At 44.5% G+C, this 60,948-nt stretch overlaps 1 protein-coding gene across 1 annotated transcript; it reads left to right on the top strand.

Moving 5' to 3' along the window:
• Nucleotides 1–1,929: 1,929 nt before the first annotated feature.
• doc2g (double C2-like domains, gamma) lies at nt 1,930–56,743 on the top strand (the record flags this gene model as incomplete). The annotated part of the gene is made up of 10 exons (XM_080760647.1): nt 1,930–2,365; nt 6,894–6,973; nt 8,676–8,750; nt 16,678–16,787; nt 29,461–29,590; nt 31,278–31,334; nt 35,886–36,010; nt 51,704–51,785; nt 53,322–53,418; nt 56,136–56,743. 10 exons carry the CDS (start codon nt 1,930–1,932, stop codon nt 56,273–56,275), a joined length of 1,332 nt encoding a protein of 443 aa, XP_080616773.1. The 3' UTR covers nt 56,276–56,743.
• Nucleotides 56,744–60,948: the final 4,205 nt, after the last annotated feature.

Raw genomic sequence — 60,948 nt, 5'->3', positions numbered from 1 at the left:
CATGTCAAGGAGGACCCCCCAAAATTATATGTATTTGGCCGCTGGACCCCCACCCTCCCCCCCAACTGAAAATATGTTGTTCCAGGGACCCCCCCCTCCCCTCGTAGCGTGCTACGAGCTTGTAGATCTGCTATTTTTCAACAGCAAAAGTTTAAAAGTGGTTTTAAAGCTATATGAGGCGACACAGGCGACGCACTCCCATCCCAAATGGGTTAAGGAACAATTATCCGCCCCGCACGTCAAGTCTTTCCACTCGATTGACCGACAAACACAAGCATAAGTAGCAAAGTAAGAGCTCAAGCTGCGCAACGTGAATATAGTTGCCTACTCATGTGAAAGCAAGATGAGAGAGAGAGAGAGAGAGAGAGAGAGACTACTCATGTGAAAGCAAGATGAGAGAGAGAGAGACTATACTCATGTGAAAGGAAGATGAGAGAGAGAATTAAATGAAGATACCATCGTGTCATAACACCTCCATCGTGCGGCGGAGATGAGCGAGCTGTTATTTTGTTGTCAGCTAGAACCCAAGATATAAATGTCACGCTGATATCGTTGGCATATCACAGGACATTCAACTGCCATTCCTGTTCAGACCGCACACGGTCTGCACGTGCGTGGGTGGGTGTGTACTGTACAGGAATGGCACTGTGTAAGTGTGTATACGTGCACACAGCATGCACGAGCGCACGCCACACAATTAATTACTCAAACACTGGAGCTGTGCAGCTGTGTAAAGCCCTGACCCTCATGTCTCATGAGTGTAAAGAGAGACAGTCTGATACAGATGACACAGTGACTGTGTTCTTATTGTCTGTTGTCTCAGCCAGAGTGTAGAGAGAGACAGTCTGATACAGATGTGACTGTGTTCTTATTGTCTGTTGTCTCAGCCAGAGTGTAAAGAGAGACAGTCTGATACAGATGTGATTGTGTTCTTATTGTCTGTTGTCTCAGCCAGAGTGTAAAGAGAGACAGTCTGATACAGATGTGACTGTGTTCTTATTGTCTGTTGTCTCAGCCAGAGTGTAAAGAGAGACAGTCTGATACAGATGTGATTGTGTTCTTATTGTCTGTTGTCTCAGCCAGAGTGTAAAGAGAGACAGTCTGATACAGATGTGACTGTGTTCTTATTGTCTGTTGTCTCAGCCAGAGTGTAGAGAGAGACAGTCTGATACAGATGTGACTGTGTTCTTATTGTCTGTTGTCTCAGCCAGAGTGTAGAGAGAGACAGTCTGATACAGATGTGATTGTGTTCTTATTGTCTGTTGTTGTCTCAGCCAGAGTGTAAAGAGAGACAGTCTGATACAGATGTGACTGTGTTCTTATTGTCTGTTGTCTCAGCCAGAGTGTAGAGAGAGACAGTCTGATACAGATGTGACTGTGTTCTTATTGTCTGTTGTCTCAGCCAGAGTGTAGAGAGAGACAGTCTGATACAGATGTGACTGTGTTCTTATTGTCTGTTGTCTCAGCCAGAGTGTAGAGAGAGACAGTCTGATACAGATGTGATTGTGTTCTTATTGTCTGTTGTTGTCTCAGCCAGAGTGTAAAGAGAGACAGTCTGATACAGATGTGATTGTGTTCTTATTGTCTGTTGTTGTCTCGTCCCCGGTGCGTCCTCCTAATTCTCTCCGTCCCCTCTGACCATCCTCGCTCATTTTTCCCGCCCATAACGTCTCATTCTCCCATCGCTTGTTCTTTACTCACGACGATCCTCCCTTGTCCCTCTTTTCACCTCAATCTTTTTTCATCCCCCCCCCCCCCTCTCTCTCTCTCTCTCGCCCATCCGCTCCCCTCCCCTCCCCGCCACACACAAACACACACATGCCCCCCCCCCCAAACACACACACATACACTCGCGCAAACGTCCCCACCCTCCTCCTCCCATGCACACACACACTCCTGTCCCATTGACAGTCACATCCGGCCGTCCGCATGAGTGTCTCGAAGCCCCCCCCGCCGCCCCCCTCCTCCACCACCCACCTGGTCATCCCCCCCTCCTCCTCGGGCGCCCCCCCCTCCTCTGGCCCCTCTCCGGCGTCCTCTCCCTGCGTGGCCCCCCGGGGCCACCACCACCACCACCACCACCACCATGCCCTGCCCCCCCCTTCCCCGGTGAAGATCAGCATGCAGGAGCACTTTGCCATCAACGTGTGCCCGGGGCCCATCCTGCCCATCCCACAGATCTCTGACTTCTTCCCGCGCTTCCACGACTACCCGTGCACGCCGCCGCCGCCCCGCGAGAAGAAGATCCTGAAGGAGGAGACGTTCAATGGGCACATCATCGGAGCCGAGTTCGATCAGGGGGGCAGAGAGAGCCGCGGCGACGACGACGAGGAGGGAGAGCGGGCCGACTCGGACGACGAAGACAGTGAGTGCTTTGTTATGATTTGTTATGATTTTTGAGTGGTGCAACCACTCCTATAGACAGCTATGTGTGTGGCTGGGTCTGTCGGCAGCAATGGTCAGACGGTGTAGTCTCGCGTTGCCAGACTGTTGCCTCTCGCAGTACAATATGAAGTGGAAGTGGAGCCTCCTCCATTTCCGTTTCGTCTTTACAGTCATTGCACATTTTATCCTACTATAAATATAAATCATATAAAGCTTGTTGCTTAGCAGAAAAGGAAAAAATATATATATTTTAAAATACGTGAACGGAAATGGCAGCTTCCTTGCTCCTTGCTCAGCTTCCTTGCCCCGAAATAGCATTCAGATTGTGGAATAGTTGTCTGGCTACGCGAGACTAATCAGACGACTGTACAGGACAGGTGGTTCCTTTTCTGGAAACGGTGAAACGTGTCACTCCACTTCCACGTCCTGTTGAAATCGTGTCGGAGTGGGCAGCTGAAAACATCGTGTCGGAGTGGGCAGCCAAAAAAATAATAATGCAATGCTGTAAAAAAAAAAACAGTTCAGTGGTTATGAGCGAATGTCCCGAACCAGCATGTCAAAATGTCCAGACACTGTGTGTGTGTGTGTGTGTGTGTGTGTGTGTGTGTGTGTGTGTGTGTGTGACACGAAAGAGAGAGAGTGGGTGGGTGCGCGCGGCCGCGCGCTATCACCCTTGTGTTGGGTGGGTAAATCGCAAGCCATTACAATACACACACACTTTGCATTCCGGGAGCGTCCGTGTGTTTCTTTGTGCCTAAATGAGTTCCTGGGTAAATTGCTCAGAATCACAGAATGTGTTTTTCCGTGTAATTGTGGTGTCAAGTGTTTGTTTCTCCCATCATGCATCACAGTCAGTCAATCCCACTTCCAGTGCTCTGGCATCTCTGATCATCTATACGTGCCACTGAGAGGCAATCTTCTGGTTCCTTCCTTTGACAAACTGGAATCAAACGAGGCAGATGTAGATTCGTGTTGTTATTGCACGCCATGCAGCCTTGTTTCAATAAGGATATCCCATCCACTACCAATTCCAACAGTGGAAAGTAACTCAGTACATTTACTTACTGTACTTAAGTACAATTTTTAGGTATTTGTACGTTACTTGAGTATTTCCGATTCCCAACACTTCTACTCCACTCCATTTCAGAGGCACAGAGGCACGCTGCATTTATTTGAAAACCATGTATGTCCAAAGGTGGGTTTTTTTTCGGGTATGGGCTACAGCTACATGGTCCATAGAGGCTACATGGTCCATAGAGGCTACATGGTCCATAGAGGCTACAGCTACATGGTCCATAGAGGCTACATGGTCCATAGAGGCTACAGCTACATGGTCCATAGAGGCTACAGCTACATGGTCCATAGAGGCTACAGCTCTATGGTCCATAGAGGCTACAGCTATGGTCCATAGAGGCTACATGGTCCATAGAGGCTACATGGTCCATAGAGGCTACATGGTCCATAGAGGCTACAGCTCCATGGTCCATAGAGGCTACATGGTCCATAGAGGCTACATGGTCCATAGAGGCTACATGGTCCATAGAGGCTACATGGTCCATAGAGGCTACATGGTCCATAGAGGCTACATGGTCCATAGAGGCTACATGGTCCATAGAGGCTACATGGTCCATAGAGGCTACAGCTACATGGTCCATAGAGGCTACATGGTCCATAGAGGCTACATGGTCCATAGAGGCTACATGGTCCATAGAGGCTACATGGTCCATAGAGGCTACATGGTCCATAGAGGCTACATGGTCCATAGAGGCTACATGGTCCATAGAGGCTACAGCTCCATGGTCCATAGAGGCTACATGGTCCATAGAGGCTACAGCTCTATGGTCCATAGAGGCTACAGCTCTATGGTCCATAGAGGCTACATGGTCCATAGAGGCTACAGCTACATGGTCCATAGAGGCTACAGCTACATGGTCCATAGAGGCTACATGGTCCATAGAGGCTACATGGTCCATAGAGGCTACATGGTCCATAGAGGCTACATGGTCCATAGAGGCTACAGCTACATGGTCCATAGAGGCTACATGGTCCATAGAGGCTACAGCTACATGGTCCATAGAGGCTACATGGTCCATAGAGGCTACATGGTCCATAGAGGCTACATGGTCCATAGAGGCTACATGGTCCATAGAGGCTACAGCTCTATGGTCCATAGAGGCTACATGGTCCATAGAGGCTACAGCTCTATGGTCCATAGAGGCTACATGGTCCATAGAGGCTACAGCTCTATGGTCCATAGAGGCTACATGGTCCATAGAGGCTACAGCTCTATGGTCCATAGAGGCTACATGGTCCATAGAGGCTACATGGTCCATAGAGGCTACATGGTCCATAGAGGCTACATGGTCCATAGAGGCTACATGGTCCATAGAGGCTCCATGGTCCATAGAGGCTACATGGTCCATAGAGGCTACAGCTACATGGTCCATAGAGGCTACATGGTCCATAGAGGCTACATGGTCCATAGAGGCTACATGGTCCATAGAGGCTACATGGTCCATAGAGGCTACATGGTCCATAGAGGCTACAGCTACATGGTCCATAGAGGCTACATGGTCCATAGAGGCTACATGGTCCATAGAGGCTACAGCTACATGGTCCATAGAGGCTACATGGTCCATAGAGGCTACATGGTCCATAGAGGCTACATGGTCCATAGAGGCTACAGCTACATGGTCCATAGAGGCTACATGGTCCATAGAGGCTACATGGTCCATAGAGGCTACATGGTCCATAGAGGCTACATGGTCCATAGAGGCTACAGCTACATGGTCCATAGAGGCTACATGGTCCATAGAGGCTACATGGTCCATAGAGGCTACATGGTCCATAGAGGCTACATGGTCCATAGAGGCTACAGCTACATGGTCCATAGAGGCTACATGGTCCATAGAGGCTACATGGTAGAGGCTACATGGTCCATAGAGGCTACATGGTCCATAGAGGCTACATGGTCCATAGAGGCTACAGCTACATGGTCCATAGAGGCTACAGCTACATGGTCCATAGAGGCTACATGGTCCATAGAGGCTACATGGTCCATAGAGGCTACATGGTCCATAGAGGCTACAGCTACATGGTCCATAGAGGCTACATGGTCCATAGAGGCTACATGGTCCATAGAGGCTACATGGTCCATAGAGGCTACATGGTCCATAGAGGCTACATGGTCCATAGAGGCTACATGGTCCATAGAGGCTACAGCTACATGGTCCATAGAGGCTACATGGTCCATAGAGGCTACATGGTCCATAGAGGCTACATGGTCCATAGAGGCCTTAATGCCTTAATGCCGTTGCTGCCGCTGCATTAGAGCTATGGGACGTCCAATGCATTGCCCTCGCATGAAATGCAGACCAGCTTCTCGACCTCTGCTAATATAAAAGGAACGTTTTTGCTACTTTGATCATTAGAAAGACATCCACCACGTGTATAAAATGCATTTTAGGCCAGAAAAAATCTATACTTTTAGTTACTCCACTGCGCCCCTACCAATATTGCCAAGAGAAAATCCCATAGACAAGATATTTTCTTCCAGGTACATCGGTATAAGTCCTGTGGGTTTTTTCCCCTTGGTATTCCCTCATACCGAGGTAACATGTGTACTCTTGCTGATGTTAAGTACTGCGCGCAGCATAGTGGTGTAGCACCCGTATACAGACTTCTGCAGGGTTGGCTTCAGGGTCCAGCATTCACTGCCGTATAGGCGAACAGACTCCACCGCTGCGTAGAAGAAGCTGAGTTTGGTTTGACAGCTAGGGAGGTTTGAGTTCCATACACTGGCCATGCCGTTCAGAGCCCTCCATGCAAGTGCCTTCCTCACTTTAAAGATCTTGCTCCGTTGAGTTGACCCATGAGCCCAGGTACTTGAAGTCATTGACTTCAAGTACCATTGAGTACCATTGAAGTCATTGACTTCAAGAGAAGGCACTTTGACAGTGCCTTCTGTTATCTTCAGAGGTGGATGCTCTGATGGGGTGTTATAGGTGAAAACTAGTTTTCTTGGCGTTCTGCCCCGGAGGCCAACCTTGGCCTCACTCTGATGAAAGTGAGCGGCAAAGTGATGTATGTGCTGTCAAGGCCGGAAACTAGACGTTCCCGCCTCTTCCAGGTATGGGGATGATGTCATGCTCATATACCCTCTATATAAGACATTAATTTATGAAAAGAACATGAAGCTGAAATATGGAGATACAAGGTCTCTTGACAGTGTGTGTGTGTGTGTGTGTGTGTGTGTGTGTGTGTGTGTGTGTGTGTGTGTGTGTGTGTGTGTGTGTGTGTGTGTGTGTGTGTGTGTGTGTGTGTGTGTGTGTGTGTGTGTGTGTGTGTGTGTGTGTACAGGTTAAGTAACTGGTGTTGTTTGTTGTCAGCCTACCTGTTCAGTAACCATGGTCTTGTGTGTGTGTGTTGTCAGCCTACCTGTTCAGTAACCATGGTGTTGTGTGTTTTCAGCCTACCTGTTCAGTAACCATGGTGTTGTGTGTTTTCAGCCTACCTTGGCACCCTGGAATTCAACCTGAACTTTGATGTGAGCAACAACAGCCTTCACTGCACCATCCATAAGGCCAAGGTATGTGCAGTAGAGACACTGTCAAAGTATTGAGATGAATGCACTGCTCTGTGCAGAATTGCAAAATGGACCTTGAAAGGGACCCGAAAGGACTTGTACAAACCTTCCAATCCAATGACTTCATTTATAAAGCACATTTTACAACTCAAAAGTTTACTAAGTGCTGTACAGAAGAATAAAACTAAATACACTGTAGCTATAAACACAGATCAAACACACACACACACACACACACACACACACACACACACACACACACAAATACAAAACGGAGATACACCAGTAAGACGCGCAAACGCGGGAAGCGAACGCAGCTCGTACATATTTGGGTTTTGGACGTATAGCTGCTTTGGGGTTATGGCTGAGTCATGGTGACGTAATCACTCAGCTCCATATATGGGCACAAAAGCGGGACAGACAGACACACACACACACACACACAGACATGATCTGCTAGGTCTCATAGTAAGTGCTCACTGCGTTCGCAAAAACATGGACCACAGAAACTCAACCGGGGTTAAAAGCCAAGGTGTAGAGGTGGGTCTTTAGTCGGGATTTTAAGGTCTCAATGGAGGGGGCCAGTTTGACATTGGGTGGAGAACGCATTCCATAATGTGGGGGATATGATGGAAAAGACTCTTTTTTACCCTAAGGTTTAGCTGGCCCGCAGACCGCAGTGACCGTGGGGGATTATACACCTCAATAAGATCCGACAGATACTGAGGTGCCAAAACCATTCAGTCTTTTAAAAACAAACAATAATAATACAACGTGTGTAAAGGTCCTTTCAAACGGGCAGCGATGAACGAACGCAAGCGTCAAAAAACTAAAAAAGACAAAAAAAAATGCAGCTCTCACTGAAAATGAATTACTATGCTCGTAAATCGCAGAGTGGAATAATAAGAGAGTGGCGACACGCTTTGATCTCGCCGCAAAGCGGGTGCCTATGGGCTATAGTTCCAAACATTGGAACTATCCCATTGAGAGAGAATGAGCACTTCCGCATTCCACTGTTACAATGGGAGTCAACGCTTTAGTGTCGTCACTCTCTTACTATTCCTCTCGGGTAAATCTCTGCCCGTTTGAAATGGACCTTCATGCACACCTGCTGGCCTCAGAGACGGCCGCATTAGGCATGAGAGAATGTGAATAAAGTGACAGGCATCAAATATCAAAGTCAATAACGTACTGTACACACACACACACACATACAGAGACGTGGTGCATTTATAGATGGATAAAATACGACGGTAACATATCACAATGTCTTGGCACGTAAAGCTTCATACCGATCGCCGTCGGCGGAAAAAACGTGGCAAAACACAACATTTAACGTTTAGCTCCGGCTATAGATACTATCCAGAACGGCCGAACGGTCGGACGTACAGTATAGTACACACGAGGGCACAGATTTTTGCGCCGTATGTTGTTGGACTGTCAGATGATGTTAATTAATGTCCTGTGAGCTTGCCCGACGAGGGAAAAAAAGGGCACAATGGTGCGAAGGAAAAGGACACCCCGGTAGCACTATGCTCAGATGTAACTATGGCGGGAGGACACAATCTGACGCTCTGTGTCATCACCAGTCACCATTGACTCATCTGCGTGTGTGTGTGTGTGTGTGTGTGTGTGTGTGTGTGTGTGTGTGTGTGTGTGTGTGTGCGTGTGCGTGCTGTCTCTGTGTGTGTGTGTGTGTCTGCAGGGACTGAAGGCGATGGACTCCAATGGGCTCGCGGATCCATACGTCAAGCTTCATCTCCTGCCCGGGGCTAGCAAGGTCAGAACTCCAGACTAAATCTGCAGATGATTTAGTCGACTAAAATGTATTTTGGCGGTGCCTTGATGCCGTCGTATCGTTTACTTTTGCTGAAAATAGCAGATCTACAAGCTCGAGCTTGTAGATCTGCTATTTTCAGCATGCAACCAAGTGTAAAATGACTTATACTGGATCTCTTGTCCACTATAGTCCCTTCCTAACATTTTAGTCTAGTTTTTATTTGTTGACGAAATTGTCAGTATATTTAGTCTTAGTTTTAGTCACAATAGCTTCGTTTTAATTTAGTTTCCATTTAGTTTTCATCAGTGGAAAAGGTAGTCGACAGAACATTTTTCATCTTAGTTTTAGTCGACGAAATCAACACTGATTCTCTGCCCCATTCACAACATGTGCCGTTCTCTTCTTGTCTAGATAGAGCACACCAGACAGCAAAGAACCTACAACGAACGATTGAAAATAACTGGGGCGAAACAAAAGAGGTTTTTAATTAATTAAAATGCCACGTGCGATTTCATTATCCCCAGTCAGAGACATGTAAAGAGTCCACGTGGGGGTACAGTTTTTACACTCCAATGATTGTACACTGTGTGTGTGTGTTATATATGTATAATGTGTTTGAGCATAATGCAAGCAATTTATTCGTGTTCTTTTTCTTTTGCCAGCTACATGAAAAAGGTCAAACAGAATGTCACCGAATCCCGTGCAGAAAAAGAAAAGAGCTTGCTATAGCAGCTAGACTAATCTAGCATGTGGTTTCAAGCCATTGCACAGGGCTCTGCGTTGGTCACCGGCCAATGCTCCGCTCTGCCGAGCAGAAACATAACGTGTTCTGGTCTGTTTCATCACCCCCTTTCGCCTTGTTCTTAATTCTCTCTCTGCGAGGTACGAATATATTCATACCCCCCGGCTATGGGACGTTATCAGCCAGGTACGAACATGTTCGTATACCCCCTCATATCAGCGACGGCTCCAGAAAATTGTGACTGGGGGTGCTATGGGGGGGCTAATGATGGTTTACATAGAAGTCCTCTCCGTTTACCTATAGGTTCAAAGCAGGATTTTCAAACCTCCATAACTCAGGAATCCTTGGTGATCCTCAGCCATCCAAAGTTCGGATGTCATTTGTGACTTTGTCTCGCAATGATGATAGCCAATGGTTGCAGTGAGTGTGTGAATGGGGCTACAGGGGGGAGGAAACCGATTATCTTTAAAGTGGACGCAGGTGCTGGCACAGCTTAACTACAAGTATGCTACCAAGCTAGTGGCAGAGAAAGAGTTAATGCAAACGGCAGCAGCCCAAAGATGAGGCGCGTGCAGGGCAGCGTTAACGCCTTGGGCTATAGGCGGCGGCAACCTGTTGTCAGCCATTTTTGGCTCAAGGTTAACACACACACACAGCGAGGCTGGTGTGACAAACGGGGCAGACATCCATCCAGACGGACGGTTTGCACCGATGCGACCGACCGCAGAGGTCTTAAGGTGCAACCCTCAGAAACCACCGCCGTTACCACCGCCCGCCCGCAGCCCCCCTCCAGCCCCCCTTTCCCGTCTGTGTGTTTTGGTCCCCTTTGTTGTTATCTCACATTCCCTTTATCCACCCTCTGTCACTATCTCTCCATCTTGCCGTGACCCTCTTTGACCTTGAAATACCAACAGTGCGTGTGGTGGGAGGGAGGGAGGGAGGGAGGCGGGAGGGGAGGGGAGGGGAGGGGCGGGGGCAGGACGGCAGCAGGTGGTCGTCATGGCAACACTGTGGATTGTTATACGGCTCACGTCAACAGGCAAATGGCGAGTGTTGATGGGCGAGAGAGAGAGAGAGACAGAGGGAGAGACAGAGAGAGAGGGTGGTAAAGGGAGATGAGGGGAGAGAGAGAGGGAGATAGGGGGGAGGGGGAGATGGAGGGAGGGAGAGAGAGAGAGAGAGAGAGAGAGAGAGAGAACGTCAGTGAGCACGCCAATACCCACACACACCTGCCTGGGGTAAATATCGACCACACAGTCCATGCTGCTCCAAGGAACACACACACACACACACACACACACACACACACACACGTCACACACACACACGCAGTCACACACACATTCACACACACTCTCACACACACACAGGACCATGCTGCTCCAAGGTAGAGCCGTGGAAGTGTGAAAGTGACGATGACAGGCACACACTCGTGCACGCACGCATGCACACACACACACACACACACACACACACACATTTTCTTCCTCACAAAAGGATGCTGTTAACTCATCAACAGCTATTCAGACTATGTCAGACATACAAACACACACACCCATGGCACGCGCCTGTCCATGCTCATACGCATATTACTGTAGTCTAACATCACTCACACACACACACACACACACACACGTACACACATACGGATTGAAATGTTAGGTCCTTTCATTCATTAATTACCACCCCAGATTTCACAGAGTGTTTTTTTTTTGTCGCCACGGTGCTTTCAGCAGCGCTCTGTGCACGTGGCGGGGGGGGGGATGGTTGCTTTGGGGGCTTTGGGGGGTGTGAGACGTTCCTCATCATGTCTCACACCCACAGAAAACTAGACTATAACACTAAAACATTCCAGGTGACTCATTGTGACTAAGGTCACGTTCACACCTCTAATTCGGTATAGACTCGATGCGAATGGGCAGAGAAGTTGCTTATTAAATTTGCCGCGTTTGCCTTCACACTGCGCTGTGATCCGCAGCAATTGGAAACGCAGCAGGGAACTTTATCTTTTTTTATTTTTTATGGAGGGACAGACAGTAGGCTGACAGGAAATGGGGAGAGAGATGGGGGGGGTGACATGCCTTCGGGATCGGGAGTCGAACCCGCAGCACACTGCCAGACTGGATTACCAGCCAAGGCGCCTGGACCGCTAAGCCACGGCCCAGGCCAGCAGGGAACTTTATCAATGTGTTCAATGCACAAACTACACTGTGAAATATGTGGTGTTCAAATTATACTCAGAGTAATAGTTAAAACGTCACGAAAAATTAGAGTTACGTGCATGCAGTGTGTCGTCGGGCCGTCAGGGACTGGATCTCTCTCTCTCTCTCTCTCTCTCTCTCTCTCTCTCTCCACACGCACTGTTCTCTTGGGCATGGAGGCACAGCGCTGAGAGCATCTGAGTGCAGACAGCAGCGCAAAATGAATCCGACCTCCGCCGTTTACAAGTTTAGACAGATGAAGAAAGTGTCCACTACTCCCAGTCCCCACACAGCGACAGTGACGGCACTCCATGTTTATGCAAAGACAGACAGACAGACTATTCTGTAGGCTACACTGCAGTGTTTTTATGAGTTTCCTTATAAGCAATTGATTAATGTACTCATCCTCATATTTTCCGATGAGTGCTTCAGTCTCCTCATTCGACTGCGTCTATCCACGGTAACGTGCGTAAAATATGCTTTCTCTGTCTCCAACTGTGTTTCCTCATCATTCATCCGCCACATTGTTTGCTTTATTTCCATTATTTGATTTGATGCAGGTTGCATTCACACCTGCAGTGAAATAGAGTAGAATGCAGTTCTTTGATCCGCATCAGACTTGGATTGAGCCTTCACACCTGCCAAACGAAGCACACTTTCTGACAATTTCTTGTCAGAAAGTGTTGATTCGATCTAGTGGAAAGAATACTCACATTAGAGGTTCCTGGAACAACATATTTTGAGATTGGCGTCCTAGGCCAATTACATATAATTCTGGGGGTCCTTGTTTGAGAACCACTGACGTAGAAAACATTTGTAGAATCGTCCTCGGGTCTAAATGGATTAAGGCTTAATAGCATATTGAACACTTCAGCGTGTGTGTCCGCTTTCTTGTCTTTTACAAGATTCCCTCTTCAGTGTATTCTCCCGTGGACCCGCGGCACTTGTGTGTAAGCATCCTGGTGTGTAGTGTTGTACCAGCGACCCCCCCAGAAGACAACGCATTTACAAACACTTTCAGGATGTTTCAAAAATTGTAGCTCACTGTGAGGCTGCTTGTAGTACATCCAATATACAGTCTAAAACGGCACGGTTTAGATCAGTACTTATTGTTGTATGATGCGCCAAATGTAGCTTACCTAAAAGGTCAGCAACGCGTAGGGCTGTCTGTCACCATTACATTTTTGGCGATTAACACACAAATTATTGTAATGAATGATTTCCGTCATAAAGAATACATTTATGTTTGTCTGGTAATCAAAAAAATGCACAGGGTAGATGGTCCGTTGCGTCGTGCTTGTGGTTATAGGGTTAGGTTTGGGATTTAGGGTAGGGTTAGTAATATAAATGCCCGACATATGATCCTATGTCATGACCCACACTGCATGACCATATATGATCCTATGTCATGACCATATATGATCCTATGTCATGACTCACACTGCATGACCATATATGATCCTATGTCATGACTCACACTGCATGACCATATATGATCCTATGTCATGACCCACACTGTATGACCATATATGATCCTATGTCATGACCCACACTGCATGACCATATATGATCCTATGTCATGACCCACACTGCATGACCATATATGATCCTATGTCATGACTCACACTGCATGACCATATATGATCCTATGTCATGACCCACACTGTATGACCATATATGATCCTATGTCATGACTCACACTGCATGACCATATATGATCCTATGTCATGACCCACACTGTATGACCATATATGATCCTATGTCATGACCCACACTGTATGACCATATATGATCCTATGTCATGACCCACACTGCATGACCATATATGATCCTATGTCATGACCCACACTGCATGACCATATAGGTGAGAGTCATAACACAATGCTTAAAACACCAAAAGGGGTTCCCGCCCCAAAATGGGTTAAGGTCTGTTGCGCAACTACTGTACATGTTCACCTGTGGCTTTGTGTGGTGCCACTCAAAGTGACTACTGCAGGATGCATGCCCCTTGTATTCCTTACAGATATAGCTGAGGGCTGAAAACACCCGCATGACAGACCTTAGCCCATTTTGGGCGGGAACACCTTTTGGTGTTTTAAGCATTATGGTATAATTTAGCTATTGACAAATAGCAGATCTACAAGCTCGTAGCGCGCCATTCGTCAGTCGTGAAAATGCGGTGCAACATATTTTCAGATTGGGGTCGTGGCCAATTTACATACAAGTTTGGGGTTCCTTCACATGAAATAGTTTGAGCACCACTGATACTGAAACTGAAAAGAAATGTTTAGAATTTTGAGCTCAGGTCTTAATGGATTTCATTAGACATGACCCTGAAATGGGGGAACATTTCAAAGGAAGTGCAAGTATGGTTGGTGTCAGAGAAGTGAAGGCTGAATGTTTGCATGGCACGATGACGAAAGCTGCCGTAGCTGCGGGGAGTCGTGACTCATGAACAGTATAAGTCCATCCATCCATCCTTCAACCTAACTCTGCTCATGAACAGTATAAGTCCATCCATCCATCCATCCTTCAACCTGACTCTGCTCATGAACAGTATAAGTCCATCCATCCTTCAACCTGACTCTGCTCATGAACAGTATAAGTCCATCCATCCATCCATCCTTCAACCTGACTCTGCTCATGAACAGTATAAGTCCATCCATCCATCCTTCAACCTGACTCTGCTCATGAACAGTATAAGTCCATCCATCCATCCTTCAACCTAACTCTGCTCATGAACAGTATATTCATGAGCAGTCTGCCCCCTCGATGACCTCCCTAGGGAGATGCTCGAGAGGCATCCTATGATGCCCGAACCACCTAAGCTGGCTCCCTTCCAGGCGAAGAAGCAGTGACTCTACTCTGAGTCTCTCTTGCGTGACTGAACTTCTCACCCTATCTCTAAGGGAGATGTCAGCCACCCGTCTGAGAAAACTCATTTCGGCCGCTTGTATTCGCGACCTTATTCTTTCAGTCATGTCATGACCCACACTGCATGACCGTATAGGAAAGAAGATTGCTTGTTCTGGCTCAGCTCTCTTTTTGTCACAACAGTGCAGCACAGTAAGTTCTTCAAACAAAGTTAATAGTTTTTCTTGTTTATAATTTTTATCCCACGATTTTGTAACCCATTCTTTCCACCCAGTGTCAATTATCTAATGTAATCATGGGCGCTACACTCCCTCCGCCAACCTGGGGAGAGCAGCGGACTGACCTCATGCTTCCTTCAATGCATGAGGAGTCCAAGCCGCTTCTTTTCACCTGACGGGGGGAGTTTCCCCGGTTGGACGTATAGTGCGTGGAGGGAACACATTATTTCAACCATGTTTCATTCCCCCTCCATCAGGCACCCGCAAATGTTGCGAGCCATTTTCAACAAAGTATGAAATAGCTCCCAACATACAGTGCGGCCGGGTCACCACGGACACCAGGTTGAAAGGGCTTGAACAGAAAGCCAAACTGTGCAGTTTGCATGGCTGGTGAATGGAACTCAGGAGGAGGAGAAGACAGGCTGACGGTATGGCAGAACAATGGAATGCAGTGTGGGCTCTACAGCACATTACACTGCTTTGCCATCACAGCCTGGCGGGCCACAAAACACAATGAAAAGCACAAAAATCGTTCTCACCCACGAGACACACGACATTGAGAGAGACGAGAGGCGGGGAAGGGGAGGATAATTATACGTTGAAAAGCACTAGAAGTTTTCACACTCGAATTGACTAGTTTGCTGGAAGAGCGAACACAGCAAAATCCAGAGTGTTAATTAAAAATCATGATGTGTTCATCATGTGTTCATGACGTCAATTAACAGCAGTGGCTCAGGGGGTAGAGTGGCCGGTAGAGCGGCCCGGATGGGAACTGAGTTCGATCCCGGGCTTCAGAAAGACTCCTATAGTTGCTCCCAACATGCAGGATAGTGCCTTGCATGGTTTCCACCGCCATCAGAGTGTGTGTGTGTGTGTGTGTGTGTGTGTGTGTGTGTGTGTGCGGCACTACGTACGTGTGAATAATGCACAATCATTGTAAAGTGTATAAAAGCGCTATATAAATGCACCATTTAGCCCCGCAGAGAAGAACACAGAGCTGCAATTTGAAAAGCACGAGAGAAATAAAATATGCTCAAACTAAACTAACCAGTGACCACAACCTGAACTCCTGAAGGCACGGAGAGAATGAGTCAGCCTATATACAGTATATTATGCCCATTTAATAAATCTCAGTGAAAAGTAAGTGTTGAATAGCGTCGGCAGTGTACAGTTATTATAGTACAGTTATTATAGTAGTGCGTGGCCCCCTGGGCCTTTTATTTTTATTATGGTGGAAACGTTTCATTTGTCGTGTATTAAAACAGTGAGTGGTGTGCTGCTGTGTTGGAGGATGTGTGGTTGGTTGATATCAGGGCATCTGGCGGCTGCTGCTGGTGGTGTTGTGACATGGGAGGGAGGTGGAGGGGGGGGGGGCACAGGGACAGGTGAAGTGTGGAAAGCCTGCTGTCCTCTTCCCCCGAAAAAACTAGGTGGCAGATGTCTGTGACTTCCGGAGCTGGGTGGGGTGGGGGGGGATAAATAAATGTGTTTTCCCTCCAACTGCTCCTGGCAGAACGCTCCGTCATTATAAGCTTTATTATTGATATCAAACGGGATCGCTGTATTATTATAATTTTTTTGCTTGGCCTTTCCTTCTTCAGCGATCCTAGAACGGTACGTTCACTTCTTGCATGCAGGCTGACTAAAAAGCTGAATAACTCTAAATCTACGGAGCTCTCCATGGTTTTGACTTCTTTTCTCTTCAAGTTGCCAGAAAGCTGCTGGCAGCGCCGACATAAGCTGTGTACGCTCTACTTGCAGTCTTTTTTTTTTTTACTGCAATGATGAGCCAGCACAACCCAAGCTTCTCACCCGCCTTACTTGTAATGTGATGTGACAATAATAAAGATTGATTCTGATGTCCATTCTTCTTCTTCTTCTTCCACTTCCAGGCAAACAAGTTACGCACAAAGACCTTGAAGAACACGCTGAACCCGGTGTGGAACGAGACGCTGGTGTACCACGGCATCACGGCCATCGACATGACCACCAAAACACTCAGGTAGGATATTAATTTCCCTGATCCGTTAAGAAGACCTGACAACAGACTCTACAACAGAAATGTCTTCTATATATTATTTTTCTATATGTCAGTGCAGTTCTCAAACTATTTCATGTCAAGGACCGCCAAATGATATGATACAATGATATGTAATTGCATGGCCTCCGACCCCCCATCTGAAAATATGTTGTTCCAGGGACCCCACTCCCACCCCACCCTGAAGCAAAGATTTGAGTTAAAAACGTTTGCTGTGAAAGAGTATTCAAAGATTTGCACACGTTTTCACGATTCTTCTAAAATAGTAGATCTACAAGCTTGTACTGCGGCACTGAGCGCTACGAGCTTGTAGATCTGCTATTTTTCAACAGCTAAAAGTTTTAAAATAATGGTTAAAGTGGTTAAAAGCTATGAGGTGACACAGATGCGTTCCTCACTCAGGTCTAAATGGGCTAATGCCGCGGCTCAACTATCGCCCAATCCCCAGCACCGCCAAATGATGGCTTCATTACGCAGGGGAACAAACTATTCATGACTCCTCCAAATCGCTGGCGCTAATGCCAATAACTGTCCATGCCTCCCCAGTGGATGTTTCCCAGTTAATGCATTATCGCAGCCTGCAGGCCAAAAATATTGCTTGGTTAGCGGGTGGAGGCCTGTGGTGACTCTGCTGAGCTGTTGGCCAGCTAGCTATAGCCCGCAGAGACTCTGCAGAGTCGCTGAGGTCAAAAATGTGTCCACACACAAATCGGGCAAAGGAATACGCTACCCCCCCCCCTCGATTAAAATCAAATGTTGCTACAAAAAACAACACTGCCTTGCAGTGGTGGAAAAAGTATAGGCTACTCACATGTTTTACTTAAAGATGGAGCGCCACCCTAAAACATGATCATAGGAGAGGAGAGAGATTTCTACTGTATACTGTACTGTACAAGCTCTCCCCCTGGTGTGTGTGTGTGTGTGTGTGTGTGTGTGTGTGTGTGTGTGTTAGGCTGCACAACAGTGACAATTGGTGGTGATAATATGCTATTGCCGTGCTCAGACCCAGGAACACAGCCAGGGACACACACAGCTGTTTATTATTTATTATTATTTATTATTATTACCACTCAAAAAGTGTACAGTATTTGTTAAAATGTGGTACACATATTTTCTGAGGTGGTACTTCAGTTTATGAAACGGTTGGGGACCACTGCGGTTACATCACCGTGCACCCATCCTGATTGTCAGTGAAAGAGGATTCAGAGAGAGAGAGAGAGAGTTTGTTTTTCCTCCGTGGCACACTGGGTTCCAGAATGCTCCCGTTTGCTCAGAGATTAGCAGCATTAGAGTCGGACGTCATTGTGCTGAAGTGTCTTCGGGGAAACAAACTCCAAACGCAGGCAGTTTGGACACTCTTGTTGCACTTGTCGTACAGCTGGATTTGCGAGCAAACGCGCATGCGTACACACATCTAATCCTCTTGTAACAGATACATGCACACAGATATACAGATACAGACAGGCGGTCAGGTGTTTGTCATTCGGAATGCATGTCAAGGACACTGACTGCATCCAGGCTGCATGCATGGAGAGAATGAATTAATGAATGCCCCACTTCTGAACGCATGCCAAAAGGACTTCTTCTTTGCATCATTGCATAATACTGTACATGCAGGTTCTATAAGCATTGACACATTGAATGTAATATACATTCTCTCGTGTCCTATGTGTGTGTGGGTACACACACACACACACACGCTAGGAAAGTATCTGCGGCCCCTCACACCATGAGGAAGCCCACCTGACCTCTATCCAAGGAGAAAGGAGACAGCCCTGAAGACATGTTGGCACGGAGGCTCGGAGGAGCTAAAAAGGGGGAGGATCAGAGAGGTATGGAGTCAAGATAGAGAGACAGAGGAACAGAGAGAGAGAGAGAGAGAGAGAGAGAGACGGAGAAATACAGACGGAAAAGCAGACAGTGACAAAAATAGGGAGACAGTGAGAGAGAAGACTGACTGACTGATGCCGATATGGATCGGAGAGAGAGCGAGAGGGCGCGAGAGGAGGGAAAGTGTGAATGATGCCAAGTGACAGAGAGGTGAGAATTGAGGAAACTATACAGACAGTGGCCAAGAAAGACTGAGGGGAACAACGGAACAGACAGGGAAACGGAGATAGAAAATGGAGTGTTAACTCATTTTAGACCTGCAGAGACCAGATTCTACAAAAAATGTCTTCCAAATCCTGACAGTTTATTGAAAAAACCCTAGGTCTGTGGTGCTCAAACTATTTCATGTCAAGGACCCCCGAAATTATAATGCATTTGGCCGCCGACCCCATCTCAGCTGTGGAAGAATATATATTCAAAGATTTTAATCTGCAGCCAAATGCATGATAATTCTGGGGGTCCTTTTCATGAAAAAGGTTGAGAACCACTGTGGTTTTTAAGTGGTGTCCACACACACACACACCCCGGGGACCCCCACACAGTAACTCTGTCATTTCTCAACCTGTGGGTCTGGAAGTTCCAGGGACCGCCACACGGAGTTGCACCAGTCACTTCACACCGGTGTGATTTTTCAGAAAACGGTCATGATTTAGAAGACATTTGTAGAATCAGTTCTCAAGTCTTAAATGGGTTTAAAAAAAACAGAAAAGCCCCGCCCAGTAGGGGAGTGGTATAGGGAGCATCCCCTGACCATGCAGATCCAAACTGTTCATTTAGAATAGGGTGACCATGCAGATCCAAACTGTTCATTTAGAATAGGGTGACCATGCAGATCCAAACTGTTCATTTAGAATAGGGTGACCATGCAGATCCAAACTGTTCATTTAGAATAGGGTGACCATGCAGATCCAAACTGTTCATTTAGAATAGGGTGACCATGCAGATCCAAACTGTTCATTTAGAATAGGGTGACCATGCAGATCCAAACTGTTCATTTAGAATAGGGTGACCATGCAGATCCAAACTGTTCATTTAGAATAGGGTGACCATGCAGATCCAAACTGTTCATTTAGAATAGGGTGACCATGCAGATCCAAACTGTTCATTTAGAATAGGGTGACCATGCAGATCCAAACTGTTCATTTAGAATAGGGTGACCATGCAGATCCAAACTGTTCATTTAGAATAGGGTGACCATGCAGATCCAAACTGTTCATTTAGAATAGGGTGACCATGCAGATCCAAACTGTTCATTTAGAATAGGGTGACCATGCAGATCCAAACTGTTCTTTTAGAATAGGGTGACCATGCAGATCCAAACTGTTCATTTAGAATAGGGTGACCATGCAGATCCAAACTGTTCATTTAGAATAGGGTGACCATGCAGATCCAAACTGTTCATTTAGAATAGGGTGACCATGCAGATCCAAACTGTTCATTTAGAATAGGGTGACCATGCAGATCCAAACTGTTCATTTAGAATAGGGTGACCATGCAGATCCAAACTGTTCATTTAGAATAGGGTGACCATGCAGATCCAAACTGTTCATTTAGAATAGGGTGACCATGCAGATCCAAACTGTTCATTTAGAATAGGGTGACCATGCAGATCCAAACTGTTCATTTAGAATAGGGTGACCATGCAGATCAAACTGTTCATTTAGAATAGGGTGACCATGCAGATCCAAACTGTTCATTTAGAATAGGGTGACCATGCAGATCCAAACTGTTCATTTAGAATAGGGTGACCATGCAGATCCAAACTGTTCATTTAGAATAGGGTGACCATGCAGATCCAAACTGTTCATTTAGAATAGGGTGACCATGCAGATCCAAACTGTTCATTTAGAATAGGGTGACCATGCAGATCCAAACTGTTCATTTAGAATAGGGTGACCATGCAGATCCAAACTGTTCATTTAGAATAGGGTGACCATGCAGATCCAAACTGTTCATTTAGAATAGGGTGACCATGCAGATCCAAACTGTTCATTTAGAATAGGGTGACCATGCAGATCAAACTGTTCATTTAGAATAGGGTGACCATGCAGATCCAAACTGTTCATTTAGAATAGGGTGACCATGCAGATCCAAACTGTTCATTTAGAATAGGGTGACCAGGGTGTTCAGGTCCTACCTGACAGGCAGAACCATGTCTGTCAGCGCTGCTGGCTCTGAATCGTCACCAGCGCCGTTGTCGTATGGTGTTCCACAGGGCTCTATTTTAGCCGCAGTGCTCTTCTCCCTATACCTCCTGCCGCTAGGGTCCATCCTCAGAAAACATGGCATTTCGTTCCATTTCTATGCTGATGACAGTCAGATCTATGTTCCCCTAAAGAAGAAAGACGCTGACCCTAAAGCTCTTCTCTCTTGCCTAGACGACATTAAAGCCTGGATGGCCCTAAGCTTTCTAAGCTTCAATGAGAAGAAAACTGAGGTGGTAGTGTTTGCCCCAAATGGTTCTGGTAACCCCCCTCCTCTTGATCTAGGCCCCCTGGCTCAGTTTGTGAAGCCAACAGTCTCCAACCTAGGCTTTAAAATGGACAACGATTTTAAGCTAGATCGCCAAATTAGCTCAGTGGTGAAGTCTAGCTTTTTTCATTTACGTCAACTGGCAAAAGTAAAACCCTTTTTAACCACTCAGCACCTTGAGACAGTAATCCATGCCTTTATTACATCTCGGCTGGATTACTGTAACGCCCTCTACCTTGGAGCCAGTCAGTCCTCCCTTGCTCGGCTTCAACTAATTCAGAACGCGGCTGCCCGACTTCTTACTGGCACGCGTAAGAGAGAGCATATAACTCCCATCCTCGCCTCTCTCCACTGGCTGCCAGTGAATCTTAGAATTAAGTTCAAGGTTCTGCTTTTTACTTTTAAAGCTCTAAGTGGTCTCGCCCCTCCATACCTCTCCGAGCTCCTCCACCCCTACTCTCCTGCCCGCTCCCTCAGGTCAGCTGACCTGATGCTGCTAGAGGTCCCGAGGGCGAAGCGGAAGCTTAGAGGGGACAGAGCCTTTTCAGTCGCTGCCCCCAAGCTCTGGAACGACCTTCCCCTGCAAATTAAGCAGGCCCCCTCTCTGGCCATTTTTAAAACCTCGCTTAAAACGCACTTTTATTCTTTGGCTTTTAACACAGCATGAGACCTCTGTTCCTGAACTAGCCTCCCCCACCCTCCTTCCCTTGTTTTGGGTTTTGTTTTGTGTGTTGTCTTTGTTCTCTGTGTTTTTAGTCTATGCGTTTTCTTACTGTTTTACCTATGTACTGTACAGCACTTTGTGGCAGCTATGGTTGTTTTAAATGTGCTTTATAAATAAAGTTGAGTTGAGTTGAGTTGAGACCATGCAGATCCAAACTGTTCATTTGAGGTATCGCTTGTGTGGGACGGGGGGGACGGGGACGTATGTATTCACATACTGTGAATACAAATATTGTATTCACAGTATGTAGAATGGGTGCATTCACTTCAAACGAAAGCACACGTCAATACAAAAACTGCTACGAGAATGAAAACCATGAAAAAGCACTAAGACTTGTTTACATCAGGGTCATCCATGTTCAATTCATCAGAACATTTAAAGACGTACGCTAACTGGTTTAGCAACTTATTACCTAAATTGCTAGCGTCTCACTTTTTTTATGTTAATGTTGGTCCTGGGTGGTATGTGGCTGACTTGCTGTAGCCTATAGAGGATATTCCTCATGTTATTTTAACAGGCTTAAAACATATATTTTGCTGGAAAAGAGACGAGAGTGCTGTACAACAGAAGGCCATGGGGACTAAAGGGCTCCATTTTCGTCAGCGCTAAACCCCTTATCCCTAAACTTCTTTGCCTTTTTTTGAATAGTTAAAATGGCCAGTCTACAAGCTCACAACGTGTCAATGTAGACTAGTTGAACTATTCAAAAATGTTTTTCAAAATAGTGAAAAAAGGCAAAGAAGTTTAGGGATAAGGGGTTTAGCGCTGACGAAAATGGAGCCCTGTCTATAGGGGCATTTGAACACTATTGCCTGCCATGTCATAATGTGGGACTTCAGTGTCTGGATTTGTGGGACACCTTGAAGAGTCTTGGAAATGAGGGACTGGCACACAAAAGATATAACATATAATTACGGTCACCCTAGCCGAAGAAAGAAAGCTATCCTATCAGGACATCAGCATGTGAACAGAGAACATGACCACCAAACTAAAAGTATCCTTATTATACCAATAAACATGGTTCTCTTTAAACCACAAAGTACAACAGAGGAGAATGGAGAACACACACAAACACACAGGAGGGGAGATCTCTGGGGAGGTGTTTTACCTTGAGGGACGAGATCCCCGGGGAGATGTTTACCCACTAGCTAATGCCCTTCTGCATCTCGCTCCACTGCTGCCCAGCAGGGGATAGAAGGGGAGATTCTACCTTTTGGTCTGTGTTGGTTAGTGAGGTATCAAGCCTCCCTGTGAATCAAACTGCCCGAAGGCTCAGACAGTCGATGTAGAATTATATAGTGGTGCTTTAAAGCAAAGACTTTTCCACAGGAGGACACAAAAGCAGGAAGAAAGAATGCAGTGTTTAAATGGAATTGCCATGCACGTACAGTACAGGCGTGGGGTCTATTCAATACAAAATGCTGCTGTACTGCAGTGCAAACTGTGCTGTGCTAGAGAGAAAAACTAAACAAATCGATTGCATTAATAAAAAACATGCAGGCCTTCTGCAAAACGGCATTGCAGGCGCTAGACCAGCAAACATGGCTTGGATAAGAGAGCATTACTGAGTCGTACACCTTAAAGATGGAGTGCCATGATTTTTGTATTTCTTCCAGTTTTTCATGTGTTTAAGAGGTGACAGTACTTCATTAGACCCCTCGGTGTGGTTATGTGCAATGATGTCTTCCCTTTGTATTTAGGGTTAGGGTAGGACATTCCTCCGGAAAGCTCAAAATACCTTCTTAGAAATAAGAGTGCGGGATCCAGGCCCTAAATTGGCCCTGATAACCAGTTATTCAACACAGAGCACACTAGCCAACAACAGAATAAAAAGGAATTTTGAGAACCGAACGGATGATCTTCTAAAACATTATAAATTTATATTGGCCTACAGAAAAAATAATAACCTTAAAGATTATCTAGTACACATCAAGCTAAAAGGAATCAACACAAATCAACCCAAACAATTAGTAAAAAATAGAACCACAAAACGCTGTATGCTAGAGTTTTCTGTGAGCTCAGGCCTGGTGGTGCTGAGCGATTAACATTGGACTTTTGAACTTTTTAGGGGCCCACAGCGAGGGGCCTCTTATAGCGAGAATCACACCGCATAAATCAAAAGAAAGCCTAACTTGTCCACTTCAATTTTCCATTCTGGAGATATTGACCTTTTTCTAACACCTGCTTTTGCCTGCACGCTGCTCGCTTGAAAAAACAGCAGAGATATGGAAGGTTGAAGTTGACAGACATTGACAGACAGATATAAAAATGAACACAAATAATATCATATACATACTACACACTGAATGAAAGCCCTGAATGTCTACTTTTAGGAGGAAGTTGATCCCATGTACAGTTTGTCAGTAATTGGCTATTGAATGTAGCTTGCGCCCACCAGAGAGAACTTTAGAGAAGGCATGGACCTGAAGAACTATTATTCACAAAATAAGGCCTATAGCGACATGTACATACCGTATGAAACAGAAGACTCTCTGCTTTCATAATAAAAAACTAATACTGTAATAATAATAAAAATCACACCCCTGTGAAGTGAGCAGTGCACATTGCACTGGACAGTAGGACAAAGACGTTTTAATTAAAAACAGTGGATTAAGAACAATCCATGCATCAAGCTAATACTATGCCTAAAAAAAACTTAAATCCTTACATATTGCATTATGAGAGGTTTAATTGAGAAGCAGGCCAATTAAATGGAGGGAGAATCCCAGGCTCCCATTGTTGCCCGAGGCAAACGCAAAGATCCTTCACTTCTTTTTTTCTCTCTTTCTTTTTTATTTCCGCTTTCAACCTCGTGTTTATTTTCCTCCTCCTCCTCCTCTCCAGAGATTTTCAACATTTCTGACATCTTTGCGAATGTGACACCGTCCTAATACGATCAAAGTAGAATAGAACAGGGCTATTATTATTATCAGACCGGGATATAGAGATCAAAGAGAGAGGGACCGCTTGCAGGTGTTTTTGATGAGTCGTAGATATGATGTGGCAAGAAAGATAACAACGGTAAAGGTTGTGTCTCTGTCGCTTCTCTCTCTCTCTCTCTCTCTCTCTCTCTCTCTCTCTCTCTCTCTCTCTCTCTCTCTGTCTCTGTCTCTCGTTCTATCACTCCATCTATCGGGTGCTGCGTATAATAGACTCAACTCTATCTCTCGCTCTACCAGTGTTTGGAGGAGAGATATAGTGGAAAAACCCTCACTTTGATTGGGTGTAAGGGTGATGTAAGGTGAACCTGTGATGGCACTGGATGCAAATATTGACAGTGCTGGAAAGTAACTAAGTACATTTACTCAAGTAAATACATGCAGTTCGACAATGCTGTATTGATACTTTTACTTTTGAGTACTTTGTCCCCACCACTGGAGTTGAGGTGGAGTCTTTGAAGTGGGGTAGTTTACTGGAGTTGAGGTGGAGTCTTTGAAGTGGGGTAGTTTACTGGAGTTGAGGTGGAGTCTTTGAAGTGGGGTAGTTTACTGGAGTTGAGGTGGAGTCTTTGAAGTGGGGTAGTTTACTGGAGTTGAGGTGGAGTCTTTGAAGTGGGGTAGTTTACTGGAGTTGAGGTGGAGTCTTTGAAGTGGGGTAGTTTACTGGAGTTGAGGTGGAGTCTTTGAAGTGGGGTAGTTTACTGGAGTTGAGGTGGAGTCTTTGAAGTGGGGTAGTTTTAGTGGTTTCATCGTTGAGCAGAGATGACTCCCTTGTACAAAAACAGGAAACACAGTGTGTGTGTGTACCCCAAAGGTACTGCGAGAACTGATGACGGAAACTAATTAGTATATCCTTGTAAGACTGATAAATGTCCTTTTAAATGTTACTTTTTAGTTTTTAGATTTTGTCTTCATAATAATTTCAAATGGAATACCACTTAGTTAAAGAAGTATGTAAGTAAGTACATGCTTCACCTGGTCTAGTGGTTCTCAACCTGTCAACAGTTCAAATAGGATTATTTTGGGAGTCCCGACAGTTCAAATATGATTATTTTGGGAGTCCCGACAGTTCAAATATAATTATTTTGGGGGTCCCGACAGTTGAAATATGATTATTTTGGGGGTCCCCAGTTCAAATAGGATTATTTTGGGGGTCCCGACAGTTCAACATAATTACATAATTTATATACCAAATCAACATTCATCCGTCTTCTACAGCTTATCTGGAGTGGGGTCGTTGAGGTAATGGTGCCAGCCTTCTGTCTGCACCAAAAAATAACGGATCTACAAGCTCACAACAGGTTGTGTTGCGATGTTTAGTGTCCAGTTGATGAAATATAGACCTGTATAATTAGTGTGTGGTTTAGAGGTGATTATAGCTTTGAAGACATTAATTATTAAGTTATTTTTGATCGATTTTACAAATGACAAACAAGGAATAATGCATGTAATGAATGCTGCTTGAATGCTGAAATGCCCAGAAGTGTTTTGGATGATGTTATCTCATGGTGGTGTATCACAGCCGTTGCAGTAGATCCCCATTGTAGGTTGTTTCTGCAAACAGCAGGTCGTTGGACTATGACAAAAAATGTCCGTCGACTACCTTAACGAAAACTAAATGGAAACCAAGCCATGATGACTAAAACTAGGACTAATTTGATTGACAATTTCCTCAACAAATAAAAACTAGACTAAAATGTTAGGAAGGGACTAGTGGACAAGATATCCAGTATAAGTCATTTTACGATTGGTTGTTTGGTGAAAATAGCCGATCTACAAGCTCATAGAGGAGCTTGTAGATGTAAAAGAGACTATGACTAATAAAATAAAATGCTGTCCAAATCAACACTGCATTGGACCATGAGTGAATGCAAAGCTCTGACGTAAAGCAGTGGTTCCTTCTTCACATCAAGGACCCCCAAATTGACACTAATTAGCCCGCGGACCCAACATTTGAAAATATATGCCAGGGACCCCATAAGAGAACATTTGTACAGCTCTAGCAGTGATTCTCAACCTGATTGATTTTTTCAAGGACCCCCCAGTTTGACATGCATATTAATCTACGGACCCCCATTTAATGGAATTTCTATCTCTGGGACTCTCAATTCATATTGTAAAATCAGACTAAATGGACCCTAATGGGTCCATTTGGTTCCATTTGTACACTGAGTTACAGACCCATAAGGGTCCATTTGGTTCCTATAAATATCATTTAGCTGGAGACCCCCTGGAACTCCCTCAAGGACCCCTGGGGGTCCCCGGACCCCACTTTGGGAACCACTGACGTGAAGCATTGGGCGAGAGTATAAATCACAGTGAGTTATTCTGAGACTGCCAGAGACACATCCCATCAGTTATGAGGAGGAACAGGCTGGAGCTAACGTGTCAAACGGAAAATGTGTGTGTGTGTGTGTGTGTGTGTGTGTGTGTGTGTGTGTGCGCGCAAGCCTGTGTGAGTGAATACAAAGAAATCACACCCGTGTGAAGTGAGGGGCGCTCTTATCATTGTACACGAGTAAGACGCGCAAACGCGGGAAGCGAACGCAGCTCGTACATATTTGGGTTTTGGACGTATACTGTAGCTGCTTTGGGGACTCCTTATATGGTGCCCCTTTTGTGCCCATATATGGAGCTGAGTGGACCTGGCCCCTTTTGTGCCCATATAAATGTTTGTCTTGGGAACTTAGGTCAATGTTTGTCTTGGGAACTTAGGTCAATGTTTGTCTTGGGAACTTAGGTCAATGTTTGTCTTGGGAACTTAGGTCAATGTTTGTCTTGGGAACTTAGGTCAATGTTTGTGTTTACACAAACTCTCAAAGCTGGACATCAAAAAAAAAAGAGAGAGTTAATGAGACATATAAGGGGGGGGGGGGGACAGAAATGGGGTATCAAAAAACAAGTGACAACAACTGTGCAGTGACGGTCTGGGCACAGCCCAACAGGTGGTGGAGAGAGAGAGAGAGCAGCCGCTGCCCATGCAAGAGGGCATCCTGCCAAGTCATGGTCTGCCATGGAAAGCTGTAATATTTATGAATGATTACCCGGTGAATGTCTTGATAACCTCCAAAACCTCCAAATGGCATTTACCCCACATTTTGTGTTCGGCATTAAATCAGTCCGTCTGGCCATGCTGATTAAAAGTGAAACACACTCTGGAGAAACACGCAGAGGGTCGAGACTGACACATTATTTTTTCTCATGCATTTCAAGCGATTTGGGAATGCTTGCTCCCACTTTAACTCCAAGTTAGCAGCTGACCCGTCTTACCTGGTTTGTGGTTGCACTTTATACGGAGCGGGAATACGTTATGACCTAAAATGTGTGCAGGCTTATTTCTGCAGCTGCGACGCTGTTAGAAATATCACGTGCAGTTATGGTAATAAATGTATTAAGCGCTTAAGCGCTTAAACCAGGGGTGCTCTCAACAGGTGGTACGGGAGAATATGTACAGTAGGGGGTCCCTGCTTCAGCTCTCTCTCTCAGCTAAGGGGTCCTTGACTTGGAAAAACACGTCAAAGAATTTTACGGCTCTAGCAGTGATTCTCAACCCGTTTAATTTCAATGACCCCCGCAGTTTGACATGCATTAGTTTACACGAATTTCTATCTCTGAGACCCACAATTTATGTAGTAAAATCACTGCTAAGTAACTCTGAGGGTCACGGGTAACAGGTCCATTTGGTTCCATTTGTACACTCTCAGAGTTACTCTCAGGACCGCATGGGTCCATTTTGGTTCCTAACTATATCATTTGGCTGGGGACCCCCTGGGACTCCCTCAAGGACCCCTGGGGGTCCCCGGGACCCCACTCTGAGAAGTGGGGTTCTCAAACATCTCCTTTTTCCTTCTACACCAAATCTCTTCGCAGAAATTGGCCGATCTTATCTACAAGCTCACAACTTGTAGATCTGATATTTTAACACATTGCCGGCTATTTTTGGGTCGTGCCCAGAATAGGGATGATGCTTTGAGGATCTGTGATGTTTGGGATGTGTTGCATTTCACAACGTTTGTTCCATTTCTTTCGGGTTGCAGAGGATTTCTCTCCTATTGCGAGGTGTGGAAAGAACTATAAGTAGGCTACATTCTGCACGACGAGTGCTTTTACTTTGGGTACTTTATGTACATTTTGATCAGCCTGGCTCCAGCCCTGAATCGCTGCTATTAACCCATTTAGGCCTGACATTGACATTTTAATAATCCTACTATAAATGTGCCACGTCTCTGCGTACGTGCGTACGTGTGTGCACGGTTATGATGTACGTAACTCGAGAACCGTTTGACCCACAGACTTCACATTCGACACACGCGTTCCACACCCCCACAGTGCAGTGCCAGGTGAAAGGAGTTGGCCTCATTAGGCCCACTGGCAGAGCCTGACCAGAGCCTTTTGTGGTGGCTCTGGAGAAGCGTGGGTCCAACCGCCTCTATACCGGGCACTGCACTCCCTGTGGGGGTGTGGAAAGCGTCTGTCATGATTTAGAAGACATTTTGTAGAATCTGTTCTCAGTCCTATAAATGGGTTCATCTAAGTGTGTGTGTGTGTGTGTGTGTGTGTGTGTGTGTGTGTGCGCGCGCGCTTGTATGTGTGCGCGTGTGCGTGCATGTAGACTGTGTGTGTGTGACATGGACAGACTTGGTCGAAATGAGTTCATTGGAGAAGTGCGGGTGGCCTTGAAGAAACTGAAAGAGGGGGAGAACAAGAGATACAACATGGGACTGGAGAGAATTGCACCACAGGTACATACACTGTGTGTGTGTGTGTGTGTGTGTGTGTGTGTGTGTGTGTGTGTGTGTGTGTGTGTGTGTGTGTGTGTGTGTGTGTGTGTGTGTGTGCGCGTGTGCGTGTGCGTGTGTGTGCGCGTGTGTATGCGCGCGTGTCAATACAATAATTGCCATGCTGAAATTGTGCAGGGTCATCAATCTGTCTGTTCGAAGACTTTCATTTTTTATTTCACACACCATTATAATGTTCCTATTTTGATAAGACCCAATTTCTAAATGTCAGACTCCAAGGTTTTCTTCAGAAAATGTACGACACTGATTTACAACTCTATGGCACATTAGGAGTACAATCAGTACTATACAGTGGTTCTCATTTGATATTTTATGGCGACTGTGGCTCAAGAGGTAGAGCAGGTCGTCCAATGATCCATGGGTCGGCGGTTCGAATCCCGGCTCCTCCTGTCTACATGTCGAAGTGTCCTTGGGCAAGACACTGAACCCCAAATTGCTCCCGATGTGCTGGTTGGTACCTTGCATGGCTTCCGCCCGCAATCTGTGTATGAATGTGTGTGTGAATGGGTGAATGTAATGCACAATCTACGTAAAGCGCCTTGGATAAAGGCGCTATATAAATGCACCATTTACCATTTACCCTTTGGTTCCATTTGTTACACTCTCAGAGCTAAACCCCTTATCCCTAAACTTCTTGTAAAAATTGACGAAAAACACACTATAGCCCTGAATGACCATAACAAGGGATTTTAACTCTGAGGGCTCCATTTTTGTCACCGCTAAACCCCTTATCCCTTAACTTCTTTGCCCTTTTTTAACTATTTTGAAAAACATTTTTGAATAGTTCAACTAGCCAATATACATTGACACGTTGTGAGCTTGTAGACTGGCCATTTTAACTAAGAAGTTTAGGGATAAGGGGTTTAGCGATGATGAAAATGGAGCCCTCAGAGTTAAAATCCCTTGTTATGGTCATTCAGGGCTAACGTGTGTTTTTCGTCAATTTTATTGTCCACTCTTTTTGGAGCAAAGAATTTAATTTTGACAAAAATGTCCACCACCAGAGCCATAGTAGAGTATAGACAAGACTTGCGACATTGAGGGGGCAGAAAACAGCCCGGTCACGTGGTGGTTCATGTACTCGCGTGAGCCCATGGACTCCAATGCATTCCGTAAACTTCCAGTGTCACTATTCACCAATAGAAGTCTATGTAGAAGAGCCGCCGCCATTGGACTGGCCCTATATGAAGTGAACAGAGTTGTCGTAACTCTGTCTTACTCAATGGCTCTGCTGTGAGTGACCCCTGTGACTGTGAGTGACCCCTGTGAATGACCCCTGTGAGTGACCCCTGTGTGAATGCGTGCCTGTCATACTGTGTGTTCCACTATGTATGTGATGTTGCCCTTTTATATGGAATAAACGTCGCCATCTCTCCCTGTCTCTTCCTCTCTCTCTCTTTCCCTCTCTCTCTCTCTCTCTCTCTCTCTCTCGCTCTCTTTCCCTCTCTCTCCTCTCTCTCTCTCTCTCTCTCTCTCTCTCTCTCTCTCTCTCTCTCTCTCTCTCTCTCTCTCTCTCTCTTTCCCTTTCCCTTTCCCTCTCTCTCTCTCTCTTTCTCTCTCTCTCTCTCTCTCTCTCTCTCTCTCTCTCTCTCTCTCTCTCTCTCTCCCTCCCTCCCTCCCCGTCTCCTAGAATAAAGAAGGCAACAATCAAGCTGTGGAGCAGGGAGCGCCCACAGCAGAGGAAGAGGTAGGACTCTTCATTAGATCGGTGGTTTTCAACCCTTTTCATGTCAAGGTCCATTATGTATTGACCATTTGATCCACGGACCACCATTCGATGACATTTAGCCTCTCAGACCCAAAACTTAAAGAATATTTTGTTGTCGTTGGGTAAGATTTTGTCCACAATTCCATGCTGTACGTTAGATGTTGCTACCATAGGAGAGACAACAGGCAAACGTTGATCAAAACAACAATTCTTCTACATTCTCGAATTGTGTATACTTCTTGTAAAATTAGTAATGCAGATGTTTAAGAATAATTTAACTCTTAAGAGCGTAAAATGAAACCATATGGACCCATACGGGTCCATATGGTTTCATTTAACCCTCTAAAGAGTTAAAGATCTAATTAGGGTCCATTTGGTTACCAACTCTCCATCATTTAGCTGTGGGACCACCTGGAACCCCCTCAAGGACCACATGGTGGTCCCCGGACCAGTGGTTGAAACCCACTGCATTAGAGCTATTATGCCATTAGCATTGTTTGAAGCAAAGGGGGGGGGGGGGGGGATCATTGGTAATTTGCTTTGATCTCATCTGAAAATCTAATGAATTTTCTTATCTTTCTGGGAATTCTAATAGACACCCACACCTTCCCCGCCTGGTTTTAATTATCTGATTTTAATCACCGGCTGTGCATCTGAATGACATGTACTTTTAATAAATCAGTGAAACCAGTAGAAGTTCAGGGGAAAAAAACGGGCAGCTTTCCAATTATTCCATGCGGCGGTTGCACTGATAGGATCTTATGTTTCTCATCATCCTTTTTGGAATCATAATAGTGTCCCATCTCTGTCTAGATTAATTTAATGCTTCACTGGTTAAAGTGGAAAGTAAAGGATTTTTTTTGTTTTGACATTTGCAAATAATTGATTCCATTACATCATACGTGGGCAACTGGCCACCATCACTTAAAACACAATCAGCGCCGGGATTCCTTCAAAATAGAAGCTCTGGGGTGCCGGGAAGACATGGCCGCTTTTACTCTGTAAATCTCTGTTTTTGCTTGCTTACCTCGCTAAGAATCCGATAAAAGTCGCTGATGATCCCTCGCGTTCATATTTTTGAACGAGAGGCAGGTGAGAAGACAGAAATGAAGAGCTTAGTATATCCATCTGATCAAAACCACGGAGAGCGCCCTAGATTAGGAGATACGAGGCATTCTTTCTGCAGCGGTGAACTAAGACGTGACCGGACCGCGCATGAACCAAGAGCCAAGCGCTAGGACGTGTACTGTACACACTTCCTTTGAATCCGTGGGTTGGATTGCTTATGACGTGTGGACACGTCGGATGTACGGAACCTGTTCATGTGGCCTCATGTTAACACCTTGAGGTGTTTTGGCTACATCTAGCTACAAAAGCTACATCCAAGATGGCGACCTTGTGCACCTTGAAATGGGCTCCGTAGCTCCAAATCGCTGGGCACACTGATTTACTGGTTCCAACTACATCTGGGCATTCAAAGTGTTCATATACGAAGACTCTCTCGATATGATTATTGATTTCAGCTAATTACTAGTATTAAGATGTTATTGTCTTTTTTATGTCCAATGTATTTGTATTTAGTTCATAAAGTTAACATAACTATAACTAAATGCATTTGAAATTAAAAATGTTACTTTTCAGGATTCCAATTAGAAAATAGCTAAACATAATATTCAGGATTTCAATTCAAATATAGCAAAAATAGCTGATCTACAACGCGTTTTGAGCTTGTAGATCTGCTATTTTTGATATATGCAATGTGGCCCTCTGGAGTGAGCGTGGAACTATAGTGAGTGAGTGTGGAACTATAGTGGCCCTCTGGAGTGAGTGTGGAACTAAAGTAGCCCTCTGGAGTGAGTGCATGTGGAACTATATAGTGGCCCTCTGGAGTGAGTGTGGAACTATAGTGGCCCTCTGGAGTGAGTGTGGAACTATAGTGGCCCTCTGGAGTGAGTGTGGAACTATAGTAGCCCTCTGGAGTGAGTGTGGAACTATAGTGGCCCTCTGGAGTGAGTGTGGAACTATAGTGGCCCTCTGGAGTGAGTGTGGAACTATAGTGGCCCTCTAGAGTGAGTGTGGAACTAGTGGCCCTCTGGAGTGAGTGTGGAACTATAGTGGCCCTCTGGAGTGAGTGTGGAACTATAGTGGCCCTCTGGAGTGAGTGTGGAACTATAGGGGCCCTCTGGAGTGAGTGTGGAACTATAGTGGCCCTCTGGAGTGAGTGTGGAACTATAGGGGCCCTCTGGAGTGAGTGTGGAACTATAGGGGCCCTCTGGAGTGAGTGTGGAACTATAGTGGCCCACTGGAGTGAGTGTGGAACTATAGTGGCCCTCTGGAGTAGTGTGGAGGCACCGCTCAAAAATGGGTTAAGTGGTTATTTCACTCCGGTGCAGATGTATCCTTATAGAGAGCGCATTATTTGGATTTAGTGTCAGCGGTATTTAAATGTCTAAAATGCAGTTCACAGTCGACCTGATTGGCTGACAGCAGATTGGCTAGAAGTGTTCCCACTTCACCCCTGAACGACAGGATGTTTGTTTGAAGCATCCTCATGCAATAAAGATGAGGTGAGTGCGAGAGAGAGAGATCTTCCTTATTGAGTTTACGCTCAGAGCTCAGCTACTTGTGCTGCTACACAGACAGAGAGAGGTGCATGGCGAGAAAGGGAGACGCATTAGAGATGCATTTATTTCAGTATAAGTAAGCTACATGTGCTGGTACACACAGAGAGAGGTCGCGAGAAAGGGAGACGCATTAGAGATGCATTTATTTCAGTATAAGTAAGCTACATGTGCTGGTACACACAGAGAGGTCGCGAGAAAGGGAGACGCATTAGAGATGCATTTATTTCAGTATAAGTAGCCTTTGAAGAAAAATAAGTCCTCGTGCACACCTACGGGGGACAGGTGCGTCGGATTAAGGAACTGGAGAAGTAGAAAAAGATGTGACCATTTCTGACCGAGTCTGACCGATTTTTCTTATTTTCTATTTTTTTCTCGTTTGTGAAAGCAGGGAATCATAGCTTCAATTGACATATTGGTTGTTCAATTTGACCCACCAGTACTGGAGATATGACTTATAGAGTAGAGTCTTGCAGAAAACAGCGAGTTGAGAAAACAGGCTTGAAATGTTCACTTCTGTAGACTGGTTAAACATAGATCTACATTACTTAATTTACAAGAAGTCTACACAATTAGAGAATGTAGAATAATTATTGTTATTTTGATCGTTTGCCATGGAAGGCATGGAATTGTAGACTAAATTGTATCCAACGACAACAAAATACTCACAGTTTTGGGTCTGAGAGGCTCAAATGCTGAATAAATGATGGACCTTGACGTTAAAAGGGTTGAAAACCACTGCCACGGAATCGTCCTTTTTTTCCTCAGCAACTACAGTGTTTGCGACATTGCGCCTCCTCTAACTTAGCTAAATAACAATGCACTCTGAGCGAAGGAACACAACCGACTCTTGAAGGGAATCAGAGACTATATGCTCTGACGGGTCTAATTCATGCCACGTCTGCCTCATGCAGCCCCTTTGTGTGGTGGTGTGCCCCGCACTTTGTGCCCAGATAATGCCCAGGAGACTGGCTGGCTGCGTTCTGCTGCATGCGCCCCGGCCCTGCACCATAGATTGTCTAATTATAGGTCTCCGAGTCGTGTTCATCAATTATGTATCTGTTGCATCCTTTTATTTCTTATTGAAACGGAACAAACAAAATTTATAAAACACAAACTGCGTGTGTAAGTGTTGTATTTGATAACCACAGGAGTAATAATACAGTATAAATACAGCATATATATATTGTTAATGCCCTGTGTTGATAATAGAAAAATCAGACCCGTCTGAACTGAGAGGTGCTGTACTGTACACATTGTGAGCTTGTAGATCCGCTATTTTTGTGGCCAGGGTCGGAAATTCCGTAGGAGGGCACTTTTGGAAGAAAATAGCCGATCTACAAGCTCTCAACGTGTCACGTGTTGAGAGCTTGTAGATCTGCTATATTCCAGGCGCGACCCTGCACTCGTTTGGCTACTGGAGATGACATGGATTTCTAAACAAATTATTTCAGGGCAAAATGCTGCGTTCAGGATCTGGAGAGTTCAGAAAAAACTATTCTTGGGTATGGCATGGAAAGGAGAGGAGGGCATTTACATTTCTTTCACCATAGTAAATACTTCATTCATGGTCTGGAGAGGGCAGTTGTTTTACTGACAGGGGCTGCTGAAGCCCCCTTTGATGTCTATGTGTGCACGTGCCTGGTCTCTGCCCCCATCATGCAGCGTGATGGTGTAAATGGGCATCGATTAACGCACACGTTGTCGCCTGGATCAAAGACAGCTCTGCTCCAGGTCCGCTCAAGAGGGGAGCGACAACACAAGCGTAAAAATAAAAGCTAAACAGAATCCAGGTCTGGTGAGTCGCGGGCGTGTGCACAAAACGTCATGGTGTAACTGTAATATTGACGCTGTCTCTCTCTGCCCACGTCATGGTGTAACTGTAATGTCTCTCGCCCCTGTCACGCAGCGCGGCCGTATCCTGGTGTCACTGTGCTACAACCCAGAGAAGAGCAGCCTCATCGTGGGAATCATACGCTGCGCTCATCTGGCCGCCATGGACTCCAACGGCTACTCCGACCCCTTCGTCAAAATGTGAGTCATGTTGTTGAATGTGGAATGTTCCAGAATGCTAGCTGCTGCTCCAGAATCGGAGCGGCGGGGGCAGTATTTCACTTGCGCTGCTTTGACGAAAAGAAGAGCTGAGCCAGAAGCCAAAGCTCTCTGTCTATACCGAGCACTGAAGTGTGGGTCATGACTGAAAGAATAAGGTTGCGAATACAATCGGCCCGAAATGAGAAGGATTATTCTTTATACTGTATATAAAAAGACGCTTTGTAAAACATACATGACGTACTGTACATCTGTTTGTGTAAATAAGTGGTTCTCAAGTGGGGTCCAGGCTTCAGGGGTTCAGGGTTCTTTGTAAGAGGGTTCCAAAAGGACTCTTCTCTTACCAAGAGTTATGGCAGTCCTTGATATTAATCCGTCCATTTTAGAGGCCAGCGGTGTATAAATTGTGTAGGAGTAGTGGGTGGCTGGAGGCCATCATAGCTCTTTTCTTGATAGCGCTGAAAGCAGAGAATTAATTGCCATGGGCGGTCGCCCGGACCAGATTTTGACATCAGTCGGAAAGGTCCTGCATGCTCAGACGGTTCGGTGAAGCTTTCAGCGTTTTCAATACTTTATCACGCAGACATAAATTTCCACGGGAGACAGACTGCTCTTCGCCGACCTCGAACGCGCCAATCAAACCACCAAAGAATGGGGCAAGAGAGCATATAGACTTTGCTGATTGAGCAAGTTGCTGTCCCGTTCAGGGACAGCACTCTAGGCAAGCACAATAGCAACAAGATGGATCATTTGAAGGAGACAATACAGCATACAGCATTTACTACATGGTGAAAGAAATGCAAATGCCCTCCTTCGCCATGCCGGAAGGCAGCATTCAGGAGAATTGCTTTTTTTCAGAAGTCTCCGTGAACTTGAACACAGTATTTTGCGTTGAACAAATCCATGTCGTTACACACCGCATCTCCACTATAGCTAAAGAGTGCTGGGTTGCGCCACCGAACATAGCTGATCTATAAGCTCAGCTTGTGAACGTGTCGTGCGCGTGCTCGTTCCGTGCACACGCCAGCGACTCACCAGACCTGGATTCTGTTTAGCCTTTTTTTACGCTTGAGTTGTCGCGCCCCTCTTGAGCAGAGCTGAAGCAGAGCTGTCTTTGATCCAGGCAACAACATGTGCGTTATTTTTTTTAATTCAAGATGTGACTGATAAAATAAGGGCTTAAACTGTCTTGAGTTGCTCCAGTGCCTCCATTTCCTCCTGTAACCTGTCCTGCCTCTGAGATGCACCAGACTGGCCTGCCATAATAGACTAGAGGTGCGGTTGGAACTCCCTTCTGCTCAAGGTGGATCATTTGTTCCGTCAAATATCATTGTCATTTCCATAGGTCAGCATTAGAATATAGTTGATTCAAATTAATATTTAGTTTAGCTCATTGTTTATATGTTCATTGTTTATGAGTAAATATATAATGATAATAATAACACTTTATTTGTATAGCACTTTTTCATGACATGAAATACAGCTCCAAGTTCAATGGAGAAAAAAATAAAGTGTACTAGTGTATGAATAAAGTGGAGTGCAATAGTCATAGTCAAGAGGTCGTAGTATAACAATATATATATATATATATATATATATATATATATATATATATGTGTTGGTAAATTGTTCCAATCAGAGGGGGATTTAAACATAAATGCTTTCTTACCTAATGCGTTGGAGACTGTATAGGAACAGAAAAATAAGGTTGAGTGGAATGCCTTAACTTGTAATTGGTAGTGGGTGGTTCTAGAAACTGTTTGAGATATTGAGGATACTTGAAATGTATACATTTAAAAATAAACTGAATCCACAGTGACGCTGTCTTATTGTGAGAGAGGGCAACTGAAGATTTACATACTGTACATAGTACCATGGTGAGTTGTAAAAGGACAACCTAAGATAAATCTGCAGAGTTTGTTATAAACAATATTAAGAGTTTTCAGATTGGTTTTGGATGCGGTTTGAGTAAGCTGTAGTATTTTCCTAACTGAGAATGTAAAACAGTTTCTAGAGCGATAGAGAACACCAATACTGAAACGAACTTTTCGTACAATGTGCATCAATATGACATTTAAATGAAAGTTCGGTATCACATCCCAAGTTGTGGTAAGTAGTGTACATCCCAAGTTGTGGTAAGTAGTGTACATCTCAAGTTGTGGTAAGTAGTGTACATCCCAAGCTGTGGTAAGTAGTGTACATCCCAAGTTGTGGTAAGTAGTGTACATCTCAAGTTGTGGTAAGTAGTGTACATCCCAAGTTGTGGTAAGTAGTGTACATCCCAAGTTGTGGTAAGTAGTGTACATCTCAAGTTGTGGTAAGTAGTGTACATCCCAAGCTGTGGTAAGTAGTGTACATCCCAAGTTGTGGTAATAGAACAGCAGTGATTTAAAGATTTTTAGATCAATTGCTTCAGAGCTCTCCTCCCCACATGCATCGATAGCACGACTTCAGAGCCCAAGTCCTGGATAGTAGGCGACACATGTGATCAATATTTACAGTACATGGAGAAAACACTAATAAAGTGATTTTGTTACATAATCTACTCTCTCTCGCGTGCTCTCTCTCTCTGTTTCTCTCTCTCGTTCTCTCTCCATCTATTTCTGTTTCTGTCATAGTTTCTCTTTTCTTTTTATTCTTTTTTGCCTGGGTATTGATTTCTTCCTGTGCGCTGGGTGCCTGCCTGACTAGTCCATTCTCACGCACAATGTGACAGACAGAGCTCCCTGGCGTGTTAAAGTCATACATCTAAACAACAACAAAGATTTACATGCTCACATTTGTTTTTCACATGATGGCTGTTTTAGAAGCTCAGCTGCATGCTGTCAAGGTACTGATTTCAAGGAACCCATATTCATAACAAAAAATCACACCCGTGTGAAGTGAGGGGCGCTAATATATTAAATAAGGTCTAGGTGATGTAAAACAAACGGTGACAAAACAAACATTAAATTCTCTTTATTGTCAATGACATTTAATGTTTGTGTTGGGGACAAGATGACGTAAATGTTCCCTTCATTGCCAAGGGCATTTTTTTTAAAACAAACATTGAACTAAAAACCAACATTAAATTATCTTTTTTGTTAATGGCATTAAGGACATGTGTTAGGGACAAGATGACGTAAATGTTCCCTTCATTGTCAATGGCGTTTAACATTAAACCTGTATATAAACCTATCAATAAAGTATAGATTATTTTAATTTAGTACTTACTGTACTTTGTGTGCATGCAGTCTTCTTTGACCTTTTGTCTTATGCTTCCAAGTTGTCTAATGCTTAACAGTAATAACAGTGTTTTTGAGCATTGCTTTAGTGCATTCTGTATTGAGTTCTAGCCCACTAGACTGAAGAGAGATTTTCTTCCAACCCACGAGTTAGACAAGAACTGCTGCCAAGGATGCGATAAACAGTACAAACATTTCTCAATAACAAATTTACTTCATGACCAGAGGGGCATATTTGCCATAGAGGGCAGGCAAGGGAGGCAGCTGCCTCCCTAAATCCATTTGAAAACGCTGAGAAAAACAAGAGAGAGAGAAAAACACCAAACCAGAACTATTAGTGGCTCCTCGCCAGTTCCGTGTAGCGGCACGGAAGAAAGGTTCTCTGTTAATAAACTCGCCATAATATATCATATTTTATGTACAATGTCCAAAAAATACATGTATATTAGAAAATCCCAAATAGTATGCCTTCTGTCGTTCCACAATACAGTAGATTGTTATTGGGGCCCAGGCAAAGAATAGCCAATGAATAGGAAAGGAGTAGGAAATGGAGTGATGTTCACAGTGTAATATGATTGGATATTGTATTTTATAAGGGCTGTTTGTCCACTCAAGGTCAATCGTACATTACTATATGTATTCCCAGAGGTCTTGTCAGGATGTAACAGAGTATGTGGTATTATCATGATATACAGTATAGCGGAGCACTGAGGAAGCCAGATCGAGGGGCAGGGACGTCTCTGAAACCTCATAACTCATTTTTTTTGGTTTTTGATTTTATTCCATAAATCAGTGCTATTGAACACCCTTTACGTCTGTGTGTTTCGAAAATATTGAACCAATGGAAAGTAGTAAAAAAACACATTGGACAAAACCTAACTCCATTGGACCCTCAATCTGTCTGCTAAAACCGCTAACTCCACCACCTCTCTCCTTCTCATGCAAGTAATTGAGAATATCTAAAGTGAAGTCACAACACCAACTTTGATAAGGCAGTATTGCATCGGTTTTATTCATTTCCTTAAAAACTTGCCATCACTGGATGGCTTGATTCTCGGCTTAAAATAATTGAAATATGTTTGTAAATGAATGGCAGATTATTGAGTGGTGCACGACGCCCACTGCTATGCCCTACTGTATATACCACAACTCCCTCTTTTCCAGTTGACTGTATTACAGTACAGTATTACAGACTGTGTTACAGTACGTGGATATTGTCATCTGTGAGTGAAGTGTCCAGGTCTAAACTATAGCTTTTTGCAGGCATCCTCTTGCTTCTCATGAGAGCACATCTGCATGCACCGCCCAGCGGCCCACGCACACGCACGCACGCACACACACACACACACACACACACACACACACACACACACACACCGCTCAATTGTCTTATCTCTACTTAAGGCCCATGTATAGGCTCAGGTATTTCACATTTTTCTTTAGCCATTTCAACAAGTGCCTTGTTGTTGTTGTCAGGCATTAATTTGAACGCAAAGCCTCTAGTAATAATAAGGCTTGTAGGTGAAAGCTTGCAGGCTTATATCAAAAGATCCTATAGTCAACTCATTCCCAACCACAGAATGTTTCAGAGCCATGTGGCTTCGTAGCCACAGAATGTTTCAGATGCTAGAGCCATGTAGCTTCGTAGCCACAGAATGTTTCAGATGCTAGAGCCATGTATAGCTTCGTAGCCACAGAATGTTTCAGATGCTAGAGCCATGTATAGCTTCGTAGCCACAGAATGTTTCAGATGCTAGAGCCATGTATAGCTTCCTAGCCACAGAATGTTTCAGATGGTGCCGCGCTATGAGCTTGTAGATCTGATATTTTTCAATAGCCAAAGTATAACATTTATTTATTTATTTATTTGACAGGGACAAAGCTCATTAATCAACATAAAATAATTAAAAAATAATAATAATTATATATACGATTTATATAGCGCTTTTCTGGGTACCCAAAGTCGCTTTACAGAAAGAGGTACAGACATATTTATTAGAAAACTATTTACTATTTAATTTATTTGAAAGGTTAAAAACTAGAAATCAAAATCAAAAGAGGGACAAACAAGAAGGGGGTTTGTGTGTGTGTGTGTGTGTGTGTGTGTGTGTGTGTGTGTGTGTGTGGGGGGGGGGGTTATGTAGGGAAAGCCAGGTGGGTTTTGAGTGTGCTTTTGAACATTTCGAAGGTGGGGGCAGCTCTGATGTGAGTTGGGAGTGAGTTCCAGAGAGAAGGGGAAGCCACTGCAAAGGCCCTGTCTCCCCATGTCCGTTTGTTAGATTTGTGGGGTTCCAGTTGGTTGGCAGTGCTTGACCTGAGGGAGCAGGAGGGGACATGGCGGTTGATGAGTTCAGAGAGGTAGAGGGGGGCCTGGTTGTTGAGGGTTTTGTAGGTGATGGTGAGTATTTTAAATTCAATTCTGGACTTGACTGGGAGCCAGTGGAGTTCACGGAGGATGGGTGTGAATGGGTGTGAACATGTCAGTTTTCACATTAATGTAAATGCATGGACCAGAGTTAGCCGCAGGAAAATTTCATCTGTAGTCCCTGGGCAGGCTCTTAAAAAATTAATGATAAAAAGGACAAAGTGTAGTGTGCCTGCACACAACACCATGCGTTGGTGCCATGTGTGCATTATGTGCAAGCACCCAACACCACGTCCATACAAAAACACAATACAGGAACAGATCAACATGGTACAGGGGACAGAACAACGGCAAGTGAAGTGAGAAATGACACCGGTGATGCTTAAAACACCAAAAGGGGTTCCCGCCCAGAATGGGTTAAACACCATTTGCTCTTTTTTAAATCGCTCAAACCGGCCTATTACGGAAACTTTTAAATCACCCTCCTTCTCCTTGGCTCGCTGCCAGTTCTTCTGCCACTTCCATCACCACGGGCCCACGCAAAGGGACGGGTCATTATGTGACCAGGCATGATCAATCCACTTGATGATGATGACCAGGTGTGATCAATCCACTTGACGAGCTGGGCGGCCTCAACCACAGATGCTTTCTTTCTCTGTGCTTTCTGTCTCCATTTTCATCCTTTTCTGTCTCCATCACTAGCCAATAGCCATGACTAGTTTCTTGTTGTTTGAGTACTACACAATACTAGACACAACAACAAGGTCACACAAAGTAAGGAGCACACACTTTGTCATAAGCTGTTTGGATGTATGAACTGACGAGGACAGAAAGTAGTTAAGTTTTTTACAGGCGTTTGTGTTCCTGTATAATGATGTCACGCAGATACCCTCTATTTAAACAACATTTTGGGCGGGAACCCGTTTTGGTGTTAGCATTACGCTATGCTTTAGTTATTGAAAAATAGCAGATCTACAAGCTCATAGCGCGCCACCGAGTGGCGCGCTACGAGCGGCGCGCTACGAGCTTGTAGGTCTGCTATTTTTTAAATAGAAACATAGCTTTTTCAGAAAACTGTCAGGATGTAGAAGACATTTTTAGAATCTGATCTCAATGAGATGATCAGCAATAATTCATATCCCAAGCTTTTTGATCCCCGTAATCATTGTATCACTGTAATCACTGTGATCGTTGCATACAGTGATCAGTATAATCATTGTATCACTGTAATCACTGTGATCGTTGCATACAGTGATCAGTATAATCACTGTATCACTGTAATCACTGTGATCGTTGCATACAGTGATCAGTATAATCACTGTATCACTGTAATCACTGTGATCGTTGCATACAGTGATCAGTATAATCATTGTATCACTGTAATCACTGTGATCGTTGCATACAGTGATCAGTATAATCACTGTATCACTGTAATCACTGTGATCGTTGCATACAGTGATCAGTATAATCATTGTATCACTGTAATCACTGTGATCGTTGCATACAGTGATCAGTATAATCACTGTATCACTGTAATCACTGTGATCGTTGCATACAGTGATCAGTATAATCATTGTATCACTGTAATCACTGTGATCGTTGCATACAGTGATCAGTATAATCATTGTATCACTGTAATCACTGTGATCGTTGCATACAGTGATCAGTATAATCACTGTATCACTGTAATCACTGTGATCGTTGCATACAGTGATCAGTATAATCATTGTATCACTGTAATCACTGTGATCGTTGCATACAGTGATCAGTATAATCACTGTATCACTGTAATCACTGTGATCGTTGCATACAGTGATCAGTATAATCATTGTATCACTGTAATCACTGTGATCGTTGCATACAGTGATCAGTATAATCACTGTATCACTGTAATCACTGTGATCGTTGCATACAGTGATCAGTATAATCATTGTATCACTGTAATCACTGTGATCGTTGCATACAGTGATCAGTATAATCACTGTATCACTGTAATCACTGTGATCGTTGCATACAGTGATCAGTATAATCATTGTATCACTGTAATCACTGTGATCGTTGCATACAGTGATCAGTATAATCATTGTATCACTGTAATCACTGTGATCGTTGCATACAGTGATCAGTATAATCATTGTATCACTGTAATCACTGTGATCGTTGCATACAGTGATCAGTATAATCATTGTATCACTGTAATCACTGTGATCGTTGCATACAGTGATCAGTATAAGCGTATATACATATCCCAGAATTGACAGTCATAGTTCTATGACATAATTCTCACACATCCAAACTCTATATAAACATTTAGGGCTCTATTTCCGTCCATGCTAAACCCCTGATCTCTAAACTACTTTGCCTTGTTTTACTATTTTGATAAACATTTTCGAATAGTTAAAATAGACAATCTTGTAAGCCTGTAGATTGGCTGTTTTTCAAAATAGTAAAAAATAATAATAAAAGGCAAAATAGAGCCCTTAGTTTCTAGCTTTGTTGCTGCCTTTGGAGCGTCGTGGTCATGGTCATGGTCATCTCAGAGATGTTTTGTTGTTTGTTATTATTTAGGAATACCCCATTGAGATATAGTAGCCTATCTCATTTTCGAGATGGTCCTAACTGTACAAAGGAAACACTTCACAAAGGAAAAGAAAAAAAGAAAGAGAAAAAACACAAAACAAACAAACACAAAGACAGGGTATTACAATAGGCAAGCACAATAGCAAAGAGATCGATCATTTATTCCGTCAAATATCACTGTCACTTCCATAGAATACAGTTGATTCAAAGAAAAAAATGTGTGGCCATTTCGATATCATATGAGTTGTGGGAGGAGGAGGAGGAGGAGGAGGGCCCGTCTAGTATTCAGAGCTGTTCTATCAATTCTAGATAGTTTGATACAATGTGAAAGTATTGCACTGACAGATTGCATTACTCCAAATCTAAACTTGGTAAAAATGTACCCAACAGTCTCCCCTATATGTGTGATAGTGTGGTATTGCAGAGGATTCTCTGTCTGGCAGTGTCCAGTCAGTGTTGATTTACCCAACAGTCTCCCCTATATGTGTGATAGTGTGGTATTGCAGAGGATTCTCTGTCTGGCAGTGTCCAGTCAGTGTTGATTTACCCAACAGTCTCCCCTATATGTGTGATAGTGTGGTATTGCAGAGGATTCTCTGTCTGGCAGTGTCCAGTCAGTGTTGATTTACCCAACAGTCTCCCCTATATGTGTGATAGTGTGGTATTGCAGAGGATTCTCTGTCTGGCAGTGTCCAGTCAGTGTTGATTTTCGTCGACTAAAACTAAGATGAAAAATGTTTGTCGACTACCTATTTTTCACTGACGAAAACTACATGGAAACTAAATTAAAACTAAGCTATGATGACTCAAACTAAAACTAAATATACTGACAATAGACTAAAATGTTAGGAAGGGACTAGTGGACAAGAGATCCAGTATAAGTCATTTTACACTTGCATTTTACACTTGCATGCTGAAAATAGCCGATCTACACGCGTTGTGAGCTTGTAGATCGGCTATTTTCAGCAATTGTAAAAACAGACATTACGACGGCATCGACGCCCACCAAAATACATTTTTGTCGACTAAAATCTTATGATATTTAGTCGGCGCCTAAAACTTGTAGTGTGCAGTATAATAGTATGTAATGTTATGAATAATGTGAGAGAGATGGAGTACTCGGAGCGTTTTGTGAGTGGCACCCAGGTCCCCTTTATAAGGGACTGCCATTGGATTTTTTATTTCGTTTTTTTCATGTCATATGAAAGCAGGGAATCATAGCTTCAAATTGACATTGGTTGTTCAGTTTGCCCCACCAGTTTTAGAGATATGGCTTATAGAGTAATGTCTTGCAGAGAAACGGCGAGTTGAGAAAACAGGCTTGAAAGGTTCACTTCTGTGGTCTCTATCATTACACCTAGCTACATGTTTAAGCATTTATTTCATATGTACATGTCGATGTACTTTTACAAATTATGTATATTCTCCTCTGGTGAAAAGCTGGAATTTGCGCGATGGCAGGCTCTCAGTCAAATCTGGTCACATATTGTTCAGATTTATGCTGAGGAAGGCCTGCCCTCCGGGCCGAGACGTCTGTGTGTTGTCTGTTGCTTGCAGCATGCCGGCGGGGAAAAATGAAAAATAAATCCCATTGGATATAACGTGAGTGCTGGTATTTTTTTCTATGAATTGTATCTACCTGAACTGAACTGTTGCACCCGTGACTTTATTACTTTTGGATTACTCAATGGAGTGCTTCTCTTCTCTTCCTTTCTTCAAGTGCCCAGTAATAGCCACTTTCTGAGGATATAATTGGTTCTCCAGAGTCCAGACAACTGGAAAGGGATATCCAGCCAGATTGCTGTTTAGCATATATTAGGTTGCTCTTATGAGACAAGGGCCCTTGATCCTCCCCACCAAAAACACATGCCTAATAGCAGGTATATATGGTGGCTGCCAAAAAAATGTGTCAAGAGATGTCACAACAAAATGCTCTCTAAGCTCCAACAAAATGCTCTCTAAGCTTGAACAATACATGAGCTAAGTTCCAAAAACATGTTAAATGAATGCCATTCCTGGGAGTGCTTGTTCTGTATATCTTGCTGCTATGGTGCAACTGTGTGCATCTTTCACTAATGGACTCATAACTACATGTCTAGGTCGTCCTCAGACGAGCCCTCCATCGTTGCTTCCACCCGTCATCTCGGTTCTCCGTATACATCTGGCCAGTTCGTTGGTGCTTCTTTGTGCTCCTGCATCGTTCCTGAGTACATCCACACGTATGTTAGTGTCCTCGTGACCGTGTGTTGGTTCCCACAGCACCAATTTAGCTGGCTGGCAGCTCTGGGTGTCTTTGGCAGTGTCCTGCTATAGTCTCATTCTCCTGGCTGCTATTCTCTGGCTCACCCTTGGTATTCCCTCATACAGAGTCTTGTTGGTAACATGTGTATTCTCACCCGTGGTATTCCCTCATACAGAGTCTTGTTGGTAAAATGTGTATTCTCACCCGTGGTATTCCCTCATACAGAGTCTTGTTGGTAACATGTGTATTCTCACCCTTGGTATTCCCTCATACAGAGTCTTGTTGGTAACATGTGTATTCTCACCCGTGGTATTCCCTCATACAGAGTCTTGTTGGTAACATGTGTATTCTCACCCGTGGTATTCCCTCATACGCAGCATACTGGTAAATCTACAGTTGATTTAGTCGACTAAAATGTATTTTGGGGGGCCTTGATGCCGTCGTAATGACTCATTTTACACTTGCTGAAAATAGCCGATCTACAAGGTCACAATGCGCCGCAGCGTGTCGCGTTGTGAGCTTGTAGATCTGCTATTTTCAGCATGCAACCAAGTGTAAAATGACTTATACTGGATCTCTTGTCTCTTGTCCACTAGCTTCCTAACATTTTAGTCTTGTTTTTATTTGTTGACGAAATTGTCAATATATTTGGTCTTAGTTTTAGTCGTCATAGCTTAGTATTCATTTAGTTTCCATTTAGTTTTCATCAGTGAAAAAAGGTAGTCGACGAAATCTGACCACTGACCATGCCGTTCAGGGCCCTCCATGCCTTCTTCACTTTTAAGATCTTACTCGGTTGCGTTGACCCATGAGCCCAGGTACTTGAAGTCCTTGACCTTCTTCAGCTCATAACTATCCCTGCTTTCATAGCCATCCATCCCACCTCCTTCGTCTTTGTGTGTGTGTGTGTGTGTGTGTGTGTGTGTGTGTGTGTGTGTGTGTGTGTGTGGGTGTGGGTGTGGGTGTGGCTTGCTTTTCTGTAATTTGATGTCTATTGTTGTGGTGTGTCTTGTATTTGATGAAACATCTAAATAGCGTATGTACTGTAGTATATATATATAGTCTTATAGTGGCTGAGTTATTCATTTTTGCATTTTAGCAGCAGGGGAGCCTTCAATATTTATTTGAGACAACATACAGCTGTCAAATATTTCCTGCTGACTAAACAGGCTTTCGTATTTCATTTCGGCACTCTCTCTGCCTGCGTGCGTGCGCGCGTGTGCAAAGCCTGGGTTTGCAAAGTAAGCAGTTATTAAAAAAAGAAAAAAAAAAACTAAATGTATCTCTGCTGTTGGAACATATATCCAACATGTCTATCCAACTGTACTTTACACCAACTGTACTTTACACCACATTCAGTTTTTCCTCTAGCATACCATGCTCCCTTCATGCAACGCTCTCTCCTGTCTGCCCAGCTCTGTCGGTTATTATGACTCCCATGCCTCTTTTTAATTGCACCTTCATTATCCATCCTCTTTAACCCATTTCGACCGAGACTGAGTATAGGGCCTTAGTCCTACTCCTCCTCCCAGCCAACACTCCCCACTGACAGGTAGTAGCTACCCCTGTTGACTGTCAAGGGTTCAGCCTCCAGGAAGAAACCCTAAATACAAAGTTAATACACCATTGCACGTAAAAACGACTCCAGGGTGTCTAATGAAGTATGGGAGAGCCGCCAAGGTTGTAACGCTTCACGGTTGTAACATGGACGTTATCTCTTGATTGGTCAACGCCACCATGACGCCATCGCGTCAGTATGTGTACAGCAACGTACTCTACGTGCCCAGGAAGTTTGAAGTGTTTACCTTTGTCCTACGGGGAGTTATTGGCGAAAATCTGACTTTTTTCAAAAAGCGTATAATTTTACACCTGGAGTATATGTGTGCTACAATTTTTTTCTTTGGTGTTGGTGAATAAAAATCCACATGGATGTCTTCATGCTTATGTTCTTCATTAGTTTGCGTCGTGTTTAGACGGAATTCACGTTCATTCTGGTCTGTAAGCAACGGCAAAGAAAACTTGCAAAAGTGGGCCATTTGTAACATATGTTACAAATGGTCCGCTTCCATTCAATACCATTATATGTAATATTTACATATTTGACATATTGGCCAATATTATATGTTCTAAAATTGTATTGTATTGTGTAGTGTATTCTAAAATTAGTTTAGGGTTGTATAACATTGTACAACTCAATCAATCAAACGTTTTTTTAATCAATCCCATTGAAAAACAAAAAAAAGCCCAAACTGGTACACTCTATTACTCTATATACTATTTAATATTTCCCTTATGTTTGATACATTTTCTTATCACATCCATGGTATGAAAACAATGCTAAGGAGTTGCTTCAATGAAATATAATTGCTTTAAGCTGAAAACGATATGTTTAATGGTGTTTTTTAGCGCTGTTACATTTATCATGCATGCCGTTACAATTAATCCGATATGCGCAGCAAATGTAACACTGAAACAGCGTCCACGTTCGGTTTAATAACTCCCGACCTGTTTTATCAAAAAAATAACTTGAAGTGGTTTATGGTAGCTGACATGTGTAGGTCCGTTGCCTGAATGTGTAGATAAACGGATCTCTGAGTAAAAAAATGAAACGTGCAAAATGTTACATCCTTGGCGGCTCTCCCCTACTGTCTCCTCATAGACACATGAAAAACTGGAAAAATACAGAAATTGTGGCACCCCATCTTCAAGGCCATTAGGCCAACATGTACTGTATGTTGGGACAGGATTCTAGGCTGATTCATGGGTAGCCTACATGTGCTTTGGTCTGGATTTCTCCTTTAATTGGAAGGTGTCTTGTACCACACATGGGGTGTCACAGGGTATCTGAAGGTGGGGGTGAGATGAGCGCGTGCCGAATTTGGCGTTTTATAATTTTTTGAGTGGTGCAGCCACTCCATTACGGAGCTATGTTTGTCCCTGGGTCCCTGTTGTTCCCTGTGGGTCCCTGCCTGGGTCCGTCTGTCCGAGCACGAAAATAGCTTGGTTGGTTTTCACCACCACATCTCGCTGTTGTGCAGCCTAACACATGCACGCACGGCAGTAAACCTAGACCACTGGGTACTTGGTGCGTCTTGGAAAGTCTGGTGACGCGTGGTTGATTAGGTCCGTCTTCTATTCAATCTAGGGGGACACGTTCTAGCGTGCACGCACATGCACCGTTCCGTTCCGTCCCTGCGCGTGCACGTCAAAAAATGACTGGTACCACGGCGTGGTACTGCGTTCTACGAGCATGACACCACTGCCTGTAACCACACCCCCCACCCACCCTCTCATTCTCCCTTCCTCTTCCCTCCTCTTCTTCATTCTCTCCAACTAGTCCTCTGTCCTCATACACCCCCCTGCATCACTCATTCCTATCCTGGTGATGAGACAGCCCGAGCCTAGCCCAGAATCAGCTGTCCTAGTAAGGATTTGTCACTGCTCTGAGGGGTGAAGTTGGGGGAGTGAGATATCTCTCACTGCCGGAACATCTTGACGTGGAATTTATGCTGATGATGACAGTCATTGCCCTCCGGGAAACCTTCTGTCGCCTCATTGCTAGAGAATATTGTGGAAAATAACAGCATGGCTTTTCTCTCTCTTCACCCTCGCTTGATATGAAGTCATATTTGCTCTCAACTTTTCTCCGAGGTATAGAAATGTTCTCTCATTCTGCTGTTTGTTCATTCTGGTGACTTTGTCTATCAGGTTACTATGAATACAAAGTTGTGGTTTTGTTTGCCTAGATCTACGTAACAAGAATTACTGGCAGCTTTGGCACTGCATGTGTGAGAGGATTGAAGACCTTTCTCATGCCTTCTCCCACTGCAGTTCTTGCTGTATCCAATACGTTCCATTTTGCAACCTGTAGGCTGCCAGCCTACAGCCATAGTGCATCATATCAAAATCATTACGTTGTGTGTATCTTATGTAATAATTTACCAGTTCATACATGGGCAACTGGTGGCCTGGGGGCATATAGTGGCCCTCTGGAGTGAGTGTGGAACTATAGTGGCCCTCTGGAGTGAGTGTGGAAGGTCCTCCGTGACCTTCACTGGCTACCGGTTAAACAAAGAATCCACTTCAAAACACTCCTGACCACCTACAAAGCACTAAATAACCTGGCTCCCCCATACCTCTGTGACCTCCTCAAACGCCATGCCCCCTCTCGCTCCCTCAGGTCTGGTGATGCAAACCTCCTCGATGTCCCCAAAACCTCCTCGATGTCCCCCCTCCGTACGTGGGGGGACAGAGCTTTCGCCTTTGCTGCCCTGTGGAATGCCCTCCCTAAGGCACTCAGAGATGCCCCCACCCTTCAAACCTTCAAATCCACCCTCAAAACCCACCTCTTCAAAATTGCCTTCCCTAGCTAACCCTTTTCACTGTCTTTTAATGTTCTTTAGCTTTTAGTGTTATTTTTCCTTTTTTTCTATTAAAGTTGTTTTTAATTTGTTGTTACCTCTGTAAAGCCCCCCCATGTAAAGCGTCTTTGGGTACTCAGAAAAGCGCTATATAAGTTTGAGATATTATTATTATTATAGTGGCCCTCTGGAATGAGTGTGGAACTATAGTGGCCCTCAGGAGTGAGTGTGGAACTATAGTGGCCCTCTGGAGTGAGTGTGGAACTATAGTGGCCCTCTGGAGTGAGTGTGGAACTATAGTGGCCCTCTGGAATGAGTGTGGAACTATAGTGGCCCTCAGGAGTGAGTGTGGAACTATAGTGGCCCTCTGGAGTGAGTGTGGAACTATAGTGGCCCTCTGGAGTGAGTGTGGAACTATAGTGGCCCTCTGGAGTGAGTGTGGAACTATAGTGGCCCTCTGGAGTGAGTGGAACTATAGTGGCCCTCTGGAGTGAGTGTGGAACTATAGTGGCCCTCTGGAGTGAGTGTGGAACTATAGTGGCCCTCTGGAGTGAGTGGAACTATAGTGGCCCTCTGGAGTGAGTGTGGAACTATAGTGGCCCTCTGGAGTGAGTGTGGAACTATAGTGGCCCTCTGGAGTGAGTGTGGAACTATAGTGGCCCTCTGGAGTGAGTGTGGAACTATAGTGTCTCTCTCTCTTCATCCTCAAAGTTGCCCATCCCTGAACCAGTTGACTCTGTATACTTGCCCTTAATTAGTTCTCTGAAAATAGGAGATCTACAATGACGACGTATTGCGTTGCGACTCGCGGCGCGTGGTGGTAGATCAGCTATTGTCAGCGAACGTTCCGCCCAGAACAGGTTCAAGTGGTCAACTGTCTCTTTTGGTTCCTTGTTTTTTCAGTCTCCTGGGGCCTGAAATGGGGAAGAAGTCCAAGTACAAGACCACCGTAAAGAAGAAGACTCTCAACCCAGAGTTCAACGAGGTAGGCATTCGTCCCAACCCAAGTCTCTGCACAAACCAGCTATTTATTGGCCAAATTATCCTTTGAATGAGTGACCCAATTGCATTCAGGCCTAGTACTTCTGCACACTTCAGTGTCTAAACTAACCAGATGTTCTAGGTTGTCATATTATGTTGTACTTAAAGAATATTAATAATAATGGTTCATTTATATAGCGCCTTTATCCAAGGCTGTTTACAGAGATTGTGCATTAATACATTCACCCATTCACACATGCGTTCACACACCAGGAGGAAACCATGCAAGGCACCAACCTGCAAATCGGGAGCAATTAGGGGTTCAGTCAGAGTCTTGCTCAAGGACACTTCAACACTAACTCTGGGGGAGCCCGGGTTCGAACTTTACCTCTGAGCCACGTATACTTAAGCAATATTACACGAGAGGGTGTGGGTTAACGTGATTATTGCCACGACAGTGATGCGGTCAGGAACGAGACGGAGTCGAGTTCCGCAAGCATCACTGAAGTACTACGACCACAACCTTCCCAAGAAACTAGCTAGCCTAGCCACCGAGTTTGCTAGCGCTCTGGGAGAACATAGCAGCTGAATTCTTTGTTTTGATTAGGTGGTGAACAGTGCTGGTTTAACCCACGGCTAGAAGGCTGTTTCAACCAATCAGATTGCTTCCTCGAAACGACCTGTGGTAGAATTTATATTTTCCCATACAATTGTGAGCATAGCCCACGGGAAAGCCCCTTTTAATCTTTACCATATAGACAGCATCCAACAGAATATTCTGAACTATATGAATATGGCATTTTTAAAGCAAACAATATATACTTTTAAAGAATACGTTTTTATTTTAATCAATCTGTGCGGTAAAGTATGTAAAATTTGCAGTGGCTGGAGGTGGTCAACCTGCTCTACTGTTGCAAAATGTCAACCTTTTATTTATTTTATTTGTTTATGTATTTATTTGACAGGGACAAAGCTCAGATACCGTGGTATCTGGAAGAACACCTAATGGTCATCTATCTCTCCATCAGAATGATGCAATGTTTAATGTTTAGCATTGTGTGTTTCGCCTATACTGTATCAGTGGTTCCCAAAGTTGAGGGAGTTCCAGGGGGTCCCCAGCTAACTGATAGTTAGGAACCAAATGGACCCTTGTGGCTCTAGTCTGAGAGGGTACAAATTTGGTTCCATTTGTACACTCTGAGTTAAATTAACATTGATTTTACAATATCAATTGGGGTCTCAGAGATAGAAATGCCATTAGATGGGGGTCCGTTGCATATAAAACTAGGGGGCCCTTGAAATGAAAATGGTTGAAAATCACTGCTAGAACCGTAACAATCTTCTCTTATGGGGCTCCCTGGCATATATTTTCAAATGGGGCGACCACAGGCCAATGAGTATCATTTTGGGGGTCCTTGGCATGAATATGTTTGGGAACCACTGGTATATACATATAGTGACCTGCCCAAAAATACCATGGACAACAGGTTTAACACTGAGGCCTCATGGTGTGTTACTGTGTGTACTTGCCTCTGTACAGGAGTTTGCGTATGAAGTTTCCCTGGACCAGCTGGCAAAGAAGTCCCTGGAGATCTCAGTGTGGGACTATGACCTCGGAATGAGCAACGACTTCATAGGTAGGCTGCGAGGGCACGCACGCACGCCAAGAACACAGAAAGGCGATAGGGAGAGAGAGAATTGTGAAGAGGGTGATTGAACATGAGTCTTTTGAATGAACACAGACAAAAGGAGTGACACGGTTGGGAGAGATGGGCTTTGGTATAATTAAGAGAAATGAGGGCCTAAATGATGAGGCTTGAGAGAGGAGAGCGCTTGAGTTGAACAAATTAAGGAGAGCCATGCATGCAAGGGTGAGTGAGTGAGAGAGGACAAGTGGACACGCAGGCATTAGAAATCAAAAGGGAAAGCCCTTGCTTTTCCCTTTGGGCTCCTAGCTCGGCACACCAGAAAGATGCAGCTCTGACTGAGTGGCATGCACGATGCACGCCTGCCTGGTGTGTGTGTATCACAGTCACATGCACAGTCACATGCACGGCCTGCCTAGTGTATGTATCACAGTCACAGAAATGTAGAGCAGAGCAGTGCAGCGCAGCGCAGCACGGGGGAGTGGGGGGAGTGGGGGAGGGAGTACAGGCGCTGTGAGGTACAGAGAGAATGGATTACCGCCCTGGGAAGCTCCAAGGCCCTGAGATCAAAGCGGGTTCCCTCTCGATCTGGCTCTGCGCGCGTCTGTGAGGGTTGCGTGTGTGTGTGTGTGTGTGTGTGGGGGGGGGGGGGGGTGCTGATATATGGGTTGAGTTGAGTGAGTTATTCGTCTTGCTTGGATAAAAGGCTGGTCTAACTTATACAGCCCCGGCGCTCCCCAAGGCCATTATCATTTTACAGAAGCTACGACACGAGGGCCATGATTTCTTAATTGGAGCTGGGAGAAAAAAAGGCAGTTTACCTGTACATGAGAGAGACGGAAGGTATAAGGCAATTCAAGGGAGTAATAAAGAGTAAGTGTGCGTGCTGTGCGTGCGTGCGTGCGTGGTGTGCGAGTGGTAGATGCTATGTCTGCATGCAGACATCTTCCCCATCTGTTCCGTCGTGTCCATCAGGAGTGGCTCATCGCTCTTCCGTCCCCCGTGTCTGTCACACTCAGCGACCATTCATCACCGTAGCGAGCGCCCGCAGCCTCACCAGAACACCGTATCGATCTAGTCCAGCTATAGGTGGAGGCAGCAAGAGAAGACATGCAGGGGGCGGTGGTTAGGAGGAGGGAAGGATGGAGATCACGCAAGTGTTGTATTCAGACAGCTAGCAGCTTATCGAAGAGAGAGAGAGAGCGAGTGTCAAAGAGAGAGAGTTTAGGCCAAGGATAGAATATCTACGCGCTAAAGCACGGGGGACAGCTATAGGCCACACCCACACATCCGATACTGAGTCCTTTTTGGTCTAGAGTTGTTTCCGATACTCGGGCCGATACCACCCTCAAGTACTCAGGGTAATTGCAGATCTACAAGCTCATAGTGCGCCACCGAGTGGCACGCTATGAGCTTGTAGATCTGCTATTTTTCAATAGCTAAAGTATAACATAATGCTTAGTTAAAACACCAAAAGGGGTTCCCGCCCAGAATGGGTTAAAAAACCAAGACCCTGCGTGTTCTCTCCTCTGCGTCATCAGTGCCCATACCCTATAGGTGGGGTTGGTGAAAGGGCCTTTCTGTGTGGAGTTTGCGTGTTCTCCCTGTGTCCCCTATAGGCCTATTGGTTATAGGTACCCATACAGACAACATGCAGTAATCCTGGTCTCTATACTGCCTCCCCCTGGCCAGGGGAAAGGAACTGGTGGACGACCCAATTAAGCATTACACTTGTTTACAAGAGGGTCCACCTTGTTCAATTCATCAAAACATTTAGAGACACTTCTATATAGTCAAAGAACAGAACGGGAATTCATCATATTAAAGGGAGGTAAAAAGGGAAAAGAAACATATACAGTGAGGGGGAAAAGGGGTGGGCGGGGATTCAGATTTTACGGATATAGCGCTCAGGATTACATTAGACACTGGGTGAAAGAAAAAAGTGTGATAAAAAGATCCGTTGACTGTGCAAGTCATAGCCCGGAGAACAGCTCTGTAATGATGTGTGCGGTGTGAAAAGTGTCTCTTGCTGCCTTCGTCTGCCTCCCCCACCTGCACTTCAGCCCTCGTCTCTGTCACACACTGCCATTTCCCATTTCTCTGCTGTCCGTCAAAAGATTTTTCTCATCTCTGTTTCGATGTTTGTGTTGTTTGTGTGATTCCTTCTTCTGTCTGTTTTGCCTCCTCTGCCTGCCAGCCGCTACCCGATATAAAGGGACACTTCACCCTTTTTGCAAAAAAAAGAAAATACTGTATGTTAATGATGTTGAGAAGATTTAGAACACTTTCCTGGGGGTCTTTATGTGTGTAATGTGTGGTTTTAGCTATACTTCCTGGACTACATGTTGTCTCAGTAAGACAGCCCTCCCCCTATCCACAAGGAGGAGCAGTGCACCAAAGCATTATGGGAATTGTAGTCCAGGAAGGAAGTGAGACCAGTGTCGATGACATCAGAGACACTGGGCAGCCCAGTCTGGGCTCACTGCTAAAATCTAAAATATCTAAAACCACACATTACACACATAAAGACCCCCAGGAACGTGTTCTAGATCTTCTAAACGTCATTAACATTAACTTTCCCATTGCCGGGAGGTTTTCTGACAATGTCCTGTGACTTTCACACTCCCCTGTCCTCTCTCCACCTGTCTTTATCTCTTAATTGCACCTCCTCCCCCCCCCCCCCCCCCCCCTCTCTCTCTCTCGTTCAGGTGGAGTGGAGCTGAGTATAAATGCAAGTGGACAAAGACTCAGACACTGGTTTGAATGTCTCAAAAACAAAGGGAAGAAAGTCGAGTACTGGCACACACTCACACAACAATGTGCCCCGAGCAATGACAAGCCAGACTAAATCAATCACGCGGAATCTAACATTTCAATACGCAAACAAACAAACACCACACATGCACACTCACACGCACACACGGATAAACATACATGTGAGTCATTTACACTGCACATGCACTCTCACATGAAACAATGAAACACTTATCACTGACAGGATTGAAGTATAAAGTCTGGTTTATGCTTTGCTTCATGGTGCTGTCGTTATACTCATCGAAAATAACCTGATTTCAATCAACGCCGACACCTTCATCGCTTGGACGACGAGTGACACCGCCCTGCGGCAAAGCATGACTCGGGATTAAGGTCATAACAGGAGCAAGGGAAAAAAAGAATGATGCAATAACGATGTTGATGTGTAATACCAATAATAACAGCAACATACTACTAATAATATCATCTGAATTCTCCTTCCTTCAAGATGAGCTAAATGCGAGAAAATGTCTCTCATTAAAGTATGTTGACGATGAAAACAACTCACACATTCATCCTTTAATGTTTGACATTGTGGAATCACACACATGTTGTCATTCAGATTTTCACCCCCCCAAAAAAAACTAAAATCAAGGTTCAGATTGCTTAAAGGACGACTTCGCCCATTTTCAACCTTTCTTCGTATGATTGCGTTAATAAAAGTCGAAACTAGAAAACTACCAAATTCCTACAAAATACCTCTTAATTTAATAATAATAATAAAACTTTATTTGTATAGCACCTTTCATGACATGAAATGCAGCTCAAAGTGCTTTAATGAGCAATGGAGAAAGAAAGAAACATAAAAAAAAAAATAGCAGTAATGCAATACAGTGAGGACATGAATAACAAAAACATCAATTAAAACCAAGAGTGTAGAAGTGAGTCTTGAGCCCATTTTGGGCGGGAACCCCCTTTTGGTGTTTTAAACATTATGTTATAATTTAGCTATTGAAAAATAGCAGATCTACAAGCTCGTAGCACGCCACCGAGTGGCGCGCTACGAGCTTGTAAGTCTGCTATTTTTGAAAAATCGTGAAAATATTTCAGAAAACTGGAGGATGTAGAATAATTTCTTTTAATTCTGAGGTCAGGCCTAAATGGGTTTTAAATATGTCTACAGAGGCTGCCTGTCGAAGGTACGTGGGAGTTTGTTCCATGCCGTCGGCCCATAGAAGCAAAAAGAGTGCAGTAGAAACAGTATTTTGTATTAGTGAGGCCCAATTATATGAAGATGGGTCTAAAGTGGGCGAAGTGATCCTTTTCACTGTAACCTATATATACTAACAGGGTCAGACCATGCAGTGTGTACTGTACCCTGTTGACTCATAAAGTGGTATTATGTTGTAAGTTAACTGTCAGGAAGTGATCGCATAACAGAGTGATTCTGTTCTCCCGTGTTCGGTCGGGGGAATCTTTTTATTTCCCTATAGTGGTTCTTGATCTAATGCAAAACAAACAAACAAATTCTCTTTAAAGCACAAAAATGATCCATTTTTGTGGATTTGTACCTTTACGTGTGTGTGTGTGTGTGTGTGTGTGTGTGTGTGTGTGTGTACTCTTTTCAATGTTGTTCCAGTGTCTGTCAGTGACGGTGGTTGTCTAATTACACGCCATCATATCAGCAAATTAAACAAAGTGTGACTTTGAAACATGTGGTGTGTGTGTGTGTGTGTGTGTGTGTGTGTGTGTGTGTGCTGTATGTTAGCATGCGCGGCGCGCTCGCTAGCTCGCACATGGTGCATGCAGTACGCGCGCATGAACATTTTCCCTCTGTGAAGTATGTCTCTCTGTAATCACAGCACGGTCCACTTGATTTTTCTTCTTTTTTTTTTTTTAGCCCATATGAACTCCCAACAAGAATATGAAAGGACATAGAGGAACAGAAAATCTATCATTTCAGAATGTTAAGTGACCCTTGCTGAAGGATGCCAGACAGGCGATCAGTCATGTGTGGCAAACTGTGGCTGTCCCTGCGTTGCCCACTGTCAGACGCCATGGGGACCCCCATGGGACCCCCTTCCCTCCTCCCTGCTGCTTCTGGGGACCCTCTTCACTTCTCACCCCCTGTGCAGCCCAAAAGGCTGAGGAGGACACGACGTACCGTATATATATATATATATATATATATATATATATATATATATATATATAGTAGTGGGGGTTTGTTTCTACCTTTATGGAGATATGGTTTGGGAAGCTGTCAAGCCCACATCATTCACAGAACAACCACAACCCAAGTGGATTCATTCTGATTCAATACTGTGCTTGAGTTAACTTTATAGTCCTTTTGGTTGAGACTAAAATCTTTTTTTGATTGTGAACTATAAAAACAGGGCTGGGGGGCGAAATGTAAATATAGCGCCCAAAATTATACTGGTGGTGTAACTCAACTGCAGCCATCAGATGAAGTCACTATCATTTTTTCCCAGACCCATACAAAAAATGTGGTGTAGTGGAAGGTGTATAACAGTATATAGGGCACTGGGCCTATGAGAGATTAGACCACGGGACAATTGTTCTCTATTTTTGTGAGATAACAGGATTGCCTTTTGGAGAAAAACACAGCACTCTAGCTGGTCCACACAGAAAGGACCTCTGGACAATGAAGCATCCCCATCATTGGATGGTATTGTCCAGAAGGATTATAACCTTCACTGAATCCCTCTGGAATGCAACGGACAATGAGACATTATAGGATATATACCGGGGGGGGGGGGGGGGGGGGGGGGAGAGGACACTGACTTATAGGGGTGTGTGTGTGTGTGTGTGGGGGGGGGTGTCTCTCTTCTCTCTCTTCTCTCTCTGTGTGTGTCTCTCTCTCTGTGTCTGTATCTCTGACTGACTGTGTGTGTGCGTGTGTATTTGTTAGCTCCTGAACCTCTCTATATGTAAATGAGGTTCATGGGGTACTGTGTTGCTGAGTAGTCATCATGGCTCCTCCCAGGGTGATGAGTGATACCTCCTTCCTCCAGATGGGACTACAACTCCCAGAGTTGTAGTCCATCATAGGACTACAACTCTGGCCCCACGGACTGCCCCTCCCCCCCAAAAAAAACCCCTTCAAGCTTTCTTGTTTTCTACACATTTTCAGAACTAATCTAATCCGTTCATATTCTTGTTGAACTTTGACAACTTTGTGAATGTTTAATCATTAACTGTGGAAAAAACAACGAAAAAAAACAACTAAACTTTAAAATTTAAACTTCAGTGTTTTATATGTCAAGATATTGGATTATAGGAATTGGTTGGTTAAAATGTTAAAAAGGTTGGTTAAAATGCAGTGGATTTGAAGTTGAATGGATTCAGAGAGAAAATTGGGTCAGTCTAAAGATGGGGAGCTGTTCTGTAGAGAACTGGGTCAGTCTAAAGATGGGGAGCTGTTCTGTAGAACTGGGTCAGTCTAAAGATGGGGAGCTGTTCTGTAGAGAACTGGTCAGTCTAAAGATGGGGAGCTGTTCTGTAGAACTGGTCAGTCTAAAGATGGGGAGCTGTTCTGTATGATGAGAGAACTGGTCAGTCTAAAAGATGGGGAGCTGTTCTGTAGAACTGGTCAGTCTAAAGATGGGGAGCTGTTCTGTAGAACTGGGTCAGTCTAAAGATGGGGAGCTGTTCTGTATGATGAGAGAACTGGTCAGTCTAAAAGATGGGGAGCTGTTCTGTAGAACTGGTCAGTCTAAAGATGGGGAGCTGTTCTGTAGAACTGGGTCAGTCTAAAGATGGGGAGCTGTTCTGTAGAGAACTGGGTCAGCCTAAAGATGGGGAGCTGTTCTGTAGAGAACTGGTCAGTCTAAAGATGGGGAGCTGTTCTGTAGAGAACTGGTCAGTCTAAAGATGGGGAGCTGGTCTGTAGAGAACTGGTCAGTCTAAAGATGGGGAGCTGTTCTGTAGAGAACTGGTCAGTCTAAAGATGGGGAGCTGTTCTGTAGAGAACTGGGTCAGTCTAAAGATGGGGAGCTGTTCTGTAGAGAACTGGTCAGTCTAAAGATGGGGAGCTGTTTGTATGATGAGAGAACTGGTCAGTCTAAAGATGGGGAGCTGTTCTGTAGAGAACTGGTCAGTCTAAAGATGGGGAGCTGTTCTGTAGAACTGGTCAGTCTAAAGATGGGGAGCTGTTCTGTAGAGAACTGGGTCAGTCTAAAGATGGGGAGCTGTTTGTATGATGAGAGAACTGGTCAGTCTAAAGATGGGGAGCTGTTCTGTAGAACTGGTCAGTCTAAAGATGGGGAGCTGTTCTGTAGAGAACTGGGTCAGTCTAAAGATGGGGAGCTGTTTGTATGATGAGAGAACTGGTCAGTCTAAAGATGGGGAGCTGTTCTGTAGAGAACTGGTCAGTCTAAAGATGGGGAGCTGTTCTGTAGAACTGGGTCAGTCTAAAGATGGGGAACTGTTCTGTAGAGAACTGGGTCAGTCTAAAGATGGGGAGCTGTTCTGTAGAACTGGGTCAGTCTAAAGATGGGGAACTGTTCTGTAGAGAACTGGGTCAGTCTAAAGATGGGGAGCTGTTCTGTAGAGAACTGGGTCAGTCTAAAGATGGGGAGCTGTTTGTATGATGAGAGAACTGGTCAGTCTAAAGATGGGGAGCTGTTCTGTAGAGAACTGGTCAGTCTAAAGATGGGGAGCTGTTCTGTAGAACTGGGTCAGTCTAAAGATGGGGAGCTGTTCTGTAGAGAACTGGTCAGTCTAAAGATGGGGAGCTGTTCTGTA

Source organism: Protomyctophum bolini, assembly GCF_963924005.1.
Source record: "Protomyctophum bolini genome assembly, chromosome: 3".
Classification (NCBI taxonomy): Eukaryota; Metazoa; Chordata; class Actinopteri; order Myctophiformes; family Myctophidae; genus Protomyctophum; species Protomyctophum bolini.
This window is presented reverse-complemented; position numbering and strand designations above follow the sequence as displayed.